The sequence below is a fragment of the Mesoplodon mirus genome (genome assembly GCF_964341445.2).
Source record: "Mesoplodon mirus genome assembly, chromosome: 6".
In the NCBI taxonomy this organism is placed as follows: Eukaryota; Metazoa; Chordata; class Mammalia; order Artiodactyla; family Ziphiidae; genus Mesoplodon; species Mesoplodon mirus.
In genome coordinates, this window is record NC_138982.1 from 1,621,103 (window position 1) to 1,691,961 (window position 70,859).

At 52.4% G+C, this 70,859-nt stretch overlaps 1 protein-coding gene across 3 annotated transcripts; it reads right to left on the reverse strand.

Moving 5' to 3' along the window:
* Positions 1-14,564: 14,564 nt before the first annotated feature.
* KY (kyphoscoliosis peptidase) lies at positions 14,565-58,778 on the reverse strand (the record flags this gene model as incomplete). 3 transcript variants are annotated; one of them, XM_082625454.1, is made up of 11 exons in its annotated part: positions 14,565-15,460; positions 19,324-19,514; positions 21,073-21,261; positions 29,206-29,323; positions 31,639-31,747; positions 35,767-35,849; positions 39,032-39,094; positions 40,833-40,907; positions 51,007-51,069; positions 55,316-55,378; positions 58,643-58,778. In XM_082625454.1, 11 exons carry the CDS (start codon positions 58,776-58,778, stop codon positions 14,565-14,567), a joined length of 1,986 nt encoding a protein of 661 aa, XP_082481580.1. The 3 variants fall into 3 exon arrangements, with proteins under 3 accessions (XP_082481580.1, XP_082481582.1, XP_082481581.1); XM_082625456.1 differs by lacking the exon at positions 51,007-51,069; XM_082625455.1 differs by lacking the exon at positions 51,007-51,069 and having other exon boundaries at positions 40,809-40,907.
* Positions 58,779-70,859: the final 12,081 nt, after the last annotated feature.

Genomic DNA, 70,859 nt, shown 5'->3' on the forward strand with positions numbered 1-70,859 from the left:
TGGCTGGGGCAGGAGCCCTGTGGCTTCCCTAGTGATTCTCCTCTGGGCTGACAGGCGCCTCAGCCCAGCGTGGAATGCTGGCATCAGCCTGTTCATATGAATAAGAGTTGGACCATGAGCAAAGGATGGGGAAGGTTCTAGACGGGTGATGTGTCCAACCTGCTACCTCCTCCTGCATGAGCTACCGCTTGTGGACTAAGAAGATCTCTTTAATTTGCTTCAGATGTTTTAACACTAACACATGGTTTAGCAACACCACTCAATTCCAGTATATTCCCAGGTTAAGTCATTCCTTAAATCCACATTTCTCAAACTGTGTTCCAGACACCTGAAATTTTTCAAAATGTTAATAAGAGCTCCTTAGAAATGTACCAAAGCAGAATGGGAAAGGCTGCATGTCATCCCCCCAGAGCGGGGGTGGAATTGGGAGAGCTGCCTCTCTTCCTCCCACTGGCCACGACCCCTGCATCCCTCTCCCTGATGGTCTCCCCTGTGCTTTCCAAATCACTGGGAGCTGGGGGCCTTAGGCACTTAGACGTTCTTAACGTTTTGTGTGCCAGGGACTTCTTTGGCAGAGTGGTGAAGCCTATGAACCCCTCAGAATAGTGACTAAGTCCACAAAATGAAACATATAATGTTAAAAAGAAAACCAATTACATTGACATTCAGTTATCAAAACCTAAGAAAAAACAAATCTGTGATTAAAGTATGACATGCACCTCTTTACTAACTCATTAAGTACCGAGACCCAGCGACAGGCCTATTGCCCACTGTGTCTTGAAGCGAGGATGCATGCAGGTACTATTTTGAGGTGTCTGCATCAGCTGTAGCGAGAGGTGAAAATACTTGTGATTTCTCTTGGAGTAAAGCCCCAGGTACTGTGAGCACTGCTGTAGTTTGTGGCCAATATTCCTAATAGAATGGAAACTAGATTTCAGTTAGAGCTTATTGAGAATAAGGATGTTGAGTTTTCCCACTCAAGTTCATGGAAGCTTAAATTCTCTCCTTGGACCCCTTGGTAGGGGGTCCATGGACTCCAGGTTAAGAATTTAGAGGCTTAGAGCTTATTGATGCTTCACCTTGTCCCTGGTCAGTCTGGTTCTCTGTGAACGTTCACCTGTGTAGTGGGGGCAGTATTTGTGTTTAGTGTCACCTATGATTCTAAGAACTCAGTCTTTAAATGGATGAGATCACAAACCAATTTATGCAAAAGGAACCTTATTTTTTATTATTCGTGGAGTGACTTTGGGCATCTCGGAGAACTAGTGCCATGCACTCGACAGCTCAGAGCATTCCCCTGAGTTACAGGGGACCCTGGGCTCTGGATGCTCTTAGCATTTAGGGCAGCCAGGTCAAGCCTGGGATGGTCAGAGCTCCTGACCTGGGGCTCCTCGGAGGAAAGCTAGGTTTGGCCAAGCATCCCACAGTCCCTGTAGGTGACAAACCCAGTGGGTGACAAGTGGCATCTTGGGCTTGCTGCATGTGGTCAGGGAGAAGCTGGACCACTCGGACGTCTCCTCCACCAGAGCTGCAGAGGGTGCCGCTGTCCACTGTGGACAAGGAGCCCATGAAACACGGGGGTAGCTGGGGCTCTGTGCACCCAAGCAGACTTCTGTAGCCTAAGGGCAGCCACCCGGGAACTGCGGGGCAAGGGACAGGAGGAGGGTAGTTGGTGCAGGTGAGACAGGCTGGGACCTGGGAGCCTTTGCTGCAGCGCTTGCACCTGGACACACCTATCCTCGGGCAACGGAATACAAAGAATGATAAGGGACTAAAAATAACTGCATGCATGTGCAGTCGGGGCGAATTATGAACAACAAAATAGAAAAAGACCAAAAACCCACACAGCACCTCCAAGCCGGTGGGCAGACTACCCAAGCCACCCCTCCGGCCCAACCCTTGGACCAAACCCTACGCTCACCCCATATAACTAACCAGCTAACCGAACCCCCGCCCCTTGGGGATCGAGGAAGGGAACCTGTTACTTGTTCTCGCTCCCTCCTGCTGCAGCAGGGGCCCCAATAAAGCCTTGCCTGAATTTCTTGTCTGGCCTCTGACCAATTTCTATTGATTAAGGAGGCCAGGAGCCCTGGTTGGTAACACAGGGAAGCCAGTCGGAGTTCCTGTGGGTACAACTCTAGATGGCGGTCCTGAATCTCTGTCTTCACAAAACAATCCAGTAGTCTCTGAATCTCAGGACATGCATTTTGGACCCTTGGCCTAAAATTAAATCCTACAAACAAAGCAAATGTTTTATCCAGCAATGGTCAGATAATCATCGTTCTCTCTTGTGTACCCTGCTGGCTCTCACCCCAAGCCAGCTACAAGATGACTACTCCAATGAGAAACAGAAGTTCCCTAAACTAGGGTTTCTCATAATTTAACAGCTGATTTAAAAAGGCTTCATTGGATTCAAAATCTCTCCATAAATTACTAGAAACTTCAACAATAAATTTGTCAGTTATAGAAGAGGAATCGCAATGAGTCTTTAAATACATTTTGTAGTGCAGTAGTTTTCAAATTAATGTTGTAAAGAAAATGATTACTGCTTTGTAAAGTTTCTCATCAAGGTGGACTAGAAGGAATTTAAAGACACTGTTAGCTAAAAATATCTTAATTAGGAATTGTTTGTAACAATTTCCAGCATAAATCCTGATATAGAAAGTTAAGGTCATTAATCATACCTAAAAGCTTTTGCACAGCAAAGAAACCATCAACCAAATAAAATGAAAAGACAACCTACAGAAAGGGCGAAAATACTTGCAAATGATATGACCAACAAAGGGTTAACTTCCAAAATATACAAATAGCTCATACAACTCAATATCAAAAAAAAAAACAAACAACCCAGTCAAAAAATGGGCAGAAGACCTAAACAGACATTTCTCCAAAGACATACAGATGGCCAACAGGCACACGAAAAGATACTCAACATTGCTAATTATTAGAGAAATGCAAATCAAAACCACAATGAGGTATCTATCACCTCACACCAGTCAGAATGGCCATCATCAAAAAGAATACAAATAAATGCTGGAGAGGGTGTGGAGAAAAGGGATCCCTCATAAGTGTTGTTGGGAATGTAAATTGATGCATCCACTGTGGAGAACAGTGTGGAGGTTCCTTAAAAAACTAAAAATAGAGCTACCATATGATCCAGCAATCCTACTCCTGGGCATATATCTGGAAAAGACAAAAACTCTAATTCCAAAAGATACATGCGCCACAATGTTCATTGCCAGCACTATCTACGATAGCCAAGACATGGAAGCAACCTAAGTGTCCATCAATAGATGAATGGATAAAGAAGATGTGGTATATATATACAATGGAATACTACTCAGCCATAAAAAAGAATGAAATAATGCCATTTGCAGTAACATGGATGGACCTAGAGATTATCCTACTAAGTCAGACAGAGAAAGACAAATATCATATGATATCACTTATATGTGAAATCTAAAAAAAATACAAATGAATTTATTTACAAAACAGAAACAGACTCACAGACATAAAACAAACTTATGGTTACCAAAAGGGAAAGGGGAGGGGGGAGGGATAAGTTAGGAGTATGGGATTAACAGAAACAAACTACTACATATAAAATAGATAAGAAACAAGAATTTATTGTGTAACACAGGGAACAATATTCAATATTTTGTATTAATCTATAGTGAAAAAAAATCGGAAAAAAAATATATGTAACTGAATCACTTTGCTGTACACCTGAAACTAATACAATATCGTAAATCAACTATATTGCAATAAAAAAAGTTAAGGTCATGAAAGAAAGCTCACGGTTTTCATTAAAAATTTTGAAAAGATCATATTGGAAGTTTTATATAAATTCAATGTCTTTCCTAATACTTGCATTTTATTTTTATCATCAAAATTACATATTGCAGAGAAAATGTAATGAATTTTGTCCCGTATAGACACCCTTAAATCCTCTCCAGTTTACCCCAGAGGGTTGTGCAAATATTATTGTCTATGCTTTTCATGGGAAGTCTTCCCTTAAATGAGAAGGGGGCCTCGGTGGCAAGGGAGGGTTTGACATGGGTGCACTGTAGGCTACCCTTCCTTCTCTTCTTTTATGCCTGAGCTAAAATATTTCTGCAGTTAAAATGTGTTGTGATTAATAGTTAAACCTATGTGGGCTACTCAGATGACAGTTCATCCATTTATTAATTCATTCATCAAATATTTAATCAAGCAAACTCCTCATCTTAGAAGTCTGAGCTCCTGTGATTCCCTGAAGATGCTGGTGACACAGACCCCAGCTCCGTTCTTGCTCCCAGAACCTCTGACAAGTGTGTGTGATGGGTCTAGTAACACACCTGTGCAGTTAGCAATTTGCATCACCAATGCTTAAAGAAGGCCCCAGTGCCCAGGGGGATGGGCCGAGTGAAATGAGTCTGAGAGCAGAGAGGGAAACCTCAAAGCTGGGTCTCCACTTACCAGCTGTACGCCCTTGGGCAGTTTCTTCATATGCAGGATGTGGACTCTGATACTCCCTCAGTGAGGTTGTCATGAGGCCAGGTGAGATGCTGAATAGGGAAGAGAATCAAAGAGCTGTTGATGGGGCCTCACAAGTAATATCCGTCACTGAGGGGGGCAGCTGTAGGAAAGCATCCACTCAGGGGCAGGCAGCTGACCCTGGCTTCAGGGTCTGGGAGACGGTCGCAGGGAGAGGGGTAGGAGGACCTGGGCAGCCAGCCCATCCAAAGGGGGCGCTGCAGCTCCGTTCCCTGTGGAGCTGTTCACAGGCTTCTCGGGAAAAGTTGCCAGTCAGATTTTCATGTAATTTCCCTGATTTTTAAATGGTGGCGCCGATTAACACTGTGCAGTCTGAACAGTAAGGTTTGTACTCTACCCACACCAGTGTGGAGGTGATAAGGATGACCTGGGGCCAGGGTGCATCACCACAGCCAAGGCCTCTAGGACAGGGGTTGGGGAGGGCCACAGGAGGACAGGCCACCTTCCCTTGTCTGCAGAGCTCCGAGGGACACTGAGGCCACAGCAGCTGGCTGTCTGCCACGTGCTCCTTCCATCCTCCAGGGAGAACGGAGCTCATAGAAGAGAGTGACTTCCATTTAGAGCTAAAACTATAAAACCTCTAGAAGAAAACAGGAGAAGATCTTCATGACCCTGGGTTAGGCAAAGATTCTTTTTCTTAGATGGTGGCATGGGTGACTTGTTTTCTCCTGGATTTAACAAATGCCGGCATTTCATCATATATGCTTCAAAACTTACCTAGCATAAAAGGCTACCGAAAACTTTTCTGTGATCCTTTCTAATTTCTTGCCCTTTCTTCTATCCCCAGAAGCAAGTGCTATCCTGGTGATAGTGTTAACATTTCACAACCATATTTTTGTTTTTTTGTTTTTACATCTTTATTGGACTATAATTGCTTTACAACGGTGTTAGTTTCTGCTTTATAACAAAGTGAATCAGTTATACATATACATATGTTCCCATATCTCTTCCCTCATGCATCTCCCTCCCTCCCACCCTCCCCATCCCACCCCTCCAGGCGGTCACAAAGCACCGAGCTGATCTCCCTGTGCTATGCGGCTGCTTCCCACTAGCTATCTACCTTACGTTTGGTAGTGTATATATGTCCATGCCGCTCTTTCACTTTGTCACAACTTACCCTTCCCCCTCCCCATATCCTCAAGTCCATTCTCTAGTAGATCTGTGTCTTTATTCCTGTCTTACCCCTAGGTTCTTCATGACATTTTTTTTTCTTAAATTCCATATATATGTGTCAGCATACGGTATCTGTCTTTCTCTTTCTGACTTACTTCACTCTGTATGACAGACTCTAGGTCAATCCACCCCACTACAAATAGCTCAATTTCATTTCTTTTTATGGCTGAGTAATATTCCATTGTATATATGTGCCACACCTTCTTTAACCATTCATTCGATGATGGACACTTAGGTTGTTTCCATCTCCGGGCTATTGTAAATAGAGCTGCAATGAACATTTTGGTACATGACTCTTTTTGAATTATGGTTTTCTCAGGGTATATGCCCAGTAGTGGGATTACTGGGTCGTATGGTAGTTCTATTTGTAGTTTTTTAAGGAACCTCCATACTGTTCTCCATAGTGGCTGTGCCAATTCACATTCCCACCAACAGTGCAAGAGTGTTCCCTTTTCTCCACACCCTCTCCAGCATTCATTGTTTCTAGATTTTTTGATGATGGCCATTCTGACTGGACACAACCATATTTTTGTATTTGTACACATCCACAAAGAACACACTGCATGATTTCAGGTACTATAATTGTTATTTCTGTACACTAGAAAAAAACAAGTAGAAAATGAACTTAAAAATTGATACCTTTTACTGCATCATGAAAAATACATCTGTGCTTACTTAGAAATATATCTAAGAAAAGATATGCAAGACTCTACAAAAGTTTACTAAACATTACTGAGATAAAGCAAGAATTTCCACCCTCATCCTCTGAAGAGGGAGACGGTGAAGGGAGAGTGGGGTTGGGGTGCATCAGACGGGTCTTGTACTGGTGACTCAGGGTTTCTGCCACATGGTGGTCCTGGACTATAACAGATACATCCAGCAGCCAGTGGGCGGATTGGTCAACTGCTCTCACAATGCACCTTTCAGCAGAAGTGCCCAATAGTGTAATAGCTGCCTCATGGAGTGCAAAGCTCCTGGTCTCTGGAAGATTCTAGGACAGGCAGAGTGGCCAAGTGTTGGAGACTGGATTTCTTCTTATTAGGCTGGAATCAGTGACGGGTATGATCTTATGAGGGGCCTGCGACCTTCGGATTCTTCAGGGAGCGACACACAACACATCAGTATCATCCTCATGATGCTGGTGACAACTGTGGCGTGGTGGTGATGACAGCTGAGTCTCACTGAGCCCTTCCTATGTGCCAGGGACTGTGTTCACTGTGTTCTTTTTCACTCATTCAAACCCCATAAGAAGCTTACATGGTGGGTGCTATGATTATCCCCGTTTTACTGCTGACGAAACTGAGACAGGAGGCTCAGTAAACTTGCCAACAATAGTGGCAGGTGGCCGTGCTGGGTTGGAATCCGGGTGGCTGACTGCAGGGTTGGTACCATCCCGGTGTCATCCACAGATCTGGCCTCAGGAGCTCTGCGAAGAGGGGTCCCTGGGGATCCTCAGCCCGCACCCCCCCAACCACCCCGAGTCAAGCCAATGTTTGTAGAGCGAAACTGAGGTTTCAGTCCTGCATTAATGGCTCCTGACCACACAAGGCAGCTTTTGCTCAAACAGTGACCAGCGGCTAAGTGGCCATCTTTCCAGAAAGAAGCCCATTGCCTTCTTTTTAAAATGGGCTTTTAACACTCTTGTGGAACTTTAAACATGTCAAGTGAAGCTTTCACAGACAAAGTCGATTTCCTCCCAAGATCAGGTTCTCTCCACTGCATTTCTCCTGGGAGGTGGGGAGGGGGATCTGAGGCTGATGAAGCAGACACGGAAGGGTTCACAGTGCCTGCACACATCATCCCAGTCCTGAGGGCAAGCTGATCGCAAAAGATAGGGAGCAGCCCCCAGATGCCTGCGGTATCTTGGCTACATTTAATTTTTTGTCGTATAATGAAATGACCAGTGTTAACTTTCAGATCCCCTTGGTGTTCACATACACACTAATACAGATACAGACCGGCAGAGCGCTCACCAGACAATTTGTCATCCCGCAGTCATTTCTTTTACATAAACATTCCTCGCCCTTGTCCATATGGGAGCTGCCAGGGGCCCCCCACTCCTAACATCTGTTCTCCATGAATCCTGTGGCCCAGTTCCTCTTGGCCGTTCTCGGTGTGGCTGCCGCTCTGCCCTCATGGCACAACCCTCCCCACCATCCTCCCTGCCACCCTGGAGGGGGCGTCCTTGCCCGGTCCCCGCACAGCTGGGGTGGAATTATGTCTGATTCCTCGTGTCACGGAGGCGTTCAGCCGTCCCCCCAGTGGAAACAGAGCAATCTGAGCACAAGCCTAGGGCGGCAGTTCCCCCGGGAAGAAGGCACTCCTCCGATCGACCGGTTGCCTTGATTGCTTTCTGGAGGTGAACACCAGGAGTACGCCCAGCCAGGTGGCAACCTTTGTGTCCTTTAAATCCACATTTCCCACAGGGGCAAAGGAGCTCGTCGTCCAGCATATAGTTCTGTTAGTTGGGAAAAAGAAGATGACTCAACAGTCTTTTGGGTCAACAGCCATGTAAATAAATCCGGTGATTTATAATTTCGTTTTTGAAAGGACAAATTGATGTTCACTTCGAACACGTACTGATTGCTCATTCTAAATGCAAGGCACTGTTTCATCATGAGCTGAAGTAACACACACGTTCGGGGTGCTTCCTCCTTCCTGGAGCAATATGTCTGCATGCGTGTGTGTGCTCCACGCGGGTGGGTTGGGTGGCGACCTCCTGGAGCCCAGAGGTGGTCAGGACGCCTCCAGAGCAACATCCTCGGGTCTATGGTGGGAGGTGACTGGTTGTCCGTCAGTGGGCAAAGTTGCTGGGAAGCCAGCGCTCACCCACTGGTCTGAATAATCTCCTGTATCATTTGGTCTTGGCTTGAGTTTGGCTGCCTTTCGGTCAGGATTGGCAAATGCGTGGTGCACCTCACCCTTCAGTCCAGTGTCTATGGATCACTAGCTAATCACAATACTCTTTCCTACTGAGCCCGTTGGGACCTCAGAATCCTTCTTAACCCAGTGCTCCAGGCAGCAATGACCAAACATGTGGAGAGCCGGTTTAAGTCCAGGTTTCCTTCTCATTCTCAAACCCTTGTGACTCAGCTTTGCCACTGGATACACAAGGACCTTGAGGCATTTTGTCTCTTTTATGTCTCATCCTGTAGGCGCTTCTCTTTAGAGGATCGGCCTTGGGGACAATGCTGCTCAAAGAGCCAGGAGCTCTGAGTGTTCACTGGACCATTGTTTTCTGAGACATCAACCCTCCTGAAGATAGGCCTGAAAATACTGAGGCTTTGTCAGTAAAAAATGTTTATGCTTTTGTGCCATTTTTGCAGCTCTTTCCTAAGGCAACAGGTTTTCCTGGGGTTTTAGAAGCTTTCCTGTAGGAAGGTTTATTCGCTGGGCTTGTTTGGGTGGGACCGGTAGGTGCCTCCAAGGGTACCTGTGTTCCTGAACGGAAGCACCAAGCTTAGGTTATAGAGCCTCCTTCAGACTGGGCCCTGGGGGAGAAACTGGGGCAGGAAACATCGTTAGATGAAGGAAAGGCAGCTCCATAAGACTATTCACGGCCAGAAGGTCCCCGACCATCCTCTGCCATCCCCCTTACCAGCAGGGTGACCACCTGCAGCCACCACCGCTGCACCTGCCAGAGGTGTCCCCTGGCTGTGGTGCTAAGAGCTATCCTCCACACTGTCCCCTAGAGACGTCCTCAGCACCTTGCCTCTTCAGAGTCCAGGAAAAGGAGGAGACTCTGGGATTTTACCTGCCTCCCTATTAAAACCAGGTTTTGTTTGAAGACCTACATTTGCCACCAACACCTGACCAAATTATGCCTTCTCCAGAGGTGGCAAACTTCTGGAAGGTTTTCATGGACACCTTATCTTAACCAACACACTAGTCCTGCTGCTCAAGTAAGAGGAAGCATGGAGAGTCACAGGGCAGGGGGAGGTTCAGGTCATCAGAGGAAGCAAGCACACAGTGTCACCGGGAGACGAGGAGGGCCTGAATCATGGCAAAGGCTGCTCAAAGGAGTGCGCACGGCGTTGGACATTCCCAATATGGAACACGGCAGAATGGACCAGATTTCCTCACTGAAGGGGATGCTGGGGTTACTAGCGGCCACCATGAGTTTGACTTAGGGGACGGGGATGCATTTGTTGGGGGCCCAGGAGGAGGTGGAGGTACTCTGGGGGAGAGAAGTGACTTTGGTTCAGTATCTTTTGACTCAGGGATGTGGGTGGGACATCCAAGAGACAGCATCCCAGTTGCCGCCTGACTTAGTTTTCTTTAGTTCTGCTCACAAAATCAGAGAGCCCCTGAACATCCTGTCAGGAGCTGTTGCTTCCCCTTTGGTCCCTCTGCTGGGTTTTCTCCAGCCCCTTGCCCTCAGGCAAGAGAGGAGTCAGCAGCGCAGTCTGCTGGGGGCTACAGGGCAGGCTCTTAACCCAGCAGGGCCCTTCAGATGTTCCGCCACTGACAATCCCAGACCTACCGCCTGCCAGCATCTGTTCACGGAGACACAGCATCACAAACTCTCTGGACTGGAAGGGATTTTAGAGGTCATCCACTGCAGCCTCGGGGCTGGCATTTTCAAACTGGTCTAAGAATTTGAGAGTCCCCCCTTCTATTATGTGGAAACTGTGTCTTCTGACTTTCCCTTGCCATGCTGTTAAAGATCACCCGTGGGCCTCCTTCGTAAGGAGAAGCGTGCTGGGGCTTGTGTTTGTGGGTCTAGCAGTGAGGGGCGTGACAAGGCCAGATCTGGGAACACGAATTCTTTCTGTCCTTCACAGGACAGCTATGAGAATGGTCTCCATGGTTACAGCAGCTTCTTAGAGGTGTCTAGATTTTCATTTTCTACATTTCCCTAAATGTCTAATTTATGAATAATCTGTTTAGGTAACCTACTGGAAAGTTTCTGCAAGTATATGTATTTCAAGGCATATATATTTATATATATTAACAACAACAGAAAGTAGGCTGATAGACATTTTTGGAACATTATTTTTTCTCCCACTAAAAACAGAAACTTGGATCGAATTAAAAAATTTCAAGTTAAACAAGATTCAATGAAACGAACACTGCCTTCATGTTCTTCAAAGGCACGTGAGCCGGAGAGGGGCTGGAGCTAACCTAATTATGTTTCCTTTAATGTGAAATAGCTATTTGCCTGACATTCTATTTGCATCTCACCATCATATTCAAATAGCTGGGACATTGATTTTTTTCCCTAGCGTTCCCTTTGAACATGAAAGTGTTTTTTCCTGTTCTTTCCCCCCGCTTGTGAGAACAGTGATAAGAATGGATCGATAATTACATTGTTGGATAAAAATGAATATAAATTTTATTGAAAAACAACACGAGCAACAATGTGGGGAAAGCATACTCAACAGCCAGTGGCCCACACAACTCAATGCACACGTTATGAAAACTAATCACCTCTTCAGAGTTCCAACTACTCATCCAAATGAAAAGAAATGATCGACCTCAGATAAACTGACGGGGGACACAGATGCAGACAACCTCTGAATGCTTAGCCAACAGCAAAGGACGCGACCATACCATTCTGGTCCCCTGTTTGCTGTGGGTGATCGAGCGTATTTCAAGAATTAAACTGGTTTGGAAAGAATCTAGTCCTTCGGGTTAGTGTGGCATCAAAGACCCCAGACCACTGGGAAAACTTTTCTATTTTTCCCGTCCTTTAAGAAGAGGATTTCACAAACTTTCTTGGCAACTTGTCTCTCCTGCTTAACAACAGGAAATACTTTGTTATGTCTAGCCTAAATCTTTCATGCTTCAGTTAATCTATTTATTTCCTTTTAATCCCAGCAGGCTGCGAGGGATTCGCCCTGGTGGGACAATGTAACATACGGGAACACACAATGATCACAATCAGATTGAAAGCGGAGTCCAGTTCTGCTGGTGGCACTTCCGACATAAGCTGAAAAGAAGTTAATTGCGCTTGTGTTCGTAGCCCATTTGCCCCATCCGACTCCCCCCACCCTCCACGACCCTCCATGCCCTCTGGGGACTTGCGGCAAAAGCTCTCTGAGTTCGATCAGTTCCAATCCTTCACTGGCGCAGGAATGAGTGTGGTCAAGCTGTTCCATCCACTCCTACGGGATTTCCGGGCAAAATACTCCCCAATCCTATGACATTCACGTCGCCTCACCATGCCAGGCAGGCCCCAGTGTCGCCTCACAACTTGTGCGTGGCAACGACGTGCTCCATGTATACACGAGGAAGCGCTGAGAAGCCACGAGAAAGCAGTGAATTTAACATAAACATCTCAGCTGCATTTTTCAAATTCTGTGTAAAAACGCCGGTGATAGATTCAGCCTCAAGGGGATTTGCAGCGCCCGCAGCTCCGCACATCGGGCACCAGGGGGCGCCCGTGCCATTCCGCTGGCCGCTGGAACGCCTCGACCGGGAAACAAAGATAGGGATTTGAATAAAAGACTTCGAAATGCAGCCCCGAATTCTACCCTGAGCAGCATGCGTGTAAAAATTCATGAAGATTGGATTTCATTTCATGTATTTTTACTTTAGTGGGAAGAAATGCACGTGTCGTCTGACTGTGCCTACAGCTGTCTTTACAAGGGGCGGGGGTGCCTGTTTAAACGAGCAGGGAGGGCTGCTGATGCTCCCCAGCGCTTTGAGAGGCTGGGCCTCCGTCTCCGTCTAGGGACAGCTCCTATTTTTCTGGGTGGCATCCTTTGTGTGCTCTAGAATGTACAGATTCATTCTATTGTTTTGTAAAGGATGCATGTTGTTCTCGGCAGGACTAGCAGCCAGCTCTGGGTCCAGGGAGTGACATGAGTCATAGAAGGCACTTATTATTTTGATGAAACACAGCACATTTCTTTCAGCCCATAAAATCAAAGGGGCGAGAAAAGGCTGTTTTCAGGGTGTAGAAACTCCCCTTGTTTCCCTGTTGTGGTGCACAGCGGTTCTGCGTCTGCGGCCTTTGTGCATTTTCCAGGCATGAGTGACACGGTGCTGAATGCCCGGGTGGCAGAGCCTATCAGAGGACGGCTGGACACAGGCCAGGGCAGCTTGGCCCCCCACGGTGTACCGCGCTTGAGTTCCAGGGCCCCCCGCCTGGTGGAGGATGGGCACCCCGTAGTAACATCTCTCTGGACCGGGCCCACACTGGGTGACAGTGGGGGTTGTCAGGGGAGAGATCCTAGGGGGAGGGTGGACTGAAGCGTTAGGAGCCTGGAACGTGAAACAGGCCTGGGCCAGAGGGGCTGCTGCTACCCACCCTGAGCTCTGGAATGGCGAGGGCAGGGCCCCTTGGTTCCCTCTGTAGCCCCAGCATGAAAGGTCAACTGACACCATACCTGGTGCTTATTAAGTGCTCCACGAACATTTGTTGAATATACAAATGTAAGGATGAAGACACAGGAGTCTGTGAGGATCCCCGAGGGCCCTGGCTGTAGCTGAGCCCGGGCATTTGGAGCGAGAGTGTGGGGAGGAGAGTGCTGGGCAGTGCTGGCTCTCAGGGGCTGAGGCACTGATAGGCAGGGGCTGCAGAGCTGGAGAAGCCAGGAGGGCAGGCGGAACCCCCTCCAGTGTCTCCATGTGCTGGGATGGTGCTGCAGTGGCCACGCAGGGCCTCTTGGGGCCTCTCCATCCCTCCCTTCCTGCTGCCCTTGCTGGAGCCAGCCTTTCTGCTGTTGCCATGGCAACGTTGGCCCGAGGTGCTGCTACGGGCCGGCTGGGCAGCGATGCTTCTCAGGCCTGAGCAAGTAAGGGGCTCTGGACTGTCCCTACGAAAGGCGGGCCCTGGGGGTCTCTCTTGTCTGAGAAAGGGAGGAGGGAGCATAGGATAGCGATCAGCACAGAAACTGCTCCCAAGACAGGTCGAGGTCCCCCCAGGTGTGGCTTTGGTGGTAGGGATCTTGGGGCTGGCATGGCCCTGTTATCGTGGGGGCACCTTGGCACTGTGGCATTCTCATTACTTCACCCAAAGTCTTTATTTAGGGTTATCGTCAGGGCTCCCCAAGGGCCCAGCAGCCTCCTGGGGCTTCCTGTGAAGGGTGCAGGCTGGGGCCTGAGAGGGCCTGGAGGGGCCGAGTGAATTGCTCTTAGACAGAGTGGACTGAATTACTCCCTCTGAGAGCAGAGTCGGAGGTCTTCCATCCTTAGACTCAGGTGGCAGGGCTGCCATGTTTCCCTGCACCTCCTGGCCCCTACCCAGGACACCAAGAGCGGGCACTGGCTGCTCTTGGCCTTGGAGTCTCCCATAAGTTTTCTGTTGCCACATTCCCAGCACACACAGGGATTGTGGAGGCCCTCAGCCCCCAGTCAGCTGGGGGGCAGTTAGTTTCCTCTCCACACCTTCCTTCTCGGACCCTGGAAGAACAAGGAGTGGCATCGGGAATGCGGAAGGCAGTCAGGTCTGGGAAAAACATGACAGTCCAGCCTCCCCTGGGGTCCAGGAGTTGGTGAGAAACACTGTGATGCTCCTTGAAAGGGCTCAAGGATTCAGGATGACTCAGCCTCGTAGAGCATGCCCTCTTCTCTCTCCCCATCATGGGAAAAGCTTTCGGCCCGGGCAGCATCCCTGCTTTCCCACACCAGCCAGATACCAACAAGGTATGTCCAACAAGGACAGCATCAGCAGGAGAAGGGGGCGCCTGGGCCGCGGTGTACAGTTCACAACACCTCAGATTCACGCAGCACCTTTGTCTTCTAGAGGGCCTCCGCCTCCATCCCCTCGGCCACCAGAACACACACATCACAGCTCCCGCGGCAGAGCAGGGAGACTGAGGCGGAGGCCTAGAAGGGATTCCATGCAGACTCAGGGCTGTCTGGGGCTCTCTGCGCTGCCCGGGGCAGGGGTGGCGGGGCCCCGGCCCTCACTGGGCGTCCACCTCGTATTTCAGGATGTAGGAGTAGAAGTTGTGGTTGGCATTCTCCAGCACCATGACGTAGACCTCCTGGCAGCCGGCTGTGCTGCAGCTGCCCTCCCAGTAGCCCTCGCGGCTCAGGGTCAGGGGCCACGTGTCCTGCCCCTTTACCAGGGCTTTGGCGATGCCGTGCAGCTTCAGCTTGAACGGGACGCTGTGGTTGGCGGGCAGCACGCCCGACAGGGGCTCCAGTAGCTCGTTGTCCTGCCCCCAGTTGCCGAAGCTCTCGGGGAACACGGGCCAGTTCACCTTGCTGTTGGTGCAGCACAGGAGGTAATTGAAGACGAAGACGTAGTTGCCCGGCTCCTGCCTCTTCTTGACGAAGATCTTGAGCGCGAACTTGCCGGCGTGCGGCACCTGGACTTTCAGCTCCGTCCGCTTCTCCCGCTGCAGCTGGAAGATGTAGCGCCGCTGTGTCTCCTCGGTGACGGGGCCATCGTCCCCGTGCAGCGATGCCAGGACGCTGATGCCCTCCTCCACGCCGAAGCTGATGGAGCAGCGCCCGTCGCTGGTGTAGATGACGGGCTCGGGGTGGGACGGCTTCGTGATGCCCATCTGCTCTGAGAACCAGCTGGGCCCCACGGGCTGGTGCAGCTCCGCGGGCAGCCGGACGTCGATGTCTGCGTAGTGGCACTTGAGTGTGTACTCCAGCACCGAGCTGTAGATTTCCGAGTTGCCCTTGGCGAAGATCTGCAGCTTGTGGGTGCCCACGGTCGGAGGGTACACGTCCAGCTTCATCCCGTTCTTCCTGAGGCTCAGCAGCCCGTGCTCCTGCTTGCCGTTGAGCATGAACATGAACAGCGTCGGAGCACAGCTCTCGATGGTGACTGTGACCTTCCCGTTCACTGTGGAGAGAGAGGCGGGGTCAGGTGAGAGGGGTCCGGCCTGTGCTGATGTGCTGGTAAATGTTTAACAACGGGGTCTCTGGGGGGAAAGCGCTGACACATAGCGTCTGCCCATTTCCGTGGTGTAAACACCTTCACCGTGATAGTTTTAAGTCACCAGTGTGACCTGAGTGAACACGATATAAGCCGGAAGCAGCACACCTCTGGAAGGGGCTCCCCTACCCGCTCTAGGTGGTTCTCTTCGAGAGCTGAAAGCTGGGTGGGAGGGGGTCTCAAGAAAAAAATCTGCCCCCAGCTGTATGTGCTTGCCTTGCCCATTTGATTCGTATCAGATGAGTGTTGCATGAAGCCTTAACCTGATTCTAGGGCAGGGGAGAGGGCTAAGGGACAAGGAGGGCCCAAGACCCTGGCTGGAGAGCCTCCATGTCTCAGGTCTTGCTTTCACCCCGCTCCCTCCAGCATCTGGGCCTTCCCTTATCACAGCTGTCATGTCAACACATCACCTTAAAAACGGGTTGGAATGGCTTCCCTCCTGGAGGCTGTGCTCAAGGGGCGGGGCTGCTTCCTTGCGTGTCCCCCACTCTCCCTGTGCCCCCCCCGCCACCCCAGGCTGCACATCTCTAATGGGGTCAGTGAGTGCAAGGGAGGGTCTTCTGCACCCACCTTCCCCGCTCCTTGCCCTCCAGCGCTGTCTTCCTCTGTCCCGGTCATTGCTGTCGGGGAGAGGGGCTGAGTTCTCCGGTTATTGCAGCCCACCAGCACTCCCCTACCTGGCCCTCCCTGCTTCGCAGGGCCACAGGGAGGGAGAGGGCTTCTCTGAGAGCCTCACCTTCTCTCAGAAGCTGATCACCTGCTCCGCCCAGCCACCTCCCCAGTCCCATGCGTGGATGAGCGCAAAGGAAGGAGACAGACTAGCGTCTGATCCATGTTCCCTAGTAGCCTGTCCCCAGTCGGGGTCCAGTGCTCTTGCTGGGTAGGCAGAAAGCCATGCCCAGGCTCTAGGACAAGTGTCCCTGAGACTTCCTGTCTAATCAGCCACGAGGTCCCCGACTCCAGGCTGCTCAGCTACTGCATTCAGTGGTACCTCCCATCTTGGGAGTGAGTGAGAATCCCCACACAGGCAGCAGGACCGGGATGGGGGCTCCATCAGACTCCCCGCTTCCTTCTTCATGGCTCGTCCATCTGGAAGACTTTCCCTGCTTTCCCAGGTACTGCCAACTCACCTACCTTACTCTCCCAAACACTTCCCCACTGCAGTTCCCCTCCACCCAGTCAGCTCTCTGAAATCTGGCCTCCGTTCCCATTCTCCAAGTGTTCAAGTGTGCTTGGAGGATCTGCGCCGCTGGCCATGCCCTCCTGGAAGGCCTCTCCTCGCCTTGCATCCACCACCCTCTCCAGCCTGGCCCTCTCTCCACCCTCTGACCACCACCTGATCCCTTCCCTTTCCCGTACACTAATTGTGGCATTCTTTGTGCTTAGGTGCTATTTTCTTTGTCTACACTCTTTCTCCACTGCCACCAGCCACCGTGGGACCTGGTGACCTCCAAAGGAAAGTGACCAAGAACAGCAAACTTGTTATCAACCTCTCTCGGTTGAATCCCTCCTCTCCCCTCACTTCCTAATCTAAGCCAGCTCAGAGGGCAGAAGCTGTCTCAGCCTTCAGCTGCTCATGGACCCTGTCCTGCTCCATCTTGCACCACAGTTGGTTGTGGGGTCCCCGTGCAATTCACCTTTGATGCATGGAATGCTCCCAGCATCTCCACATGGCAGCCCGAGGGCTCCTGAAAATATCCACCCGGTCACTCCGGGGCTCACTTCACCATCAAACCGGAGGCCAGTGGAGAAGCCTGTCCCCTCCTGCCTTGCCTGAGTCAGGACCGTCTTCGGGCCCACACGGTATTCCCTCACATCCTCCCGGGGACACCCGTTCACGTCCCAGGGCCCTCACACATGCTCTTCCCCATACCGTTGTCCCCCAGACCTGGATAAGACCTCAGGGTAACGTTCTGACTGCAAAGAAAGCTTTCCCGCTGCCCTGGGGCGAGGCTGAGCTGCCTGGAAGCCTCTCTGCTGGCTCTGCATCTCCTCCAGGGAACTCAGCACCATAGTAATGAATTGGTTACGTGTAACGTCCGTCTGTCCTCCCTGGGGGCGCCACAGGGAAGCGTCCGCCTGCCTCCTTTCCTGCCATGTCCCAGGCCTGGCCGGGGCGCGTGGCCCAGGGCGTTCTTGGCAAAGGTGAGTTGACTGGCTGGGAAGACTTGAAATAAAGGATTGGAGACCCCTGGGGACCAAGTTGGAGCCTGTGACCTGCTCTTCCTCTCACCCCTCCTTTGCCCCCTCTCACTCTCTCCTCCCCGCATTTTGCCCGCCTCAGTTTTCCTCTCAGCTTTCTTCCCATCCCCAATCTTAAGAAAACTAGCTCCAGCAAAGAAATATTCTATAAATATGCTTCATGAATATGCAATCACATTTTAGGTTTACTATATATTAAGAAACCCAGTGTTTACATTTTCTCTGTCTCCTGAAAAGGCAGACCCCTTGGGGGCACTGTTTTGATGCTGGTGTGACCTGGCCTATTCCTCCCTGTGGCCCCGTGGCCCGTGACAGCTGGAGCAGACCCCCATCTGACGTAGTGGAGGAGCCGCACTCCGGAGACGGCAGCTTCACGCCGTTATCTTAGCAGCGGGAGCTGCCAGGTATTGGTAGTGTTAGAAAAAGTATTCCCGAGCTCAGCAGCCTAGTTAAGGAGACTGTTGTGAGGTGGAAGGGACAGGTCAGCTGGGACTAATGTGGGTGCCCCCATAGCCCTGAGTGTGGGGTGGGGGGTCCCCCAAAGACCGTCCCACAGACCCCGCTGTGCTCACACCAGGTGAGCTCAGGCTTTCTCTCCTGGGAGCACACAGGCCCCCAGGGGCAGAGATGGGGCCCGTAGGCAGTCCTTGGAGGAAGTGTGGGGGGTGCACTGATCCTGCTGGGCTGAGCCCTGACTGTGGCTCTGGCACCCCTGGCCCCAGCCCCCCATAGGCCTTGCAGTTCCCAAATATACCCAGCTGGCTGCCCATGGCCCCTGTGGGGAGGTGGGGAACAAAGGTCAGTCCAGGCCAGCCTTGGGGACAGTTCGGCGGGGGGTCCTGCACGCCCAGCTGAAGAGGCTGGTCCTGCCTTCAGGAGGGAAGGAAACAGGGCAGCGGGCAGAACCGGCCGGCATCCAGGCGGTGAGGGGAGCTCTGAGAGGCCAGGCAGCGCCCCTGGAGCCCGGCCGTCGTCTGGGGTGCTTGAGCTCAGACCTGGGGGCCTTGCCGTGTCCTTCCTGGAGCACGTGCTCCCATGTCCCGGGATGCCTGCTCTCCTCCAGCTCCCAGCGCCCAGCTCGGTGGCTACCTCCCTACTACAGCCCCCAGCGCGCTGTCCTGGGACACGCCCGCCGCTCGCCCACTAGCTGCTTAGGCCACTGACACGCAGAGCCTGGCTCAGCCGGGCCAACACACATTCTCTGCCAGGAGTTTAGGAGCATCTGTCGGGCACCTGAGCTGGGAGGCGGGTGTAGCCAGCTCTGAGGCAGTCCTTTCCCTGCTGTGTGAGCTGAGAGAGACTCCCCCAGCTCGGGCCCGCCAGCCCTGGTGCCGCGACCCCGGGCCGAGAACGCGGTCCTCAGGCCAGGGAAACCTCGGACCCCCTACGCATCCCTGTCTTGGTTTATGCTGGTGGGAGGGGCTTCTGTCCCCACAAAGGTGACCTGAGGCTGCGCCCTGCCCTGATGGCCTGACGGCCTGGGCTGCCTCTGTTGCCCCTGCACAGCCCCCATATACAGCGTCCAGCGAGCTGGGCCCTGGCAGGGCAGCCCTGCGGGCCCGGGTTACCTGTTTTGATGATGGAGGTCTGTGGGTGGGCGCTCAGCATCCCCTTGTTGTAGAACTCACTCTTGTGATACATGTTATTCTCAAACTGCCGCAGAGACTGAGGAGGCCTGAGCAGCTGCCAGTTCTTGTTGTCCGGGAAATGGTCCTCGATGAACAGTGCCGGGTGGGTGAGGAAGTAGAATTCATTGTAGCTGGAGGGGGAAAGGAGGGCAGGAGTCATGTGAGGGGAGAAGCCCCGGGTGTGCGAGGGGTGGGGGGCCCACAGGGGGTCTTTGGGGCCTTCTTTGGGCTGACGTATCTTAGGGGGGTCCCGGCCACTAACCAGGGGGAAGAGGCACCACTTCCAGCCCTAACGTGGGTGCTGCAGATGCCCCCTCAGTGGCTGCTTCCATAAATAGGAGGTGAGACAGGATCTGAGGCCCCCCCCCCTTTTTTTTTTTTTGTGGTACGCGGGCCTCTCACTGCTGTGGCCTCTCCCGTTGCGGAGCACAGGCTCCGGACGCGCAGGCTCAGCGGCCATGGCTCACGGGCCCAGCCGCCCCGCGGCACGTAGGATCTTCCCGGACCGGGGCACGAACCCGTGTCCCCCGCATCGACAGGTGGACTCTCAACCACTGAGCCATCAGGGAAGCCCTGAGGCCCCTTTTAAGACAAGGCCACTGCCCAGGAGGGGCTGTGACCAGGCGGGGAAAGGGCTGCCCCTGCTCTCAAAGCCAAAGAGATTTGAAGGGAGCAAAGCCATGACCCACAGACCAGGTGCCAGTGGAGTGGAGGGAGGGCAGGGAGGGAAAGCCTGGTGCACCAGCTCCGTCCACATGGTGACCTGATGTGAGTAGCTGTGCAGGTGAGAGGCCCTGATATGGTCCCTGGGGCTGCCTAGACACGGCTCTCTGGAGGTCAGTGATACAGATCAGGAGAAGAACGGGGGACTCATCTGACATGGGCGAGCCTTCACTCGACCCAAGGTGAGCAGTGCCCAGAGCTGATGCAGCAAAGCAGGGGTGTAACTGAACGCGTCCTGCATGGACGGGCTCCGTGCATGCACTTGTATCGGCCCCGCGTGTGGACCGTCAGGATTTTAACTGCACGAATGGGGCCGTGCTCTCATTTTTCTGGATGAAAAGGCATCTGAGCTGCTGATGGACATCAAGATCCAGCATGAATGTTATGGCCTTAGCTTAAGGCCGGAGCCTCAGAAGACAGATGCGCTCCAGTACCCAGTACCCAGGCCACCCTGCCCCGCTGTGGCCACAGGGAACCTGCACACCCCAGCACCCCTTCCCGCAAACCAGACCCCTTTTCTCAGAGGTGGGATTCAGCTGCATTCAGCCCAGAGAGCAGGAGGAGGAACCCCGGTGCCTGCGAGAAGCAGTAGGAGAGAATTCTGGCAACTGTAACACAGTCAGTGGCCAAGCCCTGAGGGGAACCTACAGACACTTAGAGAAGCTTCTCAGCCCGGCCTTTCCTTGCACTTGGCCTGTGGGCAAGCACAGTGCTTTTAGCACTTGGGTGGAGGGAGCGCTGGGGAGCCAGAGGGGGGATTTAGACAGTGGAGCGTGAGGTGACAGGAAGGCCTGGGCCCTCATCACTGGCCTGGAGGTAGCTCACTCCCTCCACCAGAGGAAGGGTGGGAGCGGCCAGCAGCACACGGAGGCCCCCCCGCTCTCCTTCCCCTTCCATCCGGCCTTCTCCACCTGCCGCCTCCTCCATCTCCACCCACCAGACACCCCGCAGAACTGAGGCACTTACAGGAAGGTGAACTTGGAGGTGGTGGAATCCACCAGGCCGCTGCCCCAGGTGCTGTCCACCAGGTGCCATCTCCCCTCCAGGAACACGGCGTTCCAGGCGTGGTCAAACTCCCCGGAGAAGCTCTGCCCCGGCTGGTAGCCAAAGCCCTTGGAGTAGCCAGGCACGGTCATGCACTGCACGCCTGCGATCCTGGGGCGGGACAGGGCTCTGAGAGGCGGCTCCTGCTGGGGCTGCGTCCAGCACCACAAGTCTGTCTGTCTGTGGCCCCAGGCCTTAGGCGCATTTGCTGTCCACAAGTCCCCCCGGGCCTCTCCTCTTCCCTGCCTCTCGCCCAGTCACACACACACAGCCTTTTGTCTGCAGAGCCGAGGGACAGGGGGACACAGGGCTGGCTGGCCCCTCCGGCGCAGCCTGGCTGCGGTCCCCGCTGTCTGCTCCCCCTTCAGCCTCTACAGAGCGCTTGGGAATGTCTCTCCCCAGAGCCTGCCTGAGGGCTCCGCTGGCAGCCGCAGGAGGACAGTAGCGGAACAGTGAGGGGCGCCTGGCGGACACAGAAACCAGGGGCATGCCAATGCTCTCGACTCGACACACGTGGCTGGGGAGCTGGGTGGAGGTGCCACGGGTGGGGCGTCAGGCAGGGCGCTGCACGTGAGGATGTGGGAGAAACTGAGCCCACCTCCACCGCCACGTCCTGCCCGCAGACACCTGTGCGGCGACCCCTGGGGCAGGCCAGCCGGGGTCCCTATCTTGACCAGGGGAGGACTGGCCCACTGCCAGGGCCACCAAGGTGCATTAAGGCCATTTGCCGACTGATCGCCCTGGCCACGGTTTCAGAGTCCCCTGTAGCTGTTACTTTGGGAGTGGAAATGCTGAGTGGTCAGCCCGAGCTTTTATCAAGACCCCCTTGGCAGTGTGTTCCCCCACTGCTCACAACCAAGCTGGCCTGCACGGTGGGGCGATGGGCGCTGGTCACCTCTGGGGACCAAATGGCAAGCTCTAATCTGGCCTCTGTGTGACTTAGAACAAGGTGCTCCTTCTTCAGGACACTTTGCTTTCACTGTGGAAGGTTGGTGTAATCAACGCCCAAACCCGTGATATCCAAGATGTTCGTGATGGCCCATCGAATGGGGCTCAGCACGAGCTGCCCGCTGACTCTGCCCTCCCCTTGCACGAACCGGGGCTGTGCTCCGGGTGTCGACCCGGCCTGAGTCAGGGAAGCGGCCTCGGGCGTCCCTCCGGGAGGGAGCAGGTCTACAGCCTCAGTTGCTCTGAACAAGAGGCCATGGAGCCTCAGGCTAATGGGGTGAAATGGCCATGCACACAGGATAGGAATGGGGAAATTTTCCGTATAAAAACGACCATTTAATTAACAATTAGTAGAATATTGGATTAAGTACGACTTCTCTCTATTTACATATCATTTGTTGAGAGACCTAGTGAGGCAAAATATGGAGCCTGCAAATTACCAGATTCCACCTTGCCATGGGGGCCGCGCACGTGCCCACGCGGCCTGAGCTCCCCTCTCCTGCCGGGGGCAAGCCTGCTCTGCTGAGGCTCCTTATGGGCTGGGAGGTTTTGCAGCCCCCCACCCTTCTGCCTGCCAAAAGGACGTCCAGGCCTCCCAGGCTGCCTAAGAAATCCCATGGGAACAGACCAGCTGGGCCCGTGGGGAGGATTTCGGGAGCACTTGGGGGGCGGGAGCAGAGAACGAGAGAAACCAGATTCCGATGGATGTCAGGATTCTGCTGGTAAAAGCCTACACGGACTCCCTGAATCAGAAGGGCTGCCCAGAGGCCCGAGGCCTGGGAGAGGTGGGCCCAGGACCCCAGGGGAGGGAAGTGCAGCAGGCATGCCTGGAGAGCCCCCTCCTCATTTAGCTGCAATGGGATGAGGCCCAGGGGGTTTGTTCTCAGCCTGTGTGACCTGAGTGAGTTTAGAGTCTTAAAGGAAACAGCCGGCAGAGGGGCGGGGCGAGGGTCGCGTGCCAGGCCAGAGGCTGGGACTGAGGTACGTGCGAGGTATGGGGGCACCTTCCATAGACTCAGAGAGTGGACGAGGAGAAGGAATGTTGTGAAAAACGTTTAACGAGGTAGGAGATGCTCCTGACCCGCTGTTAACTGACAGGAGCCTATAAAACCCCACCATCAGCACAAGGCGTGTGTGTGTGTGTGTGTGTGTGTGCACGCGTGCGTGTGCACATGCATGGAAAACAAGAGATGGGGGAAGGCAGAGTGAGAGAGCACACAAGTCGTCTGGTCTCTCAGTGGTGGGATCAGGGGTGATTTTACTTTTCTTCTTTAAGCTTCTCTTTATTTTTAAAATTTTCAATAATGATTATGCATTATTTTTCGAATTGGAAAAGAATCCATAAATACTACTTGAAAATGACACTTTTAGTGAGTTATTGTCCTTTCTTGCCCAGAACGTCGGTGCATATGAATTTCTAGGATGATGTGGAGGAGTGTGGGGTCCTGGGACAGCAGTGTTTACACGAGGGGCTGCTTTGCGGGAGGGGAGGGTGTCTGCTCCGCTCTGGGCGAAGTCAAGGGGGAAGGAGAGGTGCTGAGCGCCCAGGCGGCCTCCAGGTGCTGTGAGAAAGATGGGGCTGGTGCTGATGTGGGCAGATGGCTGGCTCGAGCTCTGCCGGACGGTCCTCCTGGGAGAAGCCGTGTCCCCGGGCAGAGGTATCCTCCCACCACGGGTGTGACGTGGAGGTCAGAGTTGAGCACCAAGTAGGGAAATAAGAGTGAACACCCCGCCCCAAGCCTGGAAAGGGCCGGAGTGGGGAGAAGCGAGTGGCCAGCTGTCCTCCCAGAGGGCTCGGGGCTGGAGGCGGCGGTGACTGGGCTGAGCCGGGAGGGCGGGGCTCACCCCAGTGTGACCTTGCCATGCTTACTGTGGGCAACAGGGAAGGTTGGCATTAAATGATCTCTAGGGGTTGATTCTCTTCTGACAGGCTGAGGAGAAGCTGGGAGGGCCGTGGGGAATGCCTAGGGCAGAGTAAAGATGAAAACCCTCCTCAGCTGTGAGCTCCTGCCATGCTTGACTATGATATGAGGATATTTTATTACCTGGCAGCAATGTGCTAGATGAATTGGACAGGGAAGTCATAATGTAAAGCATTATTGTTAATAATCCATAACTCCCATGCAAGGAGGTGGACCTAGTAATTCTAGCTGCTGGTTGCTAGACAGATGACCCACCACCATCTCAGGTCATCAAAAGATCACCAACTGTATAGACTCTGTGCAAAGCACTGTACCAGGCGCAGGTACCAGGGGATAATACCACATATCATATCATTCCAAAATGTAATAGATACTATAACATAATAAATTGTAATATTCTAAACATAAAGCTCACTGGCCACCCTAGATGTGCTCATAGTCGGAAGGCGGCAGATATGTGAACCGTCACGAAAATGCTAGTGATAAGCATGGCCCTTTCAGGGAACCCAAAGGAGCAGGAATTTGCTGGAAAGCTCGGGGAGAGCACTGAATAAGCGCAGAGGACGAGAAACGTTTCCGCCTCTCAAAGAACCCCAACCAGCCATCCTAGAGCCCCAAACATCAGCCAAGGAGATGTATCTAATAACCTCAGGCTGCAGAATCTTGGTTTTTACTTTTGACAGTTTTGAAAATCCCAACACCAGTGGTTTTATTGAGGAGGTGATGGATCCAGACTGTGACTGTCATTTTAAACAGAGACGATCCGGGCCTCGGTAGCAGGGTGGCTGAGCGGCCTGGGGTGGGCGGTGTACCCTGCACATATCAGCCCCTGACCATAGTGGGCTTCCTCACCTCTGACCACTTCTTCCAGGATGTCTGAGCCACACAGAAAAAAGAAAAAAGGGAGGGTGGGAAGGCTATAGGAGATGCAGTAAAGCATGCTCTTTTTTCCCATCTTGATGAAAACATTGTGATTTCTAACAGTAAAATTAGGAAACATGCTTTCGTTAACGTTAAGCCCAAGGGCCTGTTTAACTGGGCAAATGTGTGAATTAGAATTTTTAGGGCCTTGCTGTTCCTGAAATGGTCCTCAAGAAGGTCATAGAAAACAAATTTATGGTTACCAAAGGGAAGGTGGGGGAGGGATAAATTGGGAGTTTGGGATTAAAATATACACACTTCTATACATAAAACAGATAACAAAACAGGTCCTACTGTACAGCACAGGGAACTCTACTCAATATCTTGAAATAACCAGTAATGGAAGAGAATGTAAAAGAATATATATATATATATGTATGTATAACTGAATCACTTTGCTGTACACCTGAAACTAACCCAACATTGAAAATCATTGTTTTTCAATAAAAACTAAAAAAGGTATATTATATAAATCCAAAAAAAGGTAAATTCTAAACTGGCAAAAAAATTGTGATTTCTATACTACAGCAGGACATGAATAACCATGATTTATGTTTCACAATTTATGTAGTTGATTTCTTGTAAATTTGACGGTGTCTTCATATTTCTGCTATATGGTCGGTCCCCTTACCCTTTTCTTATACCATCACCCTTACAGCAAGGTCAGTAACTGTAATCACGGTAATAATTTTCACTCCAAAGCCCTGTTTAGAGCCTTTTGAGGTTGACTTCAGCGGCCTCCTCTCTGACAAGTGAGGAGTTGGCAGTTCAGAGAGGGAGGCTGACTTGCCTGGGGACACTCAGTAGGCCAGGGGCCAAAGCAGCGCCAGGACTCATTTTTCCTGATGCACAGTTCAATAGGCTCTGTAAGCGCACCAGCCCTTTTGTACACCGAGATTTGTTTTAATCTATAAACTGCTGGGTGGTATACAGAGTGAAATTAAAGGCTGATTTGCTATAGTGACATAGTTCATCTCCGTGAGAATTCTCCTTTGGTGTATCTATAAGGATGGGAGAGTTTAGATGCCCCTTTCAGAGGCCGTATATGGGGAGGATAATTTAAGGTTATTTAATGTATCCTGACTTCTGGGCCTTTGGAACCAAGTGATGTTCTGGGAGGGTCTGGGGCATGATGCCACACCGCGGCACGCCACTGTGACAGCTGCAGGATGCATGGAAAACGCTCTGACATCTGATTGGTGACAACGGGAGTCTCCTCAGCCCCAAAGTCTCAAACTGGTAATTATCAGAAGTCCCTGGAAAAGCTGCTAGCTGGTGGTAACGGGGAGAAATTGCACTGGAGGCTGACCTAGTGGTAGAATTCTGGGGAATTAAGCTTGACCCTCGCAAGGAAATGAAGCAAAATTCATGAAGGCTGCCGGGAAACTGAGGCAAAAGGAGAGACATCAATGCTGGATGAGAGAAAGTCAGAAAGAAACTGGTCCAGCAGTTACAAGCAACAGTGCTGACAAAAAAGGTATAGTGGTTACTTGGGAAAGACAATGAAGAAATGAATGACGTTGCAAAAATATCTGAATTCCCCACCACATTACTTTATTAAATCAGTCTTTAATGAGGCCATTGCAGGGAGGTGGAATGGACTGGCAGAAGTAATGCCAGCCGTGTGGATACAACTCTTGCTAAGAGGCCACCTTGACAACTAAGCAGGGGTAAATCAGCAAGTGTGGATTACACGTCTTCAGTTATTAAGGAGTCCGGTAATGAATCTACCAAACCTTCAGCAGTTATTTTAAAGGGAAGGGCACTTAGGAAAGATGCATGGACCAGGTTACTGATCTTTAAAGCCAAAGTTAAAGGAATTCAGCGAACTGTGAGCTATTGTTAAATGTCCCAGGCAATGCAGAGAGTATTTCACATGGTAACTGCCAGGTTGGAACCTAGCTTTAAATGATGCAAAACGTTGGGATGTGTTTTAATGATCAGCTTCAGGCCGGAATACGGCCGTTGTTAAGCATCTGGACCAGGCCAAAAGGGCTGACGGTTCCACTCAAGGCCAATGTCAATGTTCTGAGCCTGTGTGAGTCTATGTGGGTCTGTAGGAAAGTTCTACAGAGCAAAGACACTCCAATACTGTGGGAAGACAGGGAGGATTTAAAAACAACAACCATCCCCAAGTCAGGTTAGCAAACTCCACACTGCATGTTCTCATTTAGTGCTGTAGTCCTGCCAGGAGGCAATAAAGTCCCCAGTGTACAGATAAGAAAACTGAGGCTCCCAGAGGCTTAGTGCCTTCCAAAAGGAACAAAACTCTTAAGTGGTACATTAAGGACTGGAAATCAAGGGCTGGTAAACTAACTGAGGCCTGGAAGTCTTTCTGCTATAAATCTGGTACTCCTTCCATACCATGCTGAGAAGGCTTCTACTGGATAAAGAAAGATATATTCTATGACTTAAAACCCTGAGTGTTTTCAAATTTGCAAATTGAGATGAAAATGCTGAAAGGTGCTAGGCACAAACAGAGCTGAACCCAGAGGGAGGGCTATTCCATTATCTAAAGAGAGAAGAAGGTCCGTTTCCTACAAGTCTGCTAGGAACATCCTGTCGTTTCCTGTCATCGAGGGCCTACTGTGTGTCGGAGTCTGAGATGTGTATTCACAGGGAAAGCAGAAAGGGTCGGGGGAGACATGTGAAGACATAGAAGACCTATAAGAACTATAAGAAGAAATGAGCACAGGCAAAGCCTACATGATAGAACAAAGTCCAGAAAGCAATATGACAAAGTGTCAAGTGTCATCTCGAAGTGGTAGGATTCAGGGTAACTTAATTTTCTTCTTTTTGTTTCTATGCACTTTATAAATCTATAGTTAAGTTTTATTTTTAATTTACAAAAGTTAGTTAAAGAAAAGCCTAAGCAAGACCTGAGCTGGCGTACAGGTGTGCTGACGGCACCCCGGGAGGGAGAGGGGGGGCCATCCTGCAGCAGGACCCGAAGAGCATTAGGGAGAGGAGAGCAGAAAGAGCCTGAGGAACTGGAAGTGGGAGCGGTGGAGGCGGCAAGGCCGGGAGGGAGGTGAGGCTACAGTTGGGAGGACGTTATGGGGCAGTGTAAGCCTTTAGTCTGGTTCAGGAACCCAGGGCCTGGGAGCCTGGGCAGGGGGCCGGTGAGGACCCCGGTTTCTGGAGACGCCCAAAGGCATGTGGGGTGCCTGGGTCTGGGGTGGGGTGGGAATGCGGGGGTTGGGAGATGGGTTGAACCTCTGCACCCTGACCCACCGTGGGCCCCTCTAAGAGCAGACGGTGAGCAGGAGGGGTGGAGCAGCATGTCTGTGCTTGCTGGGCGTGGGAGGCTGGACAGCTGGGGGTCAGGCTGGGAGTGGGATGCGTGTCCCCCAGGAGCAGGACATCCTGTGGCCGCTGTACAGCACCGACACATCACGACCGCCCGCCCGTGGACTCTTAAGTGTCTGTTGCTACTCTTGGTTTGATGAATTGCCCCCTGCGGTCCTGGCTGGCTGATGTCTGGGTGCCTGAGAAGACCGGCTCCCAGAGGGCTGCAGGGGCAGTGGGCACAGTCTGTCTACACCCTTGGGGATGGGCTTTTCAGTGGTCCCTAGGGCTGGCTGACTGTTTCCCGGGAAACACGGCAGACCTCAGAGAGCAGGCACAGGAAGGTGTGCGGGTCGGCGGGGCTCCCCCAGCCTTGAGTGTGTCTCCAGGTCACCTAGAACCTGCAGTGACGTCTCCAAACACAAAGAGAGCAGCCACTCGCCTGCTCTCACCCACCTGGGCAACCTGGCCAGGTGCTCCCTCCCGGAGCAATGGAAACGGAGCCCAGAGGCTCCAAGAGACGAGCTGCTTCCTAGTTATTCAGCTTTTCCAACTGACAAATCTTTTCGGGTGGGGGAGCTTTTGCTTCCCCCGAGGGGGCCCCTGTGCCAGCCCCGAGGACAGCCTTTCACAGTCCTCTTGGCGCCCGCAGTCACTGTCCTCGCGTTCCCAGATCTGCCATTCTTCTAACCTTCAGCTGCACAGAGATGGGAGAAGGTGGAAAAAGGGCCTTTTATAACCAAATTATCTCTGTGCATTCATCTGCCATTATGTTAATGTATCCCGAAGCCCGACAGATGGTACGAAGTCAATTATGCTGGTGTTAAAAAGGGAGAAATTGACCTTTTCAGGACTCACTTGGATTCAGAGCAGAGTTTGCAAACTCGGGTTTCAGGCCTGGCACGAGGTGAAGGCTCAGGGCGCTTGGCAGGGGGAGGGGCTGGGTCGGGGTGGTCAGCGCGGGACGCCTGTGTACCTGCACATTCTCTCAAAGAGCCCAGCGTAGCCGTCACAGTTGGTCTTCTGGGTCTGCAGGATGGTGGTGGGTTTGAAGGCCTGGCGGTCCTTCTCCTGGGCGGCCTCAACGTCATACTCTGGAGGGCAGGGGAGGAGGCCGTGAGGAACCAGGTCCCTGGAGACGACCGGCCGGTGCAGAGGAGAGAGGGGCCCGCCATCTGCGGCACCGCCCCTGCCCTCCGCTGCACCTTCCAGCATCACTTGGGCTGGCCTCCCTCAGGCCGGGGGGAAACCGCTGTGGACTGAAGGGAGCAGGGCCCCAGGCCAGGTTCTATCTGGCAAATGTCCCCTCGTGTGTGGGCGAGGGCCGGAAGAGCAAGGCACTGGCTGAGGGGCCGCTGGTTCCTTAGGCCTCGTAGGAGGGGCTGGGAGGGGAGGGACCAAGACAGCACTGGGCTGGGGTTTGCCCGCGTGTCCCCACCACAACGCAGCTCTGCAGGCAGGGCCAGTGAGGCTGCTCACCCATCCCTGTGGCAGCCCCCAAGGCCAAGGCCTCACACTGACCTGCAGGGCACGAACTGAGCTACTATTAAAACTGGTCCCAAATAAAGAAGACAGACTGTCACTTCAGTAACAGCAGAGCTTAAGGCATGGGGGAGGCCCTGAGGCTGAATCCCTGTGGCCTTTGAGGGCACAAAGGAGGTGTGTGTGTTGGGGTGGGGGTGGTGTGTGTGTGTGTGTGTGCGTGCGTGCGTGTGTGGGGTGGGGTGTGGTGTGTGTGTGCATGTGTGTGTGGGTGGTGTGGGGTGGTGTGTGCGTGTGTGGGGTGGGGTGTGGTGTGTGTGTGCATGTGTGTGTGGGTGGTGTGGGGTGGTGTGTGTGTGTGTGTGGGGGTGCATGTGGGTGTGTGTGCATGTGTGTGGGGTGTGTGTGGTGTGTGCGCGTGTGTGTGCATGTGTGTGGGGTGTGTGTGGGGTGCGTGTGTGTGGGGTATGTGTGTGTGGGGTGTGTCTGTGTGCGTGTGTGCATTTGTGTATGTGTGGGGTGGGGTGGTGTGTGTGTTACGGGTGTGTGTGTCGTGTGTGTGTGTGTGCGCATGTGTGTGTGCCTGTGTGGTGTCTGTGGGGATGTGTGTGTGCGCGCGTGTGTGTGTGTGTGGTGTATGTGTGCGTGTGTGTGGGGTGAGGTGGGGTGTGCGTGTTTTTGGTGTGTGTGTGTGTTTGTGCGCATGCGTGTGTGGGGTGGGGTGGGCTGTGTGTATGTGGGGTGTGTGTGTGTGCGTGTGTGTGTAGTGTGTGTGTGTGGTTGTGGGTGGGTTGCATGTTTTGGTGTGTGTGTGTGTTTGTGTGCATGCGTGTGTGGGGTGGGGTGGGCTGTGTGTGTGCAGGGTGTGTGTGCGTGTGTGGGGTGGGGTGGGCTGTGTGTGTGTGTGGGGTGTGTTTGTGTGTGGTTGTGGGTGGGTGTGCGTGTTTTTGGTGTGTGCGTGTGGGGTGGGCTGTGTGTGCATGTGTGTGTGGGGTGGTGTGTGTGTGTGTGTGTGTGTGTGCATGTGGGGGGCGGGGCAGCAAACAACGTCCTGACGGACGTCCTGTTTCCCATCCTGTCCCCTTGAAGCCCAGGCTGAGTGCCGGGGCTGGAGTTGGAGGAGCGGCTCCTCAGGTCCTGTGGCAGATGCTCTACCTGTGTCAGGTGAGCTCACCCTCTAAGCGGCATCCCTAACTGCTGCTCTGGGAGGACAAAGAGAAAGCCCAGTGGCAGCAGGTCAGGGAAGCCCTGCTGGTCTCTATGTCACAGGGAAGTCACTAGGAGTCCATCCCACCAGCCAGCTCCTCCATGGACTGCGGGGTGCAGCATCCAGCTTCCCCTTAGCAGCCACCTGTGGGCTTGGCTTGAGCTGGTCAGACTCTCAAGGCTGTCCCATGCAGAGCTGTGGGCAGCTACGCAGGCCCAGGTCCCCTGGGGTGGCTCTGAGAACCTGGAGACCGGGCTGAGAGCAGCGGCCGAGGCCCCCACTGTGGGAGCAGGGAGCCAGGAGAGGGGTGCCCACCCTTCCTGGCGCGGGTGTTTTGAGAAACCTCTGGTGTTGCGGTAACTTTTCAAATAGCTATGGCTCATCCCCAGCCTCCTCCTTCTTGGAGATGACCTTCTGCCCTGGGTTCTCATCTCTATGGAGCAGGTCACCCAGGAAGGCAGGACTGACGGAAGGTTGCCGCTGGGTGAGGGGCCTCAGATCTGGCTGTGGGCACAGGGCCACGTGGGATCCCCGCCCATGCACCCTTCATGGAGACTGCTAGCACACAGTGAGTTAACCTTGGTTATTGAACTCAGCCATCTGAGAGCCCCTCTCTTCCACCTTCCCTCTTCCTCCACACACATGGGTGATGGAGTCAAGCCCAGAGACGTTCCTCTGGGAACAGGGTCCCAGAGCCAGTGGCCCCACTGGCAGGCCTACCTATGTGGTGGCAGATCCAGATCCAGATGGCGCGGACCCTCTCCAGGTCGCTGTGGGCCTCCTGGAGCAGGTCGCTTACCAGCGCGTCCAGGCCGCTCTTGACTGTCACCTGGGAAGTGGGAGGGGGGTGCTACGTCAGGGCCCAGACAAGGGCTGTGGGGAGCCCGGTGCCTTGCCACCTGCAGCCAGCACTGCCCTTCCTCTGGGCAGAAAAGGAGAGGCCCAGAGGCTCAAAGGCTGGGCTTAGGGCAACCTTGATGCGGGGCTGGACGTGGTGGGCAGTGCTGACCAGCTGAACCACTGGCCCTAGAGCCATCACATCTTCTCTCTGCAGCTCCTGGGGCCAGTCAAGTGGCCATCTGGGCGCTGTAGCAGCCCCTAGTCATGGTCAACACTACCCGAAGCAATCGACAGATTTAGCACAATCCCTATAAAAGTCCAACAGCCTTTTTTTGCAAAAATGAAAAAACCAGTCCTCAAATCCATACGGAATTCTAAGGGGCCTGGAATAGCCAAAACCATTTTGAAAAAAGATGAACAAAGTTGGAGGACACAGATTTCTGGATTTCAAACTCACTTAAAGTTACAGTAATCACAACAGTGTGATATCGACATAAGGGTTATATAGACTAATGAAACAGAATTGAGTCTAGAAATAAACTCATACGTCTATGGCTAATTGACTTTTGACCAGGGTGTCAGGTCCATTCAATGGGGAAAGAATAGTCTCTTTAATAGATGGTAACTGACAACTGGATATCCATATGCAAAAGAAGGAAGTTGGACCCCTACATCATACCATATATAAAAATTAACTCAAAAATAATCAATGACCTAAATATAAGAACTTAAACCATAAAACTCTTAGAAGAAAACACAGGGGTAAATTGCGTTGACCTTGGATTTGGCAATGGATTCTTAGATATGATACCAAAAGCACAGGATATAAAAGAAAAAATAGATTAATTTGGCTTCATAACAATAAAAATCTTCTGTGCATCAAAGGACAATATTAAGAAAGTGAAAAGATAATTTATAGAACGGAAGAAAGTATTTGCAAATCATATACCTGATAAGGGTTTAATATCCAGAATATATAAAGAACCCTTATAATTCAACAACAAAAAGACAACACAATTTTACAATGGGCCAAGGACTTGAATATGCATTTCTCCAAAAATATATAAATGGCCAATAGACACATGAAAAGATGCTCAATGTCATTAGTCACTAGGGAAATGCAAATCAAAACCACAGTGAGATACTACTTCATACCCACTAGGATGGCTATAGTAAAAAAAAAAAAAAAAAAAAGGCAATCAAAAAATTGGCAAAAATTTGAAGAAATTAGAACCCTTGTACATTGCTGGTGGGAATGTAAAACGGTATAGCTGCTGTGGGAAACGATTTGTCAGTTCCTCAAAAATTTCAACATGGAATTACCATAAGACCCAGCAATTCCACTCCTAGGTATATATATAAAAAGAACTGCAGACAGATACTCAGATACCTGTTCACCAGTGTTCATGGGGCAATATTTTGGCAATAGCCAAAAGGTAGAAACAATTCAAGTGCCCATCACAGATGAATGGATAAACAAAATGTGGTATATCCATGCAATGAAATATTACTCATCCATTAAAAGGAATGAAGTTCTCAGAACTTCACAATGCTAAGTGAAACAAGTCAGACACAAAAAGACACAGTGTATGATTCTTACTTATATGAAATATCTAGACTAGACAAATTCATAGAGACGGTAAATAAATTAGAGGTTACCAGGGGCTGGGAGGAGGGAGAATGGGGAGTTATTGCTTAACGGGTACAAAGTTTCTGCTTGGGGTGATTTTGGAAGTAGACAGTGGTGATGGTTGTACAACACTGGGAATGTAACTGACGTCACTGAATTGTACACTTAAAAACGATTCAAATGGTAAATTATATGGCATATGTTTTACCATAATATATAAAAAAAGAGCAAATTAGGTTTTCTGCAGGGATCCTCGGGAGGAAACAGGGCTGGGGTGGCTGGAAAGGCAGCCCTGGCCACGCTCACTCTTTCTAGAGAAGCAGGAGCACCTGTACGCTTACCTCTGCAATGGTTGCCCACGCCTCGGTCAGCTCTCACCCTAGGTCCTCCTGTTCTCCCCTGGGACGGTTCCACCGCTCACACGGGAGCTCCAGGACCCACCCTCTGAGCACAGGGAGACCGCCAGGCCCCTCCGCGTGCCCCCTCGCCCAGCTGCTCCAACACCACGGTCCTGTCTTTGTCCCTCTCCCAGGGCCTAGAAGCACACGTTGCAGGCCCACATTACAGCCTGGCTGACTCCTGACTTAATCCCCAGCTTCGGTTCTATGGCTTCTGGCCCTTTGGTCCCCACTCTGCTCTCTGAGGCTGTCCAGCAGCCTGTCCATCCCTCCTGGCAGCCCTGACATGTCCCACCCTGCACAGACTCTGGACGCCCGCCTTCTCTTCCCTCAGTCATGCAGATGACCAGGCCTCAGACTCAACAGGGCCCAGGCAAGGCTTCCTTACCCGCGAGCCCTCCTCCTCCTCAGCTGGGCCCTCTGCTGGCCTCGGAGCCAGGCCGCATCCTCACCTCCTCCTCCCGGCCCTGGCGGCCCCAGCCTCTCCCGTCTGCCGCGTCTCTTCAAAACGCCCCCAGGCTCTCTCTCAGGACTGCCCGCATCTAGTCTCCCGTCCGTGCCAGGCTCCTGTGGGGTCTTCCCTCCACTCCCTCCCCCTCCAGCCCCCATTTGCCCTCCAGCCTGCCGGAGCCTGGCCCAGGCCTTCAGCCTCCTCTGAGCTGCCCCCCTAGAAGTACAAAGGGCCTCAGCGCTGAGCAGTGGAAGGGAGCCTGTCTAGCCTCACCTGGTCAGAGTGAACCATGCCTGCACCTTCTAGAACACTGACCCTTCCTGGTCTCGCCCGGCCTCAGGTGGCTCCTGGCCCTGCCTTCCCCAAGAGGGCACCCTCCCTATGGCTTTAGCTCTTAGCTGAATCTGACGGCTCCCAAAGCAGGGTTTCCGGCCCAGACCTCTCCAGGCTAGATACAGCTCCGGGCTCGGCTATCCAGCTGCCCAGGGGTCACCTCCACAGGCACCAGAGCCCACTGCACCCCACACAAACCGTCACCCCCCGACACATGCTCCAGCTCCCTCGCTCCGCGGGCCGAGAAGCTACCCTGCCTGCCCTCCACCACTCAGCGCAGTGACTGGGCAAGGCCTGCCCCACCTTTACCTCACTGCACACACACTGGGGAGGGGTCCTTCCCCTCTGCTTCCAGCTCCTCTCCGTTCTCAGTGTCCCCGCTTCATCCAGGGATGCCTCCTCCTGCCAGGACAGCTGGACACCCCCTACTGATGTTCCTGCCTTGAATCAGACTCTCCGATCTGAGCTCCTATCATCACTCATCAGTTCAGCAAAAAAGGTTCTCGAGTATCCACTAGGTGCCAGCCCCAGGGTGGTTTTTCTAGGACTGTAGACGATCTCCCGGCTTATCGGCCTAGGATCGCTCCCTCTGACCTTAGCAACGGGTCCAGCTCCTTAGCTGCTCCAATCAGACTCTCTGTGGTATGGCTCCTGCCTGGCTCCCAGGACCCCAGTGTGTCCCTAGGGCATCAGCTCTTGTAGCTGCTCCTCCCCACACCCACCCCAGATGTGCCCAGGCCCAGAGATGTGGGAGCTCAGCCGCCCACGTGTTCAGGGGTGAGGACTGCTGTGGTCATGTGGGTGCTGGCCGTCTGCATCTGTGGTCCTACCCCCATCCTCACGTCCCTTCCTTCATGGGCTGGGGCTGGCGGGGCTCAGCAGCAGCAGTACCCCAGTGGGCAGGGGAGGACGGGACAGGGCTGGCTGGAGGCGCCTGCCAACAGGGAGGCATGGGGTGTGTAGCCTGGGGTGAAAGCCTCAGGACCATGGGTGGGGTAGGAGGGTGAAATGGCCTCTGTCTGGGGGCTTTCTGTCCCCCTCCCACATGCTGTGGAAAGGAGCTCCGTACTACCCATCCAAGGGACTCAGGATACACTCAGGAGGGGTCTGCGGAGAGCCTTTGCCGCTCTGGTTTGGGAAACTCCAAGCCGCCTAGTGGGGGTGACCATCGCAGGCAGAGGGCCCGGCTCTCCTACCTGTGACGCATAGGTGTCCAGTTTCTCAAACTGCCGCAGGTCCAGGGGCATGGATTTCAGGCTGGAGCGATCCCAGGGGTAGGCTGGAAACACAGGGAGGTTGGTCAGGGTCTGAGACTGGCCAACAGGACTGCCTGGCCCAGGGCTCCCTGTCTTTTTGAGGAGCTGTGACTGCCTGACCTTCAACATGATTCCCAGACTGAAACACTGCTCTCAAGAGCTAGATCTCTTAGAAGGGTTCCTCGGTCCAACTGGTTTGGGAACCGTGGAAACTCCTCTAGTCCTCTGTGAGACTCACAGGGATGGTAAGCAGACCCCAGAAGTCAGCAGTAAAGAAAGTGATTGATTGCACCTCAATGAATTCAGCAGCCCCAGACGGACTGAGGACAGAATCCCTTCTCCCCACCCCATAGTTTCCTGCAGATTCCCTGCTAGCTTTCCCAGGAATGAATGCTCTGTGGGAAGCACCCAGGCAGTGCTGCTCGCCACTGATGTCCTGGCCACGGTGCCCAGGGTAGTGTGAAGGGCACCCGGGTGTAGGAGAGGGCACGATGGTCCTGGGCCACCTGGACCTCCGTAGGGTGAGGTGCATTTGGCACCCAGACAGGCTTCTTCCCTTGCCCATGGTTATCTGGAGACTGACCACTTGCACCCCAAGAAAGTTAAGAGTTCTGGCAACAGGTGCCCAAAGTACAGTGGGGGGGAGGGCCCTGAGGGAAGCTGGGCCTCAGAATCACCCTTCTACGCACAGCCTTTCTCAGGGGAAGCCAGGACACAGGACAGCCCCAGGCAGCTGCTGCAGGGCTGACTGACCAGTGGTCAGACCAACCCATGGGTGGACGGGCAGCAAACCCCTGTCCCAGCCCGGAGAAGAGCCTGGGCTCTGGCTGGGTCTTTCTTATTCAAGGCCCTCTGAGCCAGGCTGACCAAAATCAGGCAAGCTGGCTAGGAGGACAGGGCGGGGGTGAGAGGTGGATGGGGCCAAAGGGGCACTGATCCCCTGACTCCAGTGGATCAACTCCCAGCCTGCTATGTCAGGAACCTCTGGGTGCTGGGTGAGTAAGGGGTGCTGGCGGGACCCCAGGACATGACAGCAAGCCTGGGAAGAGCAGAGTCACATGGGAAAGTGCCTGGTGGGGCTGCACAAGGCCTGGGGTCTTGTCCAGTGACCTCCCTCTCACTGGGCTGTGCTAAAGCCAGCAGCCCAGCCTCCGGCGCAATCTATGGGGCACCTGGGTGGGTGAAAGAGACGGTGGATCACGTGGTAAAGTCAGCAGCACTCTTCTCCCTGGGAGGGTGCAGGGTGAGGGTCCTTTGCAGGCAAGCGCAGAGCAGGGGTGTGAAGCCGCTGTGTCCAGGGCGGGGCTGCGCCTTCATGTACCCACACAACCCTCGTGGACTGTGAGAGTCCTTTTTTTCTTTTCAGTTTAAGCAGAAAAATAATTTATTAAAGGTCTTCAAGTAACTGCGTGAGCTACAGGAAGACCAGAACAGCAAGTGTAGAGGCTGCATAGCCAGAACCAGGGCTGGAATTCAGACTGTGGAACCGCGGGGGACAGCATTTTGGAGAGTGTCGCCATTCCCACCGAGATGCATGCAGTGGTTTCCTTGGTGCTATAGACCTGAGAGGTGTGGTGAGAGGGCGGGGACGCCACCAGCGCTGGCTGGAGCTGCTCCACGACCCTCCCTGGGCCAGCACTGCATGTCAGGCAGTGCCAGCTGGTCAGGGAGCTGGTCAACGTCTGGCCACAGAGGAGCTCCCAGCCTCCAGTCAAGTTCAGCCGTCAGGAGCAGGCCACACGGGTCCTTCTGCACTTCCCCACTGCTGTGGGTCCCTTCCTGTTAGGACCCAGGCCTTCTCCCTTCTCAGCCTCACACTGGATTTGGCCCCCTCTCTCTGCTCCCTCGGTCCCTCCCTGCTGACGCCCTGCAGGAGTCCTCGTGGGGGGTGGTCGGTGGTGGGGAGAGGTGCTGGTCCCTGTGACCTCTGACACATCCAGGATCCGAGGCTGTTCCTCTCCTAAGAGGGGACAGGGTGCGTGGTGGGCAGGCAGGCTGTGCAAACTCTACGGTGAGGCTGTGGCCTCGCCCAGCAGCCTAGCATTTTCTTTCTTCATTTTCTGCTCCTCTAATAAGCACCAAGGCTCCCTGGATGCCCCCTGCCCCCAGCCTTCTGTCCTGTACAGTCTTACCCTGGAGCTCCCTAGAAGCCCAGCGCCATCGCGGCTCAGTGACTATCTGGTGCCAGAGCTGGGATTTCTCACCTCCCATCACTCAGATTACCTCAGGGCCTATCTCGGGTGGCCTACCGTGCGGCCCTCGTCCAGCCAGACCCTCAGAAGGGAGGGGGGACACGACAGGAGGCCCTGCCGAGCTTCCCCCCTTCTTGGTGCCCTCTTCCCCCCACGGACTCTGGTTCCTGCCATCCTCTGACAAGGGCCGTCACGGTGACCTAAGTGGATATGAAGTGGACTTACACATTTAACAAGCGTCAGCTCTGCAAATGAGGTCTCCCCGCCCCCATTTCAAAGAAGGATGCTGTTTCTAAAATGGGACTGAAAAACCCTATTATTAGGAAAGTTTTATCCTTTCTTGGTTCCATTCTACAATATCTGAACATTAAGAATATCCATAATGATTTATGCCTCATTAAATTTACTTTCTGAGCAGATTACATAATATTTGAATATGATTTTGCATAAATACATTTAAAATACCAGTGGCATTAACTAAGTTATTCTAATTTTAAAGCAAAACAATGGGAAGATGTACCAAACTGTACTAAACCTTAGATGCCATCTGGTCTGAGCCGAGGGGGAAACTGAGGCCCAGGGAAGGTGAGTGAGGACCAAAAGCAGGATTCGAACCCAGGCCGTCTATTACCCATTCGGGATTTCTTCCTCTGCCCCTCTCTGCTTCTTCACCTGCCTCCCTCCTTACGGATGCTTGGCATTCCATTTAAAGTTAATACAGTTCTGAATTCTGTTTTTAATGTTTCCCATAACGGGCTGCCTTGTTATTGGTGGGGTTTATGCTTTAGCTTTGGGATCACATCTGGTGCGTGAGCTTTTTACTTCTCTACCTGTGTCCATGGCAGACGCTGCCAATCAATCATGATACTCCTGTCCCCTGAGCCCAGAGGTGGCCCCAGACTCCCAGCACAATGCTCCAGGGAGCCATTTCCAATTGAGCGCAGATTGGCTCATGAGGCTAAACCAACTTAACCGTCTCAGAGAATGGCTCCAAAGAAGGCCCCGCAACTTACCATGGGCGTCTTTCCCTCCAGGCTGCCGGGCTCTTGTGTTTCCATTTTTATCGCCTTGTAAACCTACAATATCCCAAAGGTCAGAAGTAGAGACCCTTCAGAAGAAATAGAAATGCAAGCGCAGACGATTCTCTGTGTGGGTGTCCTTGTTTCTGACCTCTCCTCTTCACTCTCCCTCCCACAGCCTTCTTGCTCCCATCCCCACCCACGGAATTGCTGCTGGGATTGCCCCGGGCCTCCTGCTGAGGAATATGGAGGACTGGCAGCCAGGGAGGGGATGACAAGAAAGAGAAGTGCAGTCTGTGAGCAGAGGGAGAATTTGCTTGGGCATCAAGCCTTGCGATTATTCAGTGGGCCTGCCTGGAGCTCCATGTTCCTCCCTCCTCTGGACACTCCTGCCATCTTGGACCACAGCTGGGGATCCTGAGAACACCAGTGAATTCACTACCAGATGACCCCAGGACAAGAACTGACCATGGGCAGTTCATGAAAGCGGGGAGAGGGGAGTTATTCCTCGGGAAGGTTCAAGGACAACCAAATCCTATAAATCCAGGACTGTTAAGGCAGAATGGTCAGCAATTGTTATCAGACTCCACAGGCAACAGGAGAGAATTTCCCGCTGATTTGAAGCCAGGTCAGGAAGATGTGGGTCCCTCATGGAGCCAGGAGGAGCCAGAGGTGGGGAAGCCAAGGCAAGTTCTTCTCTGCCCTTGAAGGCCACTGTAGGCCTTCAAATGTACAGAAGGTTGCAAATGTACATAGGCTACTCTGAGAAACAGTGGGTCTTGTCTTTCTTACGCCCACATTTTGTTTCCACCTACATTCTATGGTAGAGTGATGGGGGCTCAAAAGAGTAGCCAAATTTTTTGTGTACTTACTACACCTGGCTTGTGCGTTATTGACTATCTCATTTAACCTCATGACAATCCTACGAGGGATGTTGAATTAGTTTCCTCCTTTTATACATGAGGAAACTGAGTCCAAAAGAGAGGTTAAGCCACTTGCCTGAGGTCACACAGCTGGGATCCGAACCCAGCCAGTCAACTCCCAGAGCCTGACCTCTCTACACCTGCCTGCCCTCCCGAGGCCCTGGCTGCTGAGGGCTGCAGGACCAGGCAGCCTTGGAGGAGCTGCCTCGGCCCCCGTCTCCCCACGAGCGGACATGAAGGTTCACTTCATGAACCTCAGCCTTGGCTGTTCCGCAGCCTCCGTTCCTTGGCCGGCATTTCCCCAGGCCCCTGTTTACCCACAGGATGGACAGATGCAGGGAGAGGACCAAGAAGGGAGCGGAGGAGATGTCGTGGGCCTGGGCCTGGGCCTGTGCGCAGCACAGAAGGCAGCCAGGTGCGGTGGTTAAGGGTACAGGCTTCATTAGGACCTGGGTTCTGATCCGCTTCCTAACTGGGTGACTGGCAGTCAGTTCACCTCTCTGAGCCTTTGCTGATCTAAAAGGTGGGGGTAATACTGGTGCGTATCAAAGAGTTAAAAACTTATTGAGTGCCACTTTTCAGGCAGTCAATAAATGGTGTCTAAAAACAATGGCACTCTTGTGATGAAATTCATCTTTAGCTAAATGCCTTGTGTTACACCTAATGGCAGAGACTTAAGAGCAGGGGTTGCTGAGTGTGGAGAAGAGAGTGCCCCGGATGAAGCTGTCGTGTCTCTGCTTCTTCCCAGAGTGTAGGCCCAGGTCACTCCTCTCCTTCCCCAAGAAGGTGTCCAGGCTGGGTTTTGGCCCTTCCAGCTACCCTCAATCCTCCCTGCCAGCCCTCCACACATGAGTAGCCCTGTACGTACGTACGTTTAGCCAAGGGGAACTTCTTGAGCAGCTGGGGCATGGCATCCCGAGGGTGGACCTCCACAGTCAGCTGTGTCCCTGCAAAGCAATAGGAGGTGATATTCTCAGCCAGACGCTGCCAGGAAAGGGTGCAATGTCTCATGACAGATGTTTGATCAATAAAACACAACTGGTTTTAGAGCTTTCTTTGGAATGTGCAAATAATTTTTGTTTACAAAACCAAAAAACAAGAAATAAGCAGACAGGTTCCAGATCTGGGCAAGATGGAGTAAACAAATTCTACCTTGTCTCTCCCACTGAATGCAACTGTAGGCATTGGAAAGAATGCATGGGCCAACTCTTTGAGGACTCCGCAAAGTAAATGGTAGGCAAATGGGGAAGGAAGATTAGAATTTTAAGCATCATCAAATTGGCAGAGTTGACCATTCCCCACCCCCAATGGTATTACCTAGACTGGACTCAGAGGCAGTCCCAAACCCAGCAGTGCACAATGGATGCAGAGAAAAAGTGCTCTAAGAGAAGCCCTTTCTTTTGGCCTGTGGAGTGAGAAAGGGAAACTCTAAGAGCCAGAGTGGGGGAAATCCCCTGCTGTTTTTTACCCCCTTTTCCCATTATCTCCTGACTCAGCCCCCAGGGAAGTTCTGCTGGTATCACTGCAGCAGTGAGTTTGGTGGCCCAGCAGGCACCTAAGTCTTTGAGGGGAGGTACCAGTGAAGCTATGATTCCCAAGAGTGTGGGAGAAAATACTCTTGATTTTTTTTTCTCTCTTTGTTCTCTGCTGATTGGTTCCAGATGCAGGCAGAATTGTGAGAACTACCCAGAAGAGTGGGGAAACTAAAACCCCAGTTTTTGGGCCAGAGGACTGGGAAGTGGGTCATAAAGAGGAGGGAGCTCAAGAAAGCAATTCCATAAAGTTATGGATGAACTCCTGTGGTCACCTCTTCATGGATGGACCTCATTCATGTTGTGCATGCTTTGATCTCATCCTAAGCATCATATCACAGTCTTTGAGAACTAAACTAGGGGGTAGACCAATGCCCAGACTGGCTGCTGGGTGGTGCATGTGCAGGGCAGATCTGTATAGCATTGCAAAGGCTACAATCCCAAATTACTCAGTATAGAGAAACCCTAGAAAATATCAACTTAAAAAGGAAAAGAAAATCAACAGATGCTAACCCCATGATGACACAGATTTTGGAATTATCAGACAAAGACTTTGAAAGAGCCATGATAACCATTCTCTAAAAAGTGAGGGCAAATAGTTTAAAATAAATGGAAAGATACAAAGTATCAGGAAAATGTAGAAGACATAAAGAAGAAAGAAATAAAAATTTTAGAACTGAAAAATATAGTTGTTTAAAAAATTATCTGGATATGCTCAATAGCAAAATAGAGATGACAAAGGAAAAAGTCAGTGACTGGAACATAGATCAAGAGGAATTATTGAAGAAAAACAGAGAGAAACAGTGAACAGAGCCTCAGGAACTTGTGTGACAATGCCTGAAGATCTAATGTTCATGTCACTGAGATCCCAGAAAGAGAGGAGAAATAGTGTGGTGCAGAAAAAAATATTTGAAGAAATAATGATAGAATAATCAACAAAACCAAGAGCGGGTTCTTTGAAAGGATCAGTAAAATAGATAAAACTCTAACCAGAGTGGCCAAATAAAAAAGAGGTAAGACACAAATCAGGAATCAAGACACCAATATCAGGAATGAAATGAGTTATATCACTACAGACCCCGTATATGTTAAAATAATAATAAGGGAATAGTACACATAACTCTATGAAGAGAAATTCTGCAACTAAAATGAAGTGAACCAATTCCTTGAAAGTTACAAACTACCAAAACTCACCCAATGAGTAGATAACCTGAATTTTCCTATATGTATTTTTAAAACTAAATTTGTAGTTCAAAATTTTCCAAAAACAAACAAGCAAACAAAAACCAGGCTCAGATGGTTTCACTGGCAAGTTCTAACAAAATTTAAAAAGAACTAACACCAAAGACAATTTTTCACAAGATCCTTCAGAAAACAGAAGAGTATTGAATAATTTATATCCTTTTATGATACCAAAACCAGACAAAGACAGTATAAGAAAAGAATATTACAGACCAATATCCTTTATGGACATAAACGTAAAAATCCTCAACAAAATATTAGAAAAATAAAATCCAGCGATATAGTAAAAGAATAACATACCACAACCAAGTGTGGTTTACTTTGGGAATGCAAGGCTAATTCAATATTTGAAAATCAATGAATGTAATTCACCATATTAGCAGGCTAAAGAAGAAAACCCACATAATCATATCAACTGATGCAGAAAAAGCATTTGACAAAATTTAACATCCATTCAACAAAACCTCCCAAGAAGCTAGGAATAGAAGGGAACTTCTTAATCTGAAAAAGGGCATCTACCAAAAACTCAGAAAATTTAGATGGAAAGGTACAGCAACTAGAATAACCAAACTAATTTTGAAAAAAAATTAAGAGGACTCCAGCTGATTTTAAGATGTACTATAGGACTTGCCTGGTGGCACAGTGGATGAGAATCCGCCTGCTGATGCAGGGGACACGGGTTTGATCCCTGGTCCAGGAAGATCCCACACGCCACGGAGCAACTAAGCGCATGCTCCACAACTGCTGAGCCTGTTTCTGAAGCCCGCGAGCCACAACTACTGAGCCCATGTGCCACAACTACTGAAGCCCACGCGCCTAGAGCCCGTGCTCCGCAACGAGAGAAGCCACTGCAATGAGAAGCCTGCGCGCCGCAACGAAGAGTAGCCCCCGCTCACCTCAACTAGCGAAAGCCGGTGCGCAGCAATGAAGACCCAATGCAGCCAAAAATAAATAATAAAGCTAGAGTAATCACAACAGTGTGATATTGGCAAAGGGATAGATATATAGCTCAATGGAACATAACAGCGTTAAGAAATAGACCCACGCAAATATGGCAAATTGATTTTTTACAAAAGTGCAAGGACAATCCGATTAGAAAATGGGTAAAAGAATAGATATATCACCAAATACGATGTTCAACATCTTGTTGTTGTTCAACATGATTAGCCATTAGGAAAATGCAAATTGAAAGCAGAATGAGATATTACACCTATTAGAAGACCAATAATAAAAAAAATAGTGGCAATACTATATATGCTGACAAGGTCATATATGCAGGTGGGATTGTAAAATGATACCGCAGTTTGGCAGTTTCTTATAAAACAACACATGTACTTAACATATGACTCAACAATTACACTTTTGGGCTTTTATCCCAGAGAAATGAAAACTCATGTTCACACAAAGACATATACACAAATGTTTATAGAAGTTCTATTCATAATCACCCCAAACTGGAAACAACCTAAATGTCCTTCGATGGGTGAATGGATAAACACTTTGTGGTACATCCATATCAAGCTGTACTTCTCAACAATTCTCTTAGGAATGCATGATGGGAGGATGTGACTACAAAGAGTCTGCACAAGAGACTTTTTGGGGTGACAGGACTTCCCTGTATTCTGATTGTGGTGGTGGTGACGTGAACCTGTGCATGTGTTAAAACTCATAGAACTCCACACCAGAAAATCCAATTTTACCGTATGTTAATTTAAATTAAAATAAAAATTTTAAATACCAACCAAACACCAAAGTCAAAGCAGAATTAAAACAAAACAAAAACTTGTATGATGCAGAAAGATGTAAAATAGAAGGTGACACTGAAAAGCAGGATTATAATAACCATGCTTTTTGTATCCTGCTTTCTTCACTTAAGTCTTTACATGTCAGTGAATATAGTCATCTTCACAAGTCATTTTAAATGGCTGCATAATACTCTATTCTATAAATGGTTTATAATCATTATAAGCAATCCCTTTTTGTTGGATAGTTAACATTTCCTGAATGTTTTGCTATTTAAAGTGATGTGATGAACATTCTGATACACACTGCTTTACACACTCTTCACATCAATTCCTTCAAATACATTCTTTTTTTTTTTTTTTTCTGCGGTACGCGGGCCTCTCACTGTTGTGGCCTCTCCTGTTGCGGAGCACAGGCTCCGGACGTGCAGGCCCAGCGGCCATGGCTCACGGGCCCAGCCGCTCCGCGGCATGTGGGATCTTCCCGGACCAGGGCACGAACCCGTGTCCCCTGCATCGGCAGGCGGACTCCCAACCACTGCGCCACCAGGGAAGCCCCAAATACATTCTTAAACATGGATCAAAAGGTATGGAGATTTTTAAGGCTTTTGTTAGATACTGACAAACGTTTCTCCTGAATGATTTTAAGTTTACGATCCTCTCAACAGTGCAAGAGGATGCCTATTTTACTCATCTTTGCTGTGTTTGATGGCAAAATTGGTCACAATACTTTGTTCTTCTTCCCAAGAAGAGGTCTTTTATTCCTTCCCTCACATTTGGCCCAGCCTGATGATGTGATCTGGACAGTTAGCGTGTGGTGGACGTGATGCTGTGCGAGCTCGGAGCCTAGGCCGAGAGACTTTGCAGCTGCCACTTGCATTCTTGGGATTCCAGCCACAACTGCCATGTGACTGCACCCAGGCTAGCCTCCTGGAGGATGAGCAGAGCCATCTCAGGTGAGGCCACCCTAGACCAGCTGCTCTCCAGCCAACCCTCCAACGGACCACACACACGAACGAGCCCAGCCAAGACCTGCGATCAGCCAGGTGTGGCTCAGACGAGAATATCCAGCCAACCTGTAGACTTGTAAGCTGGTAATTGTTTTAAGCCACTGAGCCTTGGGGTGGTTTGTAATGTAAAAATAGAGTACCAATACACTCACTGACATTTGATTGTTATTAATCCTTTACAGTTTTATCAATGAACAATGACATCTCATCGTTTTTGTGTATTTCTTTAATTTTCAGTGTAGTATTTTTCATATACTTATTTGCCATTTTAAATCTTATTTAGTGAATCACGTATTTTCCTATTGATGCATTATTTTTTCCCTGTTGATTTTGTAAGAGCTCTTTTTACTAACCCTTTGCCTGTTAAATGTGTTTTCACAGAATAACAATAGTGACTTTCTTGTGTAGCTCATGAACTTGCTCTGCATGCCAAAGAGGGTGATTCTCAAACAATTTTCAAAGATACAATGTGGCCTCCCGAGGGATTACTTTAAAGGGGTTAATATTCATTTTGAGTGTAGTTTCTAGCACATTCACCGTCAAAGAAAATCGGCCTGTGACTTGACAAGACGTTAAGCATTTCAGAGTTCAAAGCATCATTCAGCTCTGGTCACAGGATCGGGTACCATCGCCATGGGCAGCCACCTCTGCCTGTGTGTCTTCCCACGATGCACGAGGCACAGCCTGCTCACCTCTGCCTTTGCACTTTCTCCCCCAGAGACACTCGGAGTCAGTTTTCAAAGTGGGTGCCAAGCTGTACTTGGCTGCCAGATTCCTTGTGAGAAAAATGCCCACTTTCTCCCCTTTTGTAGTTTGCAACACACAATTCTCTGAGAAGTCCTGCAGAAGTCTACTGGACCCGGTACGATTTTATCAAACAAAATCTGGGAACTGCTGAGCTGCAACAATCTCCAGAAGTGGAGGGAAGCTGCAAAACTGCCCCACCTGTTGGTTTAGGGCTCACCAACAAACCTCTTCCCCAAACTTCTCCTAACGTCCGGGTACTTGCAACCACTCCAATCCAGCCACGTCGCTCTGTCAGAGAATGAGCAAGCCGAAAACCAAAAGACTCCTTAAGCCCTGCCGAGGTGGTCTCGCACTGGGAACTCGCCCTGGCCGGAAGCTCCACCCATCACCTTTTCTCATACCCTCCTGCCCCCTGCACTGTCTCTTCTCTCTTCCCTCTCGGACAGGGGCTGACGCCCAGCGTTCTCCTGAGGATTATTGCGCCCCGGCCCGCCTCCCTGATGGGTGTGGGAGTGTGATTCCCGCTCCTGTTCACAGCTGTGTGAGAGCCCTTCCGGGAGGCTTCTCTGCTCCACGCGGGCCTGGGTCTGGGCATGCTGTCCCCAGGTGCGCAGGGTCACAGTACCCATGCTTCCTAAAGGTGTGAAGTGCTAAGAGTTTGCTGACTACAACATTCCTGTATCAAATAAAACTCTTAATTTATAGAAAAACTTAATTTGGCCAATCTCCAATGATAAACAGTGGAGCATTATTTGGAGCACCATTTAAAGTGAGATCTAAACCCTACGTACAGTCAGACACCACGACAGTAATCTTAGTCACATCTAAACCCAAAGCAGCCCCTTCCTGGGATTTCGGGTCACCTGGCTGGCTCTCTCCTGGCACCCCTCCCCAATTCTACCCGTTGTCACCCAAACAGCAGTTTCTGAAGCTGAAACTTTGGCTGTCTTAGTAAAAGTGTATTAGCGATTATTTTCTGCTACATCTGAGAAGTGGTTCGCAGGCCCTTTTCCCAGATGCTCCGGGTTCTGCTTCCGTCTCCCCACCCTCGCAGACGTGGAGCTGCAGCGGGCAAGCCCAAGCCCGTCCACTGGCCCGCCGCCCAGGGCCTGCCCTCTACCCTGTCAGGAGAGTCCTCCCACGCGAGAGCTTATCTCCAGGTCTCTGCGGCTTTGAATCAGGCTTTGTCTAGAGGCCTAATTTGCTCAGAATTCCTAATGCAGAGATGGCAAACAGATTTCGTGTTGTTCATTAACTCTGACTGATTGGAAGTGGCTGCCTGGAGCGCTTATCAATTAGCAAAGATTGTCAGGTATGTGTGTGTGTATGTGAGTGTGTGTGTGTGAGTGTGCACACACACACGTGGGTGTATATCAGCGTGTGGAGGCTGCAGGATTCACATCAGATATTTGCCATCATTGACTTAAGGCGGTCCTTAATGCTCTCCGTAACTGGCTGCCGCCTTTACAACCTGGATCCTCTGCCTTGGAATTTTTTCCTGCAGTAGCTGAGAGTCAGAAACCCTCAGCTAAAGCATTTGTAATTATTAAAAAAACGACCCTTAAACAGCCCCTGGCTGGGTGTTCAGCAGAGGTTTCTACCCAGAGTATGGCAGTCAGCTTTAGTGCGGGAAGCGTAAGCTCTGACATCCCAGGAACAGTGAGCTGAATGATGACCCAGGACAGTCCATCTCTGTAGATCCCGCACCGGGTACTGCAGTGGCTCTAGTCGTGGGATGACAGAGAGTGCAGAGCTCAGGGCCAAGACCTCAGGGGCACCCGTCAGGGGGTGATGAGGGGCATCTCCTGCAGCCCTGACTGACACTGGTTTCCACTGGGCTCTTGAAAACCCAGGGCCGTTCATGATTCTTTCTGCAGAATGGAGCTCGACAGGGATGTCACAAGTCTGGAAACACGGCAGTTGGAGCCTAGTGCATGAGTGATCCAAGAAGGCCCAGAGTGTCTGAGTGGGGATGAGGGTGGGTGACCTGGAAGGATGAGGCCTCAACCCAAATCTGATTCGTCACAAATAACTTTCGGGGCCTGAGGTCACTGGGGCTCCTGTGATTGTTCCCCTCTCATTCAACCCACACACCCATTGCAGATGAATCCTACGAAGCCCTCCTCCGCATGAAGATCCAAGATTCCAGTGATCTTCCCGTCACCTGTTGCATGAAGTTACCACACCCGGTGTCCCTCTGCTGGGAGCTCTTCCCCGGAGGCCGCATGACCCGCTGCTCCTCCGCCTCCCTTACTCAGATGTCACCTTCCCAGGGAGGCCTTTCTCAATCACTCTATTTTAAATCATTCCCTGTGGTAGCTGCCTGATGGCCCTTAAAGCTATCCATGTCCTAATTCTGGGAACCTGTGAAAGTTACCTTACATGGCAAAGGGGACTCTGCAGATGTGATTTGCTTAAGGATTTTGTGATGAGAAGGCAATCCTGGATTATCCGGGTGGGCCCAACATCATCACCAGGCTTCTTACAAAACAGAGGGGAATGTATCTACTTTACGGAGAGAAGGCAATGTGATAGCGGAAGTGGAGATTGGAGTGACGCAGCTACAAGTTGGCAAGTGCCAGCAGCCTCTAGAAGCTGGCAGAGTCAAGGAAAAGGTTCTTACCCAGAGCCTCCAAAAGGAACCTGCCTGCCAACCGAGAGACTGATTAGCCCAGTGAGGCTGACTTGGGACTTGTAGTCTCAGAACTGTTAAAGAGAATACATTTGTGTTAAGCTACCAAGTTTGTGACAATGTTACAGCAGCCGTAGGAAACTAATACACACCCATGTGCACCACCCCCCATTCCCCTTCCTGCTTTAGTTTCTCCCCCAGCCTTATCTGACACCTTGCATTTTTCTTGTTAGGGTCATCTGTCTCCCTCGCTAGGTGTCAGCTCCACGGGGACAGGAGCCTTTGTCTGTTGTGTTCTCTGATGGATCCCCAGTGCCGGCATCCAGAGCTGCTTTTTGTGGAACGGACGGATCAGTGTCAGTGTGGACTCTGGCTCAGGCCCAGAGCAGGGCAGCCTCTCCCTCGCTGTGGTCCAGACTCCCTTAAGACCCGGGGGGGGGCCCATCCTATCCCAACCTACAGTGGACCCTGTCCTGTTTGTCGGATGCCAAGGCCACCCTCCTTCCTGCCCTCTGGAAGCCTCAGATACCGGGAGGTGGCTTGTGAGTGGCCCATGAGAGCCAGGGTGTGGTGTGCCAGGTGAGGCTCTGGAGAGTGGCAGGCCCCATCCCACTAGTCCCACCCCACAGGTCTGACAGGAGCACCCCGCTCGGGGACTGCAGCATCCCCAGTCTCAGACTCCTCCTCTGTAAAGAGGGATAACACCATGACCCCATCAGGGATGTGGCCAGAACCAAGCGAGAGAAGTGGCTGCTAATCCACTCTCACTCTAGTGAGGTATCATTTACTCTTATTTGGGGTGAGCTGTGCTGCTAGTCCATTTCAGAGGAGCAGGGGGTCTGGGTTTGTCCTTGTGGCGCTCAGCGGGGTAGCAGGTTGTGCTGGGCCCACTGAGTGCCCTGGGGTTTGTCCTGCAGCCATAGTCCCAGGAATTCTGCCCTAAATGGATACTGACCTAGATTGCAAGGACAGCTGGCCACCTCCTGCTGGGAACTTGAGCTGACAGGCCCTTCCTCACGACCTGCCAGTGCCTTTCCCTGGGGATGGTGGGTCAGCCGGTGTCTCAGAGAGCGCTTCCCCGAGGACCTCCGAATCCTCCAGGGCATCCTCCTTCGGCACTGCCCCCTGGACGTAACCCTTATAGATTAGGGCGTCAGTGCTGAGAGTACCAGTGGTGACATCTTGGGGCTGAGTCTACGCGAGTTCTCAGGCACCAAGCCCTGAGCAGAAGAACCAAGGTGGCAGGAGGGGAGGTTAGTGAGCGGGGGAGTGGAGTCTCTAACCTGGCCTCTCCTCCAGCTGTAGCTATGGAGCCATCCCGTCACTACCCCGTCGGGCTCTCAGATCCAGTCAACTGCAGAGTCCGCACGGGGCTGCCCTTGCCTGCCCTCCCTGACCCCCCAGGACCCGTCCTGGCAAAGTGAGGATTCTTGAGGAAGACCTCTCTCACTCCTCATTGCCGAGTTAAACTTGTCCCTGGGTGGAAGGGCCTGGAAGGCTCAGCCTCAGGAGGAGAGGCCAGGGAACCGCTGTGACTCGGTGGGAGGGAAGGCTTGCACACGGCGAGCCAGTAGGGGGAGGCCGGTTTCTAGGAGAAGCAGAGCTGTGAGAAGTGGAACAGCTGAGGCCCTGGTGGGGGTTGCGGGGGGGGACGGGGGGCAGGGAGGGGGTCAGGCCGCTCCCGCTCTGACTCTTGCTGGCCATGTGATCTTGGACGAAAGAAAACCTTTCTAAGCCTCAGCACACTCATCTGCGAAATGAAGATAGTAAGAGTACCAATCAAATACGACTGTTGTGAGGCATAATTCACATGAGAAAGATCATGTACGTGGTCTGGCAGGGTGCCTGACATGAAGTTAGCACTCGGCAAATGTTAGGTGTAGTGACGACAACCGGGGTGACGATGATGGCAGCAGTGGATGCCGGAGCCCGAGGACTTTACTCCTCTGCTCCATGACACGTGCAGCCTCTCACTGTTTTCCATGGGATGTGGGAGAGGGGAAGGGCGCTCCAGCATCCCCAGGACAGAGAGGCCCCCGCTCCCCACGGTCTGGGCTCCGCACCTGCTGTCTCTGGCCAGGACAGTGGATCCGGGCACACAGGAGCTGGGGGAGAGGTCACAGGCAGTGGCGAAACCTTACCTTGGTTGTCGTAGGAGGTGATGACCTGGGGCTGCTGGGGCTGCTGCTTCTCCACCAGGTTTCCTATTTAAGGAAGACAGAGGGAACTGCAGTGACCACTGGGCCCACGGTGGGGTGGATTCTTCCCCAGGCAGAGGAGAGAGCTGCCAGGCTCGGCCTAAACACGTGTGAATCAGCAGAGTCGCACACCTGAACGCAGAGGCAAGTGACCGGGAGCCCGTGTACGCACAGCCTCATGCTCTCGGCAGGTGCCGGCAGAGGCTGGGTTTTTCTAGAGAAGCTGGGGACGCCTCCCATGGGCTAAGTGACCACAGCTCCTGACTTTGCTGCAGCCGGGCCCAGTTCCCAAAGTGCAGAGGGATGTCCCGCTCATCTCATTTCTTTGGAGCGGCCAGGGAGGCTCCTATCTTGATTACGGGCCTGCAGCTTCGGCTGGTTAACTTTGCCAAAGACCCCACAGCCAGGTGAGACGCGGGACTTGAACCCAAGTCTCCAGCCTCCTGCCTCCCTCTGAGAGGAATGGGGGAGGTGGGTACCCTGCCGCCTACTCTAGCCTAGGAGCTGGGGTGCTTGCAGTTTGGTTCAGTTTCACAGACATTTGCAGGGCACCCGTTCTGCAGGGTGAATGCTCTCCATGCACTGGTCATATTCATGTCCCGGGACACAGAGCTGTCCTCAGAGCCTAGTGGAGCCAGGCTGCTGTGGAGAGATGCCCAGCTGCTGCCATAGGCCATGGCGGGGGGAACCCACAGGCTTATCTGCCCCTCCTACAGGAAGCACCGCCCTCCCTCCATCTCTCCCTTTACAGCTGCTGTGGTGGCGTGGTCTTGCCCTTGAACCTCTGCTTCAGAGGGGTGGGGGAAGGGCCACTACCACCCTGGCCTGCCATCTTCTCCCCTGGTCTTCCACTGGGCTGCAGAAAGGCTGTTGGGCCTGTCACTGGAAGTGACCACTGGCACCTGTGCCTGGACCTGGTGCAGGCACTCAGGGGCACTGGCCTGACCTGGTTCCCTTCATATGACATCCTTTGTGTACCCAGCCAGATCTGTCACTCAGCGTTTCCCATGCCTGGGCTCAGGCAGAAACCAGTCAAGGTGGATGGGTGGGTGGGTCACTGAGCTGGGCTGGACTTGCGATCCTCCTGGCGGAGTCTTGCCCTGGGAAGCCCATCCTCTCCAGCCTTCTCTATAAGCAGGCCCAGGCAGGACCCTTAGCCCCCCCGGGCAGAGGTCGATTGGTTGGCTAAGGGCCAGGACCGCTGTGTGTGCCAACCCAGGGTGATGCTGGATGCTGGGCTGGAGCTCCAGGCCAGACCCAGGCGAGGACAGGGCAGCTGCCTCCTGCGGGCGCAGCTGGCCGCATCTCTGCTCGGCTGGCTTATGGAAGAAACAGGATCTGGGAAGGGAATCCTCAAGGAGGACGATTGGCTGGCATAGCTGCTGTGGGCTATTTATAGTCAGGGTTGCACAGTTGGTTTCCCTGTAGCTGTGGGGCGTAAGTCCCTGTGCTGCTAGGCAGACTTCGGCCAGGACCAAGGAAAGCAGCCAATCACAGCAGGGGAAGCCCGTTGCCGGGCAAGCTGGTGGCTCAGCCCAAACACCTGCTGCTTGGAAAAGTTTGGAGCACTCGGGCTCCCCCCACCCTGCCAACGCCCCAGCCCAAGGAGTGCACAGTGCAGAAAGAGGGGGGACATGTGCCCTTTTGGACCAACCCCACGTTCAGCCACATTGGTGCACACTCCACCAAGCACAAGCCATCAGCTGCTTCCTTCTCAGATGAAAGCCATCCAGTTACCAGGGCTGGGTGCTCTGGGCACCAGCAAGGCAAGTATGTACCCAGGACCTCACCATCAGAAAACACAGAAGAAGCTGGAATTTTAACTTCTGCACGGATGCAAGCATGCCACTCGAAAAAATTAATAAAATTTGACTTAGTAAATTTTAAATTGCATTATGTTGGTGGAGTGGTGGAACCATCATCTTTCCCAGGCTCAAGGCCTCTGTGTGGCCTCTCTCCAGCCCTGCACTTACCTGAAACTCTCAGTTCTTGGGTGGTTTTGCAAGAACTATAATCATTCTCTTTATCGGCTGGTACATTGTACTAAGACCCACTTCATGTCTTAAGGAAGATGGATAAAGAAGATGTGGCACATATATACAATGGAATATTACTCAGCCATAAAAAGAAACGAAATTGAGCTATTTGTAATGAGGTGGATGGACCTAGAGTCTGTCATACAGAGTGAAGTAAGTCAGAAAGAGAAAGACAGATACCGTATGCTGACACATATATATGGAATTTAAGAAAAAAAAATGTCATGAAGAACCTAGGGGTAAAACAGGAATAAAGACACAGACCTACTTGAGAATGGACTTGAGGATATGGGGAGGGGGAAGGGTAAGCTGTGACAAACCGAGAGAGAGGCATGGACATATATACACTACCAAACGTAAGGTAGATAGCTAGTGGGAAGCAGCCGCATAGCACAGGGAGATCAGCTCGGTGCTTTGTGACCGCCTGGAGGGGTGGGATAGGGAGGGTGGGAGGGAGGGAGATGCAAGAGGGAAGGGATATGGGAACAGATGTATATGTATAAGTGATTCACTTTGTTATAAAGCAGAAACTAAAAAAAAAAAAAGAAAAAAGAGTCTTGTAAGAGTTATCGTGTCTCTTTGTGTTTTGTTATATTTTTCCACTAAACTTACCCCAAACCAGGAACCCCGAAGATGGTAAAAAGAGGATGAATCCAGTATATTTCACTCCTCTCTTGAGGACTGATAACATTAATAACATGGCCGAGAAGCCATAAGATGAATTGCCAACAACTCAGGCAAAGTAAGAGCTGCGACAAACACAGACGCAGTGTCTCTTTCCTCCCACGTGGCCCGCCTGCCCTCCACCCACCCGCACACTGGCCGAGCACGCCTCCCTGCGTGGGCTGCTATGTGCTTCTGTGGCTGTCAGGTGTCTGGAGGTCTGATTCTTACTGTAATTCTCAAGAGCCCACAGCACCCTTTCGCTAACCTTGGCGTCTGCTTAGGTAGAGCTGGAACTGGCGCGTCTACCACCTGATGGCCCCGTATCAAGGTGTAGGAAGCCATCCCACACCATGCATGCCCATCAGCCAGGACTCAGAGGGTGGTCCCTGGTGGTGGGGGTGTGTCTTGAGGATGAGTTATCTCCATGCACAGTGCAGGGGACACAGGCGAGCTCTTCACCTCCAGGGTGCTGAGACTCGGCTGTGGTGAACGGCATTATGACGCAATCATTCTAACATGGACCCAGGGGGACGGGCGCTCCCAACCGTCCATCTCCAACAATTAGAACCCTTCCCGGCACAAAGTAATCACTGTCGACCTTTACTGAGGGAATGAATGAATGAATTTACGTTTAGAAGTTCATCCTCCGACTTTTGTTACTGTCAGGAGGACGGCAGAGCATAGGTGTTCTGTTTTGCTCAATTGGGGTCCTGTTTCCCCATTTGTGGAGCGTCACGGGGGGGTGGGTCCCTTCCTACTGGCATTTGATGAGTCAGTCATCCGATCCTGGGGCTCACACAGTTGGAATCTGACTGAATCCCCTACTGGGGCTCTGGGAATGGAGGCCTGATTCTTACTGGAATTCTCACATGCCCACAGTGCAGTTCCACTGTGTTTGTTCCTGGAGGCCGGGCTTACAAATCTCACAATAAGGGCACAGAATAAGGCCCAGTATAACGGTTCATGCATGGCATGGTCAGAGAAATCCTGGGCCTGCAGGGGGAAAGACACCTGGCCCCATAAAGAGGCTTTGGAAGCTGATTTCTTCAGATCTTACTGTATTCTGGATCCCAGGCCAGGAGCCACAGAACCCTTGAGTGGCATCTCCCAAGGCCTTGAGTACACCACCCAAGGCAGGCCGCTGTCTTCTCTGTTCAGAAATATTTTCAAAAGATGGGTGCCCCAAGATGCATGGGACGCATGACCTGGGAAGCCCCACCTCCCATGGGAACACACCTAAACCCACCATCCCAAATGATGCCAAGTTCTTTATAGCTCAGCCAGCGAACAAGTGGGTGCTCAGGGTTATAGCACTGTGCCGTCTGCCCCCCCACACACCCTCCAGGAAATTGGTGGACCTGTTGCCAAGGAAAATTTTCCAGGGTCACAGTGGCCCCAGAGGCCTGGCTGCATCACAAGCAGCCACTGTCTGAGTGGTTAGATGTCTAGACTAGTCCTCAAACAAGTGAAACCCAATGCTTCCAGGCATTTTTCAGTGTGTTGAATTCCAGAGATCGGAAAGAAAACAAAATGAAAATGAGAGAATTTACCATGTAGGTCATTTCTTTCTAATTTCTGCCATCTCCGGATTCCGTTTCCAACACCTTGACGCCCTGTGAAGTAACAAGGACCGGCATGAGGCTCTCTGCGGTGGGGAGACTCAGATCAAGTGTGTGATGCACCAGCTGCAAACTGATCTGGGCTGAAGCGGGGCTGGTGGAACTTGGCTCTCCCGGGATCCGAGGGAGGCTGCCCACGAATGAAGTGCACTTGGAGGAATGAACGCAACCCTCCACATTCAAAACATTAAAAAAATATTACCACGGTAGTTTCCAAGGGTGGCGGGTTGGTTATCAGGATCATTCAGGGAGAATTTTCACAACAGAGGTGCCCCTTTGTCACTCCCACATTTCCACTGCATAAATATGGAAGCATTATTGTGAAGACATTTGCCATTCATGTTTCCTGCCTACTTCTGTATGTGGTGAATCTCCTACTTTTAGCGTCCTGATGTGGGGTGGGGGGTGGGCAAGGATGGAAACTGATGGATCCCTATGGGAACGGAACGTGATGGTTGCCTGCTCTCCCAGCCTCCCTTGCAGCTAGAGCATGGACCTGTGTGGCCGAGGCATCCACTGAAATGAACCTGTGTCCCACTCTCTCTTGGGACCTAGTGAGGCAACAGGGAAGCGAATGGAACAGCTCTCTCTCTCTCTCTTTCTCTCTGGTGGTGGCTGGAAGTGATGGCTGCAAGGTCGGGTTCCTGGCACAGAACTGGCAAACGTCCTGGCAGCGCAAGCAGCTGCAATAATTTCAAGTTCCTGGCGCAGAAGGAGCGTCTCGGGCTCCTTGGTGGCAGCGGAGGCTTCCTCACCAAACCAGCCATTCTGCACAGCTTATGGTCGTGTTCCTGGAAGCTCAGCCTCCAGTCTGGGTCTCCAACCCCTTCCACCACTCTGAGCGCCCCCAGTCCTTTCTTGACACCCTTCTTTTCCGCAGAGCCCTCCATAGTCAGTGTCTCGGCCTTACCACGCGGAACCTTCACTGACACTTGGGGAGTGGAATGCGCACATCCCATCCACTTTGGGGATAAAACCTAAGGCGTTGAAGCTTTTTCAGACCTGGTGCGGCAGCTTTAGGCTACCTCCTCCATGGCCGGGGGAATATACAATAGGAGTTGAGGGCTTCTAGGCATGTTTTGGAGAAGTGCGGCTCTAAGGAAACTGCTGGGGAAATGCTAGGGCCCTGCAAGAAAGGGGAGGGAGTATCTGCTGCCTTGCAGCCCAAACTCCCAGTGCACATGCTCCCTGCCTCCTTGTCCCTCTGACTCTTTTCTGCCACAAGGACACAACAGAAAGCCACCTGGTCACACCCTTACTCAGTCCTCTGCATGTGAGAGTAACCGAGCTTTGCTCTTTTCTCAAAGCAGAGCTCAGGCCCTCCTTTGCAGAGCCGGGGAAGATTCCCTGTCCAGCCAGGGGCCTGGAGCGGGGAGGAGACTGGAGGAGACGCCTGGAAGTGGGGGAGGGGTGGGTTTTAGATCTCTGTGCACCAACAGGAGGCCTTGGAACAAGCTAGCCTTGTCCAGCATTTCCCCTCCTTAGCTTGTCCCAAGGAGTGGGCCCGCAGGCTGGCTTAGCCAGGGGTCTCCTGGACATCACTGCTGCCCAGCGGGCTTTGGAGGTCACACACGCTCCCTCTTCCCTGCTCTGGTGCAGAACTGTCTGATCGTCAATAAGTGACACGGGTCTCTCTGCTGCCATAGCGCCTGGGAGAAATGTCTGTCAGGAAAATACTTGGAGAAAAATATCAGCAGAGAGGGCTCAGCAAACAGCGGTCTTCTTTCCCTGAGTCACGGTCACGAGTGTGAATTGCATCGGTCTGGCCTCATGTAGGCTTTATGCCGGGGGCTGGACACTTCTCTGAGCAGCCCCGATCTCTGGGCCTTCTCTGTGTTCTCTGCCCTGTTTCTAGCGTCAGAGCCTTTCGGAGAGATGTGATCAGAGAGGGAGAGAGAGGAGGGGACTCATGCGCTAACCTGGAGCTGCGCCTCGTGGGGGGCCTCTGGCCTTCCGGACCGCAATCCGTGCAGTAGGGGCAGCCGCATTTCTATCAAGGAAGGCCAACGGCCTCTGCCAGTTTCCTCATTACAAATACCCCTGCACGGGCCATCTCCCCTTCTCCCAGAGGCAGCTCTGAGAACTAAAGAACCAACTAACCCAAACAACTCCTGGGCCCCAAATCCCTCGGGAGACTGGGGCACCTGCCAACATTCTCAGCTCTCCAGAATCTCTTTTCTTTCCCCTGCCTGCCTCCCCAGGAGGTCACCAGGAGCTACGGGGCAGCTGCAGCTTGTGGGGCTGGCGGGGGGCAAAGCCACGCATGGCACCGTTGCTTCAGCAGGGTCGGTGGAAGGTGCCTGTTCAGTGTGCATAGGGGCTCTGGGGACAGAAGAGCTGTGGACAGACTTCAAGGAGCTCTGGAGCTGGAAGGGAGACGGGGCAGGTCATTTTACCTTGAGGGCTGTGAAGCTTCGCTCCCCAAGAACCAGGACACAGTGTGTCTAGTGTGCCCTCACACCAGCCTCCTCAAGGGCCCCTGAGGGCTTCCTCAGAGACTCAGGACCAGGGGGTTCCCAGATGTATGAGGGGCTGATTTAACCGCCACTGTTATCCACCTCTACTCTCTTCACGTTGTGTCCTGTTCTCTGGAGAGTACAGAGGCCAGAGCCCTGCTTTCCACAATCACTCTATGAAAAGTCGCTTTATTTGACCAGTCTACCCTTCCCCAGAAAGTCTGTAGGACAAGTAGAATCAACAGATAAGCCAAAGTGGGGAGAGCAGATTTCAAGTCTAACCCTACCCAAGCTTGTGTGCCTTTTACACCTGGCACGCCTTCTACTGTAGGAGGCTGGGAGAGGGCTCAAGAAAGGGGACAGTGAGGCCATGAATCGTGCAAGGACACCAAGGGAGGGTCCCACCTCAAAGTCTGACTCAGCACACGAATCCCCCTGGGTCCCCTGTGCCCTGCAATGTTGCCTGTGGGGAGCAGGCCTCGGGCACACAGGAGTCAGGCCCGAGGTCCCTTTCCTCCAGGGCATCTTCCAACCTGATCTGCACCCTTCAAAGAGTGACCAGGAGGAAACCTGCTCACGGGGGGACGGAAGTACGGCAGGCCTGTACGGGGTGTCAACCGGGGCAATCGCGGGGCTGCACGTTGCCACGGGATGCCAGAGGCGCAGCGCGGAGGCGCAGCCAGCCTTGGGGAGCGGGTCGGCCTCGGGGACCTCTTTCGGGGGCGCGCACCCCCAGCAGGCGGGCCTTGGGGCGAGGAGGTCCAGGGGCTGGGGGCCGGGGCCCTGGCTGGGGGCGCATTACCTCCTCTGCGCTGCGGAGGCGCGCCCGGGTCCGCCTGGCGGTCCGAGTGCGCGCCCTGTGCGGCGCGCCGCTTCTCCGAGTGCACGATCAGCAGCATGTCGATGGATACGGCGTTGCTGTCCTTCTTCAGCTCCATGGTGCCGCCAGCTCCGGCCAGTGCGCGGCGGCCGCTCGCGAGGCTGCCTGAGCTGCAAATGGCTCGTGCGCGCCGCTGCCCGGCGCGGGAGACGGCGAGGGTGCGGGAGAGGGCGCTCCTTGCCGCCCGGCCGCCGCGCCGCGTTTCGCTGACTCTGCCAAACTCGCCATTAGGGCCCGCCCGGGAGGGCGCTACGCTAATGAAGAGGCCGTAAGTCACCTTTGAAAGGAAATTCCCGTCCGGCCGCTCTCCGGAGCCTCCCTCCCCGCGCCCCCTGTCTCCCGCCCCTGCCGGCCGGGCGCTGCCTCATCCCGCGCTTCCCGGGGCCTTTCTGGGACGGCCAGCAGCAGATCTCCGAAAGCCGCGGCAAATACAGAAATTGTACAGTGCTGTCAACAGGGAGAATCAGTGCAGGAAAAGAGAAACGGCAAGGGGGCTGCAGATTCAATTGCAAAATGTGGAGAAATTGGCCAAGTTTTGGCCTTGGCTCCACGGCCTCCCCGGGTGGGCTTGAAGGTTGACAGCTCCCTTCGTTGGAGGGAGATGTGTGGGGCGTTGGGGTCAGGACACCCCCTCCCCCGTTATGGCCCCACCAGAACTTGGAACTTGCCCACTGGGCGTCAGCCTAACAGCCCTGCCTGGTCTGAAGTGAAAGTCTTAACATCTCTGTACCTTCTAGAAGCCTGGCTCTAGCCCGCTGGGGAAGGGGGAGGGGGAGAGGAGGAGGCTGGGTGTAGGGAACGGCCGGCCTCGGTTGGCAGTCAGGGAGCTGGACCTGAGGGCCCGTCTATTTTTAGCGAGGCCTGGCCTGCCCAGCCAGCGGCAACAGGGCCTTTGGCTCTGGGACTCAGGAGTGTTTACAGCGCATCTGCTTGGCAGCCCTTGGCACTGTGGGCCTACCGGGCTGGGGTCAGTCCCCTAACTTGAGTTTCCACCGTTAAGAAATATCGTAGGCGTGGAGACCTTTGCTCTGGGACCCTCCTTGCTGTGGAGTTAAGTGACTCTACCTTGCAGCGTGGCCGCTGAGACCTCCCGCTACCTCTTGGAGGCAGACCGTATGGCACAGGCCTGGGTTCCACACTTGCTGCCCCTGTGACCTTGGACAAGCCACTTCCCCTCATTTTGTCACTCGTATCATGGGCATAACGCAGGTCCTGCTGTAACAGTGACATGCATGTGAGGTGCCTGGAGCCTTGTAAGTGGTCTTCAAGTGGTAGCTGGCATTCTTACCTGATTCTAAGGGCGAGGAAAGGGACAGGTGAAGTGACAAAGCTGGGGGTCACAAAGCTGAACTCTCAGACCCTGAAGATCTTTCCTTGCTGACTGTGGCTCACAGTTTAGTCACATGGAAAGACCACCACCCCATTGTATCACCGCCACCCCACTGCCCACCGGGCATCCGATGAAAGGAGCGGTCACTGGCTTCCGGCAGTGTTGACTGGAGTCCTGAGAGAGCTGAGCGCAGGACCAGTAAAGGTGATGACTCGCAAGGCAGTTTCTTCATGCAGCAAGCCCTGTCCTTCCCTGTCCTGTCTACATGTGGGCATGTACACACACACACACACACACACACAGGGCTGGGAGGCTGGCTAAGCCTTGCTCTCTAGATGACTAGGGAAGTAAGAACTATGGATTATTCACTATCTGAAGCTGCTGGGGTCTTGGAGATTGCCCAGGCAGCTCTCTGGTCCCAGCATCACCTCACCCCCGGGGCTAAGTCCTTGGAGGGTGCGGATCCCAACAGAAGCTCCTGTGCAGCACCTGAATGAGGCTGCGTGGGGAGGGCAGGGAGCTGAAGCCCCCTCAGCAGACATTTGTGTTCCATCCCCCATGCTTACTGTCCTGTTGGGAGTGTCATTTTAGGAACTCACTCACCATGGCATACCTTCCATAGCTGCCTTTGGAGGAGGGGATGATGACCTGGGGCAGCGGGGAGGGTAGTGGTGCTAGCCCGAGCTCCAGGAAGTTGGTCTGGGACACTCTGCCTTTCCAGAATACTTGAAAACAGATCTTTTGGGGCAGGGCTTCTCCCCCGTGGCACTATGGACATTTGAGGCCAGAGAACTCTTTGCTGTAGGGGGATGTCCTGTACACTGTAGGATATTTAGCAGCATCCCCGGCACCTGCCTAACTAGATGCCAGGAGCACCCTCTTCCCAGTGTGACAACCCAGAACGACTCCAGTTGTTGACGTATGTCTCCTGGGGGACAAAAATACAGCGAGAACACTGCCTTGGAAAAAACCCGTAAATATAGGGGCCATGTTGCCTTGACTGCTTTGGGAGATGCTGCCGCTCCTGGATCCTGAAGCTGCCCAGAACGTGGACCCACTCTGCGAGGCTCCCACCCACGGCCCTCAGTCTCTGGTCCTGCCAGAAGCGTGAGCAGAAAGAAGAGATGCTTTCCTCACCCCCTCCCTCCCCCATCCCCGGTCTCAGGTGACCCATACCCTCATCCAGAGCCTCATCAGTTTTGGGCTGGGAGGGAGACACCACGGGGAAGGTGATGTGGATGAGGGCATCTGGATGTATGTGGAAAGGGGAGGGGGCGCAGGACTGAAGACTGAGGCTACGAGTTACCCGTCAGAGGGTCTAACCCTCTGCTTAAAATCCCTCTCCAATTGTTCCTACAACCAGCGGGACACAGAACAGACACTCGGCCTATGATTCACGCCCTAGTCCAGCCTCCTTCTACAGACCCATGTCTTCCTCTTTCGCTGCCAACTCGCACGCGCCGCAGCCACGGCCATGCCCCCTGCTCCCCGAGCACATCTGGCCTTTCTGCTGCCAGGCTTGGCTCTGCACCCCCCGCCCACCCATCCTGCCACCAGCTTGAACAACACGGGATTCAAGGACCTCAGTATTCTGACCCAGCTAATCAATCTACACCCTCGTCTTAGGATCTGACAAGCCAGGGGATATCTCCATTCTAGGGCAGAACTTTAATTATTTTAATCACAATGAGTTGGAAATTTCAGGACACCGAAAGACAAAGAGCAGTCAAATGGCTGTATTGTCTCCTTTATCCTCTGTCACATTTAATACCCAGATACGTCCAGCTGTCACCCACATTGCTGTCAACCCTTTGCTTGAAGGGGGGATTTGTCAATTGAGTGGTTCTGAGCCCCGAGCCCACTTTGCTATTTTGGCGGTGGGGGGTGGTTGATGGGAGGAGGCTTGCCCTTGCCAGAAGGGGTTGTGTTCTGACTCACGTTATTGTTTTTCCTCAGACATAGTAGTTCCTCAGGGACCACCTGTCCTAACTCTTATTTCTTTAGAGATTCCAAGAGGCAAGTTTTCCCCTTTTCTATAGAGACCTAATAGGCAAGCCAACCCATGGAAGGCCCTTAGCCGGCAATCTGTAGACACAGCATGCTTTTCTCCATTGGTGCAGTGGGGAGGGGTGCACTGAGGGTGGGGAGACTCGGGGAAGCGCAGCAGACCAAGTCCCCGCCTCTTAACACGCTCGCTTCCCCTGAGATGGGCAAACAGTCGCACGGGGGACCAGACATCTTTCCCAGAAACCTCTTTCACAGCTGTTGTGGGCTTCTCCTGGAGTCATGACCAGCCTGGCTTGGCTGGCTTCTACTTCTGAGTCTTTGTTATTGCTTTCACTTCTTCCTGGAAGACTTTTTAGACCTCCCTGGCAAGTACAGTCTAGCCATCCTTCACGGCCTGACATGAGACCTCACCTCCACCCTGAAGCCTTCCTGGGCACCTTAGTTCCTGGAAGTCCTAGAGAATGCCAGCTCTCTGTGGTGCCTCTCTTTGTATCCATCCCAATAGTTAACAGGACTTGGAAAATTATCCCAGCTCTGGTCCCACACTCATCAAATTTAGAAAACCCGTCAATTCCCACTGGATCACTCATGCCAGGAAAATCTATGCTTCCAGATTCCCTCCTAGCGCGGTGACCTTGGGGAATGTACTTAACCTCTCTGAGCTTCAGTTTTCCTCATCTGTCAAATGGGTGAGGGAGTTGAGATAATGTGCTTAGAGATAGCTTAATTAAAGAAAGCTATAGTGGCTTCCTGTGTTCTGGTCAGACCCCTGTGTGTCCTTGTCTGAGGAGGGTCTCATGGGTGTGGTTCCACAGTTGGGGAGCGGGGACAGAAGAAACTGGAGGCCTCCTTGACCCCCTCCTGGAGCAGGAAGTTGCCTTCCCTCCTGTGTCACTGTCCTCTGTCGCTGTTCTGCCATTGCAGAGAAACTCAGTGAGCCACAGAATCCATTTCTTGCACTACTGACTTCAGATCTGTGCAGTGGAGTGTGGCTCAGCATAGCTCTTCTTCCTTCCCCCTGTCCCCCCACACCTATACTCTGTGAACACGGTGTGCATCCAATGGGATGTGCCTCTGTATTATCTCCATTTTATGGATGAGAAAACTGAGGCTCAGGGACCTAAGGAGACCTATACAAGGTCCCACAATGTCTCATACATAGCACTGATGCCCTAACCCTTGACACCATACCCTGTATGACTCCAAAGCTCATATGCTGAACCACCCCCTGCCCCCGAGACCATCAGATGTTTGTGAGATGCCTAGCATCCCAGCCGAGGGGAAGAACAGCCGTCAGCCTGCAGGGGAGATGCTTTCAATGGTCATAATGAACACAGCTTGAGCCAGGAGCCCAAGACATCTGTTGAGGTTCTTGGGAAAATTCTCTGAGCTCAAGCCCTGAGTTGGGCCTTTGAGGACAGATTCAGGCTCTGTGCCATCTCAGTGGGTGAGAAGTGGTGGCAGTGGCAATAGACCGAAGTTGGTGGTCGGGAACAGTCAGCAGCCTTTAGGAGCTGTGAGGGATGGAGACGGAGACAGAGTTCTGCCACTTGCACAATCATTAGGAGGTGTGCTGCAGAGAGGACGGTTCATCTGTAAAGGAGCCTTGCCGTGTCTGCTGGGTTTGTCTTGACGATGCTTCCTGGCACCGGCTGCAGCTTGTTCTTGAGACCCTACTGTGGGCAGTGCCATCATGATGAAATGACACAGTAAGCGCTCAGGGAGGGGGTACCTGTCCTCCTAAAGAGGAGGGTCCAGGAAGGCTATGAGGTGGGGCTGACATCCGAACAGTGTTCTTGGTGGTGACGGAGTCGGAAGAGCCCCAGAAGAAGGGCGAGGACTTTCCAGGCTGAGGAACAGCCTGTGGGGGAGGGGTTGGGGGGCCGGGAGAGTGCTGGAGGTGAGAGAGAAGATGACACGCTTCAGGAAGTGAGAGCAGGGTGGTCTGGCTGATGCCTCAGTACAGGGAGGAGCCCAAGAGCAGCAGGGGGTCAGCATGAGGGGAGGCCTGCAGTGGGTGGGGCTCCTGCCGCCCACCTGAGCCGTGATGGATGTTGTCAGCAGGGAAGGGAGAGCAGGGGGTGTTCACGAGGGGGACGCCTGAGGGTACATACTGTGGGCTGGGCTTCTGGAGAGGCTGCTGGGTAAGGGGATGCTGGTGTGAAAAGATTGTCAAACACCACACTTGGGCTGTGTGATGACGGGGCGTCTGGGAGTGTGGGGCGAAGTGCCCAGGTGATGTGGGGAGCTGGGCTCAGAGCAGGAGCACAGGCAGGGGCCAGGCGCTGGTGGAGCAGGCAGGTGATACGAGGGGCCTCCACTCCAGCTGGAGGGCAGACCCAGCTCAACCCTCACACACAGGTGACCGTTCCGGGTGAGCGCGGGACCACCCCCTGCAGGGCTCCCTAGAGGGGTCTGTGAAACAAGCCATCCTGCCAAACTCATGTTCATTATTGAAAATTTGGAAAATGCAAGCCTTATATAGGGAAGAAAATAAAATCACCCAATCTCGTCATCTAGGGATAAATCACTTTTAAACATTTTGTTGTTTAGCATTTCCTTCAACTACAACATATAATTATTACAACATATATAATAAATGTGTGTGCGTATATACATATATACACACATGTATATGTGTAAATACTTATTTAAAAAATAAAACTGGGATCACACCATATAGAGTTTGGTCTCATGAGTTTTTTGGTCTCAACACAGGTAGTGAATAGTTTACTAAAAGGTATTCAAAACCTAATTTAAAGGGCTGCTTCATCACCCACTATACCAATGTACCATAATCCATTTTTCTATTTTCTCGTTGTTGAACTTTTAGTTTGTTTTGCATTTTCCACTTTTATAAATAATATGTTGATAAATATCTGCGTGCTTATACCTTTGACCACATTTCTGATTATTTCTTTAGAAGTAGATTCCAGGTAGTGGAATTACTGAGTCAAAGGTTATGACTATCTTAAGGCTTGAGATAGATATAATGTCCAATCACTTTCCAGAGAAATCGTGCCTGTTTACAATCTCACTAGCTGTGTACGTCCACCTCCCTGTAGACCGTCACAAGCAGTGAATACTGTCATTGTGTGAACCTTTGTCATCATAAAATTGATACATGGTAACTCTTTCTAATTTTCATTTTAAATTTACCACTGAGATTGAACAATAATTTTTACATAAATTTACGTGTGTGTGTGTGTGTGTGTGTGTGTGTGTTAAATCATTAAACCTTAAATAGTTTGAATCCTTAGTTCCTTCTTCCTACTGGAATGGCACAAATATTTATATATTAGTTTGAAAAAAGAATACTCTTCCAAACTACCTAGGGCTTTTCTATTTCATAGCAAAGTCTATGGTGAGGTCATGGCCACGCTGGGATCACGTTAAGGTCTTTGAGGGCCGACTCATGGTCTTCCTCATTCCTGAGTCCCCCTTCCTGTGCCTCCTATGTGTCTTGCACACAAGAGGTGCTCGATAAATGTTTGAATCAAATGGGGTGGAATGTGTGCTCCCAGACAGCAAGACCTCTCCCTTTAGCCCCGAGGGGTACCAGCCGTCCAGAGACTGGTAGCACTTGCTCTTCTGTGTCTCCCTCGGACCCTCAGGGGATGGAGGAGAAGGAGGTTAAATTAGGACAAGCAGCTCTCAAAGCACCTCCCCCGCTCCTGGTGGAACCATCTGGAGCACGGATCTGGGGAGAGTTTGGTTCTGACAGCGCTGCTCAGTCCCACGCAGCCGCCCCACCTCACCGCAGCCGGGAGCCAGAGCTGTGACATTTCTGTTAAACACGGTTTCCGTTCTCAACCTTTCTGGTATGTCTCTCCCCGATGGCCCGTCAGCCGTTCCCTGTCAGTATTTCTGTCCATGACACCCTCATCACCGGTCCCTGTTTTTCTGTCCATGGCTCCTTCCGACCCCCTTTCTTGCATATAATGAGATGCACCTGTGGGAAGGACCACATCCAAGTTCTAGGTAGTTTAAATTTTGGAGTCTTTATACTCGCTGGCATTCTTGGCCTTTTCCTGTGGATGGATATGATGAAAATCAATTTGTCTTTCATCATCACTTCCAAAATATCTCAGGCCATGCCAAGAGAGGTATCCAGTGGCACATGAAAGCCCATGGAGAGATTACCTCTTCAGCTTCACCAAGTGTTTATTGCCGAGCTATTGAAATGCCCCCTGCATGTTCCTCGATCCGCTTCTCTCTCCGATGGAAGCAAGGCGTCCTCACACCTACTTCCTGCTTCCAAGTTCGTCCACCCGCCGTCACCTACTTCCGAGCAGAATTCTGCATTTTTACTTCCGTGAACTCATGTCGTCCTCGCTCTAACCCAAGCCTGGGCTGATGCCTTTGTGTCTGTTTTATTGGCAGAGAAACAAAGGAGCAAGAAATGTGTTCACACAGTTTCACCAGTGTACCAACTCTGGCTTCTAGATGGGCCCGGTGCTCACACCAAGCCTCACACATTTGCCGTCCTGTGTGTTTTAACAGAAAGGGCACAGATGTCTTTTCCGGGAGCAGGCTAAGACTTGGGTGGGCCACTTGCGGGGCCCAGAGCTGTGCTCCTGGTGAGGCGTGTCCCTTGGGGACGAGCCCTCGTGCTTCATGGTGGGAGGCTGTCTGACGGGGTGGTGAGGAGACTCCCAGAAAATGGCTTTGGAATATCTGAACAAAAACACACATGAAATGTTTCCCTGGTGGCACAGTGGTTGAGAGTCTGCCTGCCGATGCAGGGGACACGGGTTCGAGTCTTGGTCTGGGAGGATCCCACATGCCGCGGACCAACTGGGCCCATGAGCCACAACTACTGAGCCTGTGCGTCTGGAGCCTGTGCTCCGCAACAAGAGAGCCCGCGATAGTGAGGGGCCCACGTACCACAATGAAGAGTGGCCCCCGCTTGCCGCAACTAGAGAACGCCCTCGCACAGAAACGAAGAACCAACACAGCAAAAATAAATAATAAATAAATTAAAAAAAAACACACACACATGAAGTCAGAACAGCCTTTTGATCATTACTGGGGATCCCTGGGGACTGTCGGGAGGAAGCTGGTGCCCATCTGCCCCAAGCGGGACAGGCCCAGTGGCCTAGATCCCAGGGGGCACAAGAGAGCCGGTTTTCAGTGTCAGTGCAGGCTCCAGCCCTTCCTGTTCCTGGGCAGAGCCTCTAATAGGAGACATGGGTATTTTTAGTCTCACGTGTGCAGGCACAGGACAAGGCGAGCTGGAAGGCAACAGCTAACAAACCATGGTCCTTATTAAGTTGGGAAGGATGAAATGAGGGGAGGGTGGGGAGCCTGGTGGAACTTTTTTGCACATGCCTCATTTTCAGAGAACTCTCTTTCCATAATTCACAGAGAAAGATTGAGGTCGGGGCGATTATGCATATCCCTGGTTACAGAAGCCTGAAAGTGGAGCAGGCTCACCTCTTGCAGCCTGCTGGTCCCCTCCCCACGGACCCACTCTACCTTCTGGTGAGCAGGTGGGATGGATGTTCAGCTTTGGGGATTGGCTATCAAGGCTCTCGTGGTGGCAGGGTCTTCAAAAGGACCAGAGTAGAACCCATGCCCAATATAATCCTTGCAGCCTCAGGAGATAGTTGAGTGGTACCAACTATTATCCTGATTTCACAGGATTTGGAAATGGAGGCTCAGAGAGGTGCAGGCACTTGGATAAGGCCACACAGTTGGGAAGTGGTAGAGCTGGGATTGAAACTCAGTGTCCTAGATCAAGGTTTACTGTTGTTTTCCAGTACATTCCACTTTTCCCCAAATGATAGTCAGTCGTGTGTAAGACTCATTATCCGTTTTATAAACCATAAAACTTTTTTTTTCATGCCAACTCTGTGTCAGGAACTCTATCATTGGAATGAGGCAGTGATCAGTGACAAGGATACAGCTGTTGATCTCAAGAGCTCTGGTCTTGTTGAGGGTCACATAGACCATCCCCCTCATTCACCCACTCCTCCAGCCCCATCCCATTACCAATTCCTTCATTCCATCTAGAACCAGACACTGCGTTCCAGGCCTTGAGTCTGGTGTGGTGGGCACACAGAGGTGAATGAGTCTCTCGTAGTCGACCTAGAAAACAGTGTGCAGATCCACGTACAAAGGAAACGGTGGAATTTAAGAGGATCCTGAGAGGAGCGACAGAAAGAATATTGCTGCAGGACAAGGAGAAGAGACAGGGCTGAAGGAGGGTCAACTAAGGTCACTAGCTTCTGCTTTGGGGGGAGGATGAAAGAAAGAAAGAGAGAGAGAGGGAGGGAGGGAGGGAGGGAGAAAAGAAGGAAGGAAGGAAGGGAGGAGGAGGGAAAGGGAAGGAGGGGGGGAAGAAGAGGGGGTGGGGAGGGAGGGAGGAAGGAAATATGCATTGAATATCCACTGCCTGCGAGGCCCTGCGCTAAGTGCTCTCATTTGTCTTAATTATCTCAACAACATGCATTTTGGAGATGAGGAACAGGGTCTCAGATAGGGCATCTGTTTAACATGAATAAAACCTGAAGAGCAGGGCTGGGTTGAGTATGCTTGCTATCACAAAGCATCAGAGCGAGAGCTTGAAGCGAATCGGTCTAGGACAATTGAAGAGTGTGCTATCTGACAGTTCACTTCGGGACGGTGTTGCCTGAAGTTGTGCATGTGGACAGGAACCACAAAGCCGATCGGCTCCTGTGGTACTCAGAAGGAGGTCATGGGGGCACGCACAACTGCTGGAGTTTGATGCCAGGTCGTATCTGTTTGACGTGGAATTGGAGCCTCCCTTGGTGGCTGCTCCAGATTCAGGGTCCTCCTGGAAGATTCCTGGACCTGGACCCTCTCCGCACGGATGTAGGCTCAGGCCAGACCTACCGAACCTCAGCCAGTTCAGTGTTCAGCTTTGTTTGCTTTTCTGGTTCAAGTCCTCCTCCTGGGGGTAGGGTCTTGTGAGGACCTAATAGAGCCCCAGAGAGGAGAGTTCAGCTTTACTTCCCACCTGTTAGGGCTTCAGCCAGGGCTCCGTGAGCCCCAGCCCCAGGCCCCTCTGACACCCAGGATGTACTTTTCTGCTGCTGACACGTCATTCCTGGCACTTTCTGGATCCACACACAGTCCTCACTGTTTGATGTCACCAAATAGTTCCCTGACTTTTGTGATGAATCTCTAAGGACCACTGATTGTCAGTATCTGTCCCCAGGCTGGAGTGTCCCCAGATAGTTATGTAGGTGGTCTAAGCAGCTGAGGACTCTAGTGACAGCTGAAGGTGAAGGGGCCCTGTGGTTTCCCAGGCAGATTTCTTCCAACAGGTGCAGAGCTGTGGGGTTAGGGAACAACACGGAGGCTGGGTGGGGATGGCAGTGTTAATCAGAGATTCTAGAATTACAGAGGTCTCCTTCAGTTGAGCCCTGCTGCTTCCTACAAACGAGTGGGTCTTCTCCCTGGTGTCAGTCTGTCTGTCTGCTGAGAAACTGCTCACTGGGCCTTTGCCTGCCTGCCCTGGAGAGCAGGTTTGGGTAAAGGGAATGCAGGTGCCCAGGTATCAGTCAGGGCCCGGTGGCTCGGCCCCAGCACCCAGGACTGGGAAAGGGCATGGGTGGGGAGAGTGGCTGCTCTGGGCCCAATTCCCTTGGCCACCCTCCCCCCCAGCTCTCCCCTCGGCATGGCATGGCCACCTGCCAGCTCAGCTGTTCTTGCACACCATGGAATCCCTGCCAGGAAGAGGAGGAACATGAGCCGGGCCTTCTCCCACTGCATCCTGCCATCCTGTCCTCCTTCTAGCCAGGAGGGACGGGAGGGCTGCTGCAGCAGCGGGGGCCTCCTGGATGCACAAACCCCAGGAAACCAGGCCTTCCCTCTGGAGCCCGCGCCTGCGCAGGGCCTGCTCTGGTTTCTGGCACCTGGACACCTGCTGGACCCGTTCAGTCCAGGAGAGTCTCTCCTGCCTCCTCTTCGCTTCCCTGGGTCTGGGGTGGGGAGCCCTGCTGGGTGCTTTTATTTCCATCTTAAAAAAACCACTTGGCACCTAGGGAGCTCGAAGTCCCGGCGTGGACAAGCAAGTCAGAGCCTCAGTCTCCCCATCTGTAACCCAGCGGCCATCATGCCTGCCGCCCCGGCCAGAAGACAAAGTGACGTAGTGCAGGCTGTGGCCCAGCACACGCTGGCGCGGGGTGGTGCCTGTGCACGAGCCGTGCAGGCCGGCCCTGAACCTGGACATGGCTGCTCCCCTCATTGTCAGGGGCGTCTCTGTACATTGCACGGGAGGAGCGCCCCTCCATGGGACCCCAGGGACAGCAGGGTGGGGCGCAAGTGCTGCATTCGTGGGGCGCTCTGCTGCCGGAGCCGTCTTTTGTTTGTGTTTTCCTAGAGCAGCTGCTTCCTGCACATGACCGGTGCTCCTTTCAGGCAGTTCCGAGTGTGTATGCGTGTGTGTAACGAGGCCGTTTGGGTCCCCCACTAGTGCTGTGGGACCTTGGAGCAGTCATGTCCCTTCTCTGGGCCTTGGTTTGCTCATCTGGACAATGGGTGTGCTGATTCCTGCCTGACGCAGCTGTTCTGGATTCTGCAGTGGGCCCCCTGCGTGGCACAGTGACCCCCCCATCCAGTGCAGAGGTTTTCTCAGCTGCCTTAGGTCTGCTCCAGGGAAGAAGGGGGAACTGGGGGGGACACTGCATGGGCAACAGGGGTGTGGGGGGCCCTGGCTTTTCACCAGACACTGATGCTCTCTGCAGACAGAGGCTGGGCAGTGCTGGCCGGGGGTCAGCAGCCCAAGGCCACTTCTGGCCACCCCCTGCAGGTCTGGGAGATATTGGGCAGCGG